General features: G+C 40.6%; 2 protein-coding genes and 1 non-coding gene across 3 annotated transcripts in view; 2 read left to right on the top strand and 1 right to left on the bottom strand.

Annotated features, from left to right (window-relative positions):
- Positions 1–25263: 25263 nt before the first annotated feature.
- TRNAD-GUC (transfer RNA aspartic acid (anticodon GUC)) lies at positions 25264–25335 on the bottom strand. Its single transcript has one exon. It is a non-coding gene; the product is annotated as a tRNA-Asp (tRNA).
- A 538-nt stretch (positions 25336–25873) lies between these two features.
- LTA4H (leukotriene A4 hydrolase) lies at positions 25874–62948 on the top strand. Its single transcript, XM_052001129.1, has 19 exons — positions 25874–26084; positions 34204–34334; positions 37428–37548; positions 38981–39049; positions 40215–40319; positions 44632–44684; positions 46861–46933; positions 47320–47460; positions 48173–48196; positions 48967–49037; positions 49911–50022; positions 51006–51150; positions 52150–52253; positions 53031–53101; positions 54234–54288; positions 57012–57107; positions 59184–59266; positions 60134–60238; positions 62435–62948. The coding sequence occupies exons 1-19, from the start codon at positions 25926–25928 to the stop codon at positions 62550–62552; spliced, it is 1836 nt and encodes a 611-aa protein (XP_051857089.1). The 5' UTR covers positions 25874–25925; the 3' UTR covers positions 62553–62948.
- Positions 62949–66191: 3243 nt separating this feature from the next.
- Positions 66192–71813, top strand: part of HAL (histidine ammonia-lyase) — a 38579-nt gene continuing 32957 nt past the window's right edge. Inside the window, exons 1-5 of the mRNA XM_052001120.1 lie at positions 66192–66485; positions 70152–70212; positions 70300–70327; positions 71568–71642; positions 71737–71809. Coding sequence (XP_051857080.1) covers positions 66239–66485; positions 70152–70212; positions 70300–70327; positions 71568–71642; positions 71737–71809 — 484 coding nt within the window. The 5' untranslated portion in view covers positions 66192–66238. The remainder of the gene's footprint in view (positions 66486–70151; positions 70213–70299; positions 70328–71567; positions 71643–71736; positions 71810–71813) is intronic.

Genomic DNA, 71813 nt, shown 5'->3' with positions numbered 1-71813 from the left:
AGAGATTCAGTCAACAAGTATTTATTAAATACCTACTATGTGCCAAGAATTTGTGTTAATCCCGGAGGATAAAAAGAAAGGCCAAAAAAACCCAAAACAAAACCAATTTCTGCTCTTAAGGAGTTCACCATCTCATGAGGGAGCAATATGTAAAAAAAAAAAAAAATGGACAAATAAGTTATATAGATGATAAATTGGAGATAAACAACAGAGGAGAGACATCAGTATTAAGATGAATCAGGAAAGACTTCTTATAAAAGGTAAGATTCAATCTGGGGCATGAAGGAAAAGAGGAAAGTTTGGAGATAGAGATGAGGGAAGAGAGAATTCCATTTGTTTGTCCATTAGGGACAAACAGTGGAAATGTCCAGTTTACGGAGATGGAATTTAAGGAGGCAAGGTTAGTGTCAATGGATTGCAGAATATACGGTGGGAAGCAAGGAGTAAGAAGACTGGAAAGGTGAAATGGGGCCAAGTTATGAGGAAAGTAAAATAGAGGGTTTTAAATGTGTATCCTAGAGATAAGAGGGAGCCATTGGAGTTTATTGAATTAGGGAGGTATAATATGATCAGATCTGTATTTTAGGAAGATCACTTTAGGTGCTAAGTAAAGAATGGATTGGAGTGGGAAGACACCAAATAAAAGATCACAGCAATTGTCTACTGTCTACATGTGAGGTGATGAGGGCTTGCACTACTTTGGTGGCAGATCCAGAAAAAAGAGGATGTATAGGAAAATTGTCCCAAAGGTAGAACTGGACTTAGCAACAGATTGGATGGGCTAGAGGGTAAGAGTGGAGAAATATGGATGACACCTAGATTGTGAGCTTGGATGACTGGGAGATTAATAGTACCCTCAACAATAACAAGAAAATTATGACAAGAAAGGAGTTGGGGGGGGGGAAATAATGAGTTCAGTTTTGAACCAATTGAATTAAAGATGTTTACAGAACTTCTTGTTCAACATAATCATTTGGAATTGATGATGCAAGACTGGAGATCAGGAGGGAAGGTTATGGTTGGATAAACAGATTTGGAAACAATTAGCAGAGAGATGATAATTGAATCCATGGAAGCTGATGAGATCATCAAAAATGCAAAATGATCTAAGATGAGATCAAATTACCAAGTAAAACTTAGTTCTTCACAAAACAGAACTCACAAAAAATATTCTAACACTTTAATATTTAATTAAGATGACCAATGAATTAAATAAAATTAACCACAACTACTTTTTGATTCAGAAGATTTATTTTAACAGACAATTGAAATCACAAGCTGCTCATTATTCACATAGACTCTGATGGGACTATGAGCCAGTTGTATAGCTGCTGTTCTTACTATGCCATCTTAGTAAATGCTTTTGCTTTGAGCCATTTATGTCTGTTGAGACTCACTATTAAAGGTAAACTTAGTAATATGGGTTCTTGAACCCACAAGGTATCATAGAACCTGAGATATTTGACTTCAGGAACTACAATTTGTGATTTGATTTGGGGGCTAGCTCAGAGAGTAGAACACTGTAGGAAATAAAAGAGAGGGATGGGATATACATCCAATTCAGAATAGTAAGTTTTAAAATGGAAATATCTGAAATAATAATTATTTCCAAAATCCAAGTATTCCCTCCATTGGGAGGCCACTCTTTATGCCTTAATCTTAGGAATCAAGCTTAACAACAACAACAAAGTTGCAAAATGTTTGGCAAAGGAACTTTTCTAAACCTAAGTGGTTCTCAGTTGACAGATAGATAAGCTTTTTGTCCTAGAGCTAGTAGTCAAAGCCTTCCCAGCTTTATAGCACATGTTATACTTGTGTTCTTCCAGCATAATTATAAACAATCTTTTAATTACTAAATCCAGTGGCTTTTTCTCAATCCTATTTCTTCTTGACCCCTCTGAGTCCTCAAACACTGTTGATCACCTCTCCTCCTTATATTCTCTTTCCCCTAAGTTTTAGTGAAACTACTCTCTCTGGAGGTCTCCTCCTGGCTCTCTACCCTCTCCTCAGTCTCCTTTGCTGGATCTTTGTCCAGATCATGTCTGATAACTGGGAGTGACCTCAGATCTCTGCCCTTGGACCCTTTTCTCTTCTCTATACCCTAGCTTCTTAAAACTGTGGTTCACAATCCCACATGGGGTCTTGTAACTGAACATGGTAAGGGTCATGAAATTATGATTTATTATCAGTAAATGTTTGCTATATCTATTTTATATACCTATATACCAGGGGTCATGTAAAAATTTCTTGGGAGAAAAGAGGTCACAAATGGAAAAAGTTTTAAGAAATCCTGATTATACTACCATACCTGGTAGTCTCTTTCAGCTTCCATGGATTCAATTATCATCTTTATGTTGACGAATCTCAAATCTATTATCCAGTCCAACCCTCTCTGTTGACCTCTAATCTTGTATATCTAACTCCCTTTTGGACATTTTGTACTAGATGTACAGTAGACATCTTAAAACTCTTTATCTTTTCCCAAAAACCCTCTCCATTTTCCCTATTGCTTTTTAGGAAACTACCATCCTCTCAGGTACCCAGAATAACATGTAGATGCTATCCTTGACTTTTTACTCTCTATCTTTTTTCACACTCTTCACATTGATTTTCCTCCATAGCTAGACTGTTGCCAAGGCATATTGACAGTAGCTTCGCAACATAGTTCACCACTCTGATAAAGGCTCATTTATCAGGATTGTAGTAGCCTGCTGGTTGGTCTTCCTACCTAAGATCTCTCCCCACTACAGTCAAAGTGATTTTCCTAAAGCACAGATCTGTTCATGTCATCCCACCCCCATTCAAAAATTCCAGGGACACTCTATTCCCTCTAAGATCACACAGAAAATCCCATTTGGCATTCAAAGTCCTTTGTAACCAACCCTCCCCCTACTTTTTCAGTCTTATTCCACTTCTACATGAATTCTGCAATCCAACGACACTGGCCACCTCAAATGAGATACTGGCATATTCACTGACTGGGCTGGATTCCTGTGACCCACATTGGAGTGGCGGCGCCATGTAAAAAGAACTGGCTATAGCACTGCCCAAAGTGGCAGTCACTGTCCTTGGGGCTGAGGTAAAGCCAAGAACTACACACCAGAATCCAAGACTGGCTTCCCTCAAACCGGTTTCAGCAATCCATAAATGTGAGCTGCAGTAAGAAAACAGAGATCTGGGGGGAGAGTGAGAAGATAAATGGACTGGCTGGCAACAATGAACTCTGAGTCTAAGAGGAAGAGACAGATATCAGCAGGAAGCAAATAGAAATTTATCTTCAAAGCTGCCCTTTTAAAAAGTGAACAATAAGCCCTTTTTGTAATAGCAAGGAACTGGAAAATGAGTGAATCCCCGTCAGTTGGAGAATAAGTTATGGTTTAAGAATGTTATGGAATATTATTGTTCTATAAGAAACAGTCAGCAGGATGATTTCAAAGACATCTGGAGAAACTTACATGAACGGATGCTAAGTGAAGTGAGCAGAACCAGATCATTGTACACAGCAACAACAAGACTATAAGATGGTCAATTCTGATGGACGTGGCTCTTTCAACCAATGAGATAATTCAGACCAGTTCCAATGGTCTTGTGATAAAGAGAACCATCTGCACCTAGAGAGAGGATTATATGGATTGAGTGTGGATCACAACATAGTGTTTTCAATTTTTTTTTTGTTGTTTGCTTGAATTTTATTTTCTTTTTCTTTTTTTTTCCTTTTTGAACTGACTTTTTTTGTTCAGGATAATTGTGGAAATATGTATGGAATAATTGCACATGTTTAATATAAATTGGATTACTTGCTATCTAGGTTGGGGAAAGGGAAGGAAAAAATTTAGAACACAAGATTTTACAAGGGTAAATGTTGAAAATTATCTATGCATATGTTTTGAAAATAAAAAAAAAACTTTAAAAGAAAAAGAAAGAAAAGATAGGTTGTAGGAGGCCATAGACAGTGGGGGAACTCTGGGTGAGATATAACACCCTTCAACCCAGAGGGAACCTGCTAACAACATTTGGTTCAGCTCCCCATCTCCCCTAAGGGCTCTTAGCCTTCCTGAGAAGTCAGGGGGCAGTGACAACCTGTGTTGTGATTGAAGTAGAATATGGCAGGTGGAAGAGTGATACCAGGTGGCAAACTACATACAATTGCAAGTTGTTCATGTGGTCCTATGTGTGCAGTATATACTTAGCACATGCCCAGTGTTGTTTTGATTACATAAGGGTATTAGAGTATATAAAGGGGGAAGACCTTAGAATAAATGGACTCCATGTTTCCACCATCCTCAGGAGTCCCATCTCAGCACTTCTCCACTAGGACAGTATATTTTAACCACTCTGGCATGGGGGCTCTAGAAAGCAGGATATAACAATAGGTCACTGAAATAGTATTCCTACTGATAGAAGCAAATGAATAATTTATTTCAATTGTAAAAAAAAAAGTGAGCAATAAAATACAATAAAAAATTGAGGAATAGAAGGTGGAAGGGAATCCCCCGGGGTTCTATACCCCTATTAGGCATGGGTCTCCCTGAGTCAGGTTCCTTTTTCTCTGTCTCTCTCCCTTCCTTCCTTTTCTCTCTTATTTCTCTCTTTTTCTGTTTCTCTGTCTCTATTTGTCTCTCTCTCTCTCTCTGTCTCCCTTCTTCCCTCCCTCTCTTGCTTCTCAGTCTGTTTTACACACACACACACACACACACACACACACACACACACACACACATTTTAAGAGAGAAAGAAAATACCAAGAATATCTCTCAATAAAATATATTCACAGCAGCTATTTTTCATAGAAAAAAACTGGAGATAAAACTTTGCCTCCATCAACTGGGAATAAATAGCTAAAGAAATCATAGTGCATGAAAGTAACAGAATTTTCCTATGCCAGAAAAACTGAGAAATAGAAAGAAGACAAAGAAAATCAGGATAATTTATATGAAATGATGCAAAGGGAAGAAAACAGAAACAACAGAGCAACAAAGCTTTGGCTAAGGTAATATGAAGACAACAATATCAACAGACCTCAGTTAAATTAAGAGAAAAGAAGTTCAAAAGGAGCTACAAAAATCAAATAAGATAATTTAGGGATTATCTTATAAAAGTTATTCTACCATTTGTGTGTATGTGTGTGTGTGTGTGTGTGTGTGTGTTTGCTTTAACCATCCACAAATAACATTTACTACAATATTTAATTTATAAGCATTTGAAATAACCAATTCTAAGAGCAAAGGAATCCCCCCAAAAAAGATTCCAGAATGCTCAGGGAGTAGACAAATGTTGGAAGCCTATGGAAATTCATCTTAAAAGTTGCTCCCTGCAGTTCCAATAGACTTATGATAGAAAGCCATCCACATCCAGAGAGAGAACCATGGAGACTGAATGTGGATCAAAGCATAATATTTTCATCTTTTTTTTTGTTGTTGTTGTTGTTTGGTTGCTTTTATTTTTCTTTCTTGTGTTTTTTCCCTTTTGATCTGATTATTTTTTGCTCAGCATGATAAATATGGAAATATGTTTAGAAGAATTGCTCATTTTTAACCTATATAAGATTGTTTGCTGTCTTGGAGAGAGGGGACAGAGGAGAAGAGGAAGAAAAATTTGGACACAAGATTTTGCAAAAAATGAATGTTGAAAATTATCTTTGCATGTATTATGAAAAATAAAATATTATTAATGTGAAAAAGCTACTCCTTAGAGAAGTAGATAGCTGGAAGACTGGAGAATCCAGAGTAGAGATGGAACAAATAACTTTATCTAAATCATCTGCCCGGGAGGATAACAAAAGAGATTTTTTTTCTCCCTTTCTTAAAAATCAGCTAAGCATTTTTGGCCCAATAATGCTCAGGAGCTTTGGCCAGAAGGTTGAGAGGGTTGGCTCTCAGTAGCTGTTACACAATGGAACAGGGAGGGGGTAGGGGAAAAGCTATAAATGGAATAGATTCAATTTGTGAGGTTCTTTTGCCCCACAGCAGGGATTCTTAACCTTTTTCTGTGACTTGGTTCCCTTGGGCAGTTGACCCCTTCTTGAAATCATGTTTTTTAATGTATAAAATAAAATCCATAGGGTTACAAAGAAAATTGGTTAAATTGAAATACAATCATTAGAATAAGTTCAAGGACTCTTGATTAAAAATTTATATCCTAGAATATGTGTGAACCAGTGCTTGGCACACAGCAAGAGCTTAACAGATGCTTATTAACCGAGTGATTGATAACATCGGTTTGGTAGATGCTCCAGTAGCATGACCCAGAGTTTGAATCCTCTCTCTGCAGTAATTGCTTATAATTCCCTTGAACAAATCAATTCATCATTCTAGATCTCAATTTCCTTCTGTGTAAAATAGATCATAGATTCATATATTAAAGCCATAAAGGACCTCTACCTCTAGTTACTATTCCTTAAATCAATTAAACATACCCCTGCTAATACTATTCCTTTAATAAATCCTTTTCTTCCAACTTCTCTAAGTATAAAATTAGTCCAGCCCATGTTCAAACCAATCACACATTCAATAGGGTCTAAAGTAATGAAATTCTACTATGTAATTTATTTAGGCTTAAAATTATACAATTTCATATATCACCCTATTGACCTATTTAGAAATAAGCTCACATTTGTTTAGGTCAGAATACTCTAAGTTTGGCTAAAAAGTTAATAATAAATTGTAGGTTCAAGTCTCATTCAGGATAACTTCATTTCTTTTCTTCTAAGAAGAAATACATTCTTTAGAAATTTTACTTTCAAATCTGATATGTCCTGAGCAGCCTGTGTTCAGTGACAGATCCTGACACCTTTTATCTTGCAGGATTAACTTCCAGCAAATGAAATAAGAAATTAAATATATAGCAAAAGGAAACAATTGGGGGAAAATCTGAGAAAAGGTTTTGGATTATGGCAAGCCAGAAAGAAAGAAAAGTAGGGACAAGAATGATAGCAAATCTCATTATTTTAAATGAGATTTTCTTTAAAATCTGGAAAAAGAAGAAGTTTTGTCTAAGTTCTAAGATTGTTGCATGAGGGAAATATTTCCAACATCATGCTGATGTCTAAAGAAGCTTAGCAGGAAATTGCAAAACAAGACTTGACCTGAGAAATGTATATTTATACATTTAAGAGGAAAATTACCCAGAAGCCAAGATTGCACATCTCCCAGTAACGTCTTTCCATAAATTGATTCTGGCTCTACTATCACTGGTATGGGTTTGGACTTGTGAGGGTCATGTAAAAATATTCCTTTTTACCTCAATTTTTAAAAACATTTTTATTTAGTTTTGAATTCCAAATTCTTTATCTCCTTCCTTTCCCTCTCTCCTTCCTGAGATGGTTGCAATCAGATAAAGGTTCTACATGTGTAATTACATAAAACATTTCCAAATTATTCATTTTATGCAGGAAGACTAATAAAAGAAGAAAATGAAAGAAAATAAAAAATAGCATGCTTCAGTCTATATTCAATCAACATCACTTCCTTCTCTGAAGACAGATAGTATGTTTCATCATTAGTCTTTTGGGATTGTCTAAGATCATTGGAGTGCAGACAATCACCAAGTCATTCACAGTTCTCCACTGAACAATATTATTGTTATTATGTACAACATTATCCTAACTCTGTTTACTTCACTATACATCAGTTCACATATGTCCTTCCAGATTTTCTCAAGTTATCCTGCTTTTTAATTGTTACGGCACAATAATATTCCATTACAATCATATATCATAGCTTGTCGAATCTTTGATTTCTAATTTTCAGATACCACAAAAAGATCTGATTTAAATATTTTTGTACAAAAGATCCTTTCCCCTTTTTTTGGATGTCTTGGGATATAGACATAGTAGTGTTATTGCTGGATCAAAGATTATGCACAATTTTATAGCCCATTAGGCATTAGCCAGATTACTTTCCACAATGGTTGGATCAGTTCACAACTCCACCAACAACGTTAAGTGTTCCAGTTTTTCTACATTCTCTAAAATATCCAACATTTTCCTTTTATTAATCATATGAGCCACTCTTGATAGATGTGAGATGGTATCTCAGAGATGTTTTAATTTGCATTTCATTGATAAAATAGTGATTTAGAGCAAAAAAGAATATTCCTGAAGCACAGAACTGATCATGTCATTCCCCGGCTCAATAAATCCCAGTGGCTTTCTACTCCCTCTAGGATTAATTAAAACCCCCTTTGTTTGCCATTTAAAGCTTTTTATAACCTGCCTTCTGTTCTGTTAGTCTCCTTCATGTAATTCTCTTTCAGGCCAAACTGGCTGCTTTCGAATTATTCACATAGTACATTCCATCTCCTATCTCCTTGCCTTTGCCCAGCTAAGAATAGAACAAGTTTCCACACCAGGAATTCCCTAAATTGATCTTCATCTTCAGTCCTCAAAATGCATACACTTGTATTTATTGGAAAGAAAGCAATTTCCATTCAAGCTCATTATACTTTTATCCAAACCAGTGTTTAGTTTTCACAGTGTAGTGGTCATCATACATTGTCACATTCCCCTATTTTGGGAAAGGTCCCTGAACTGAAACTAGATGACAACAAGTTTTTAAGAGGCAACATTAAAAAAAGTCAGCATAATGTGAGATAAAGAACAATAATATGGAATTTAGGGTCAAAGACCTGAATTTGAATTCAAACTTTGTTCCTCATTGCCTATGTGACCTAGAGCAAATTATTTAAACTCTGAGGGAGGGGTCAAGTTCCTCATCTACCACATGATGTTCAAAGTTTCTTCCACCACTAGTTCCTGTGATCTTTTCTTTTGTTGAGGGTAACGACCTTTAGAGGGGGGAAAGCATTCTAGAAACTCTGGATCTAAGGTAGTTTGTGAACTCAATATGTTTCTATTAGGCTTATTTGGCTAGAAAAAGAAATATTGACAATGAAGCTTTAGGCAATGAAGAAAATAACAAAAGAAAACCCCTCTTCTCAGCAACTTTATACCTGTATCTTTTAGGACTCACCTAGAGGTATCAGTATCCATCAGTGTCAACTGTGAGCACAAAACCTACCAAAGTGCTCTAGTACCTTCTAGAACTCACTAGTAGCTACTAGTCTGCCCAGTATGTAACCATTGATGTCAACTGACTGACTAATCAATATGGACCATTATCTACCAGTATCTGTTAGTACCCACTATTATCCGTTAGTGTGCACAGTTCTTCAGTCATTTCAGAGGTGTCTGATTCTTTGTGACCCATTTAGGGTTTTGTTGACAAAGATATTGAAGTGGTTTCCCATTTCCTTTTCCACCTCATTTTACAGATGGGGAAACTGAGGTAAACAGGGTGAAGTGACTTGCCCAGGGTCACACAGCTGGTAAGTGCCTGGGGCCAGGGTTGAATTCCATCTTCCTGACTCTAGGTCTGGTGCTCTACCCACTGCACCATCTTGCTGCCCCAATATATAGTACTTATACTAGGAAACATAATGTACAACTGTATACATCAATATGTACTACAGCTCAATAGTGAGCACCAGTATCTACCAATGAGTACCAGTATTCACTTCTCATTACTATACAACAGTATCCACTAGGACCCATCAATATGACCAGGATTCACTGAGAACTATAAGTATCCACCAACAGATGAAGAGCCTGCAGCTTGTGTGATTAGGTAGTAAGAGGTAGTAAATTAATCGAGATCATATAGTTAGTAAGTAGCAGAACTGTGATTCAAACTCAGGTCCTGTGCTCTCTCTATTATAACTCAGCTAGCTAAATAAGAGGGCTATGACCTCTTCTGACTTGATTTGGGCACTTCATGACAGCCATGTAGACAAGTGCTTTAAATGTCAAGAACCCCCTAAGGCATGCAGACCTGGGAACAAAATCCGGACAGATAAAGGGAAGAATTGAAAGTCAAGTTCTAGCCAGGCACGGATCAGGTCAGTGGAGATGGCATAGAGCAAGAGTCAGACGGAGTCAAGATGGACAAGAGCAAGGTTTAAGCCAGACCTTAGGGCACTCACAGACCTAGTAAGTCCACTGAATCTGAGAGGTCCAGGTAAATGCAGGGCAGGACCCTGGATAGCTCCCTAGGCCAAAGGTTGTTCTGGTTTATAAAATCCTTTACCCTCAAAACCCAAACTTGTCTGATTTCCCTTTGGATGAGATAGTTTCTAGGGATCAAGAGATCAGCTTCATCCACCTGAGATCTTTCCGTCTCTATATCAGATAGGAAAGACATTATTTTCTGCCTCCATACAAGACTTCTTGTACATATCTCCAGAGTTCTAAAAGGCTGGTCATAGGGATGCTTAGGGGACCACAGAAGCATCAATTTAGAGCTGGGAAAAAACCTTAGAGAGCCATCTCATCTAGACTCCTCATTTTATAGAAAATGAAACCAAGTTCAGATAGTTCGTGTGCCTTGCATTGGATAATACAGTAAGAGAGAAGGTTGGGGGTGTAGAATGCAGGTCTTTGTATCCAGATCCAGGCCACATTCCAAGTGTAACACACTGCTTCTCCTAAGAGGTAGGAATATAGAAATTTTATCTGTCTTCAGCCAGCAATAGAGAATCAGTTGAATCCAAGTTTATACTTTGTCCTCATTTTCTCTTCCTGTTTATATTATGAGGAAGGGAAGAAAGAGCTCTGAGAAAAAGTAGCTGTAACATAAGGGGACAATTAACAAGCATAATTCCTAATCCCAAAGTCCCAACCATAGGCTACTGAGAAGTAAGTAGTCAACAATGATTTGATCTCATCATTTGAAGGTGGAAAACAAACATTAAGATGTTTCTTTGTCCATAATCAGATATTAAAGTTGAATTGATAAAGAAAATGTTAGAACAGTGAAAGATACCAAAATGCAATGAATCACAGTAATTTATATTTCCTACTTTCTGATGTTATTTTTCTCTATTATATGTAAACAAAAATTTTAATATTATTATTTTTTAATTTTGAGTTCCAAATTCTCTTTCTCCAGATAGAGAGACAGAGACAAGGCCAGAAAAAAATATGATAAATCATTGTTGTTAGTCCTTCCTTTCCAAAAAGACCAATGACATCATGAGTGATGTCTTGGCTTGCATGTGAATGATATTTAAGTGAGGCAGGGTTATCGGTCTCACTCTCTCTTCCAGAATCATCAAAGTCCAGTGGTAAGACAAAAGTCAATATGGCAGTGGCTCAGAATGCAGTGGGTCATCTTGGTATCTTTAATGATAGATAGGAAGTTAGATGCCTCAGTTTCCAAAAAAATGAGGTGGGTGCACTTGATGGCTTTTAAGCTTTCTTCTAACTCAATCTATGATTCTAAGACCTCTGCCTTTGCATTCCTTCATGCCTAGAATGCACTCACTCCCCATTTCCACCACTTAGAATTCCTGATTTCCATGAAAACTCAGCTCATTTTCCATGTGAGGCTCTTCCTAATTTTTTTCTACTTCTTAGTATCACCTTTCCATATCACTTTGTACTTTTTGATTAGATGTGAACTCTGGCCCAGAGGGCTCTTTCACGTAAATGGACTCCAGCTTCAGATTCAAGCCAATGAGGTTCATTCCTGGGAGAGCCTAAAGAGAGAGGAGCAGGCCTTCTCTTATGCTCACTGGCTCATCATTGTCAACAGCTGCTGCTATTGTTGCTGTTCATCATACATTTTCAAAGGGGACCAATGACAACACTTGTGAATTGGATTTAAGTGAGGCAGAGTGCCACAAAGTCATCCTCAATCCAGAGAACCCATGGAAATCTCTTAAACAAAAGTAGGTATGGACTATGTGTAGGGTTCAGGAGTGTAGGAGAATTAAAAGTGCTTTTTCTAGAAAGATATTCACTATATAAAATAGTAGACATCAGATATAAGATAGCAATTTACTTTTTCTACCTCATATTATTCACAATTCTATTGTCCAGATTTCTCTTCTTCATCATCCTTCTTCCTACTCTGGAGAAACTTACGGTTTCTCTCCTAACAGGTGATCACTTTCAGGAGGAGTCCAAGTCATGCTGGCTTGATGTTCCACCTCCTTTCCATCAAAGTATAAGCTTCTTGAGTGAGCATTTAATAAATGTTCTATCTATTTATCTTAGTTTCCAAATGCTTAAAGAACTGCTTAAAACCCAAATGATTCATAAACATGCTTTATCAAAAAATGGGTGAATGATGAGTCAAGATTCCAAAAAGTTTTGCCAGATTAGAACTTGATTTCAAGATTTGATGGTTGGAAGAATGGTCACTTAAAACACTGGGACAGCTGCAGGGCTAGAGACAAAAATACTGTGGGATGTTCACTAGCCTTCAAATCACACCACTGAGACCTTCTGCCTTAGGTGCAGAATCGGCCCTAAAGGACACTGAGGAGGAGGAAGGATGGGGAAAAGAGAAAAATTGGGGAGAGGGTGGAGGAGAAGTAGCAGGAAGAAAGCAAGATGTAAAAGAGAAAAATGCAAAAATGATGGCTTATGAGGAATTCTTAAGAAGTCTAAAAGAGCTATCAAAATGTGTCATTAATATTGACAGGAAGTAATGAAGGTAGGGATTAAAATATGCAGGCAATGAAAAAGTTAAATACAGCGGAAGTTGGAGAGATGTGGTAGGGAAGGACTGGGAAGAAGAAGACTCTAATTATCTCTAATTCTTCAGGGGTTAAGTTCACTAGCTTTGTTGTAGTTCTTCCTTTCACACTGTGGACTTCATGTTTCTATAGTTTCAGTCAGTTAACTAACAGGTATGTTTTTAGTTTCTGAAGCAGCCCCAAAATTCTGCCTCATTTGGCTTTGAAAACTGGCTGCCTAGATATAGGAGTTCTCATCCCTAGGGGGAAAAAGCTTACAGGAGTGAACCATTGGATAGAACCTATCATCTGGGTGGTATGTAATAGGGAATGATTCTTTGAATTGGTGGGAAAGGAAGAGAAAGAATTGAATTGGATTTGGAGAAAAAGAAAGGCAAGGAGAGAATGGAGAGAGAGAAGAAAAAGAAGGGGGGAGAGAGTGAGGGAGAAAGAAAGGGAAGGAAAGAAAGGGAGCGAGAAAGAGGGAGGAAGAGACAGAGAGAAAGAGAAAGAGAAGAAAGACTAGGAAGAGGGGACAGAGGAAAGAAGAACAGAAGAAAGAGAAAAGGAAGGAAGAGAGAAAAGGGAGAAATGAAAGGAAAGAAGAGAAAAATGTACTTTTTCCCTTGGATTTTATGTTGTTCTGTAGTGATTTTCCTACTCCCTATCTAATGGTGCAGCTGGGAGCACTGGGCTTAGAGAATCAGGAAAACTCATATTCCAGAGTTCAAACCTGGCCTCAGACACTTAGTAGGGGTATGACCCTGGGTAAATCACTTAACCTTATCTGCCTCATTTCCTCATCTGTCAAATGAGTGAAGAAAGAAATGGCAAATCATCTAGCATCTTTGCCAAGAAAACTCCAAATAGGATCATGAGGAGTCAGACACAGACTAAACTGCAACAAAAATCCCTACTCTAGAGCCAGAAGTCTGGGGTGTTACTGAGAGTATTTATCTCCACCATACTGCCTGAGGGAGAAAATGGGGGTGTGGAGGGTAGGAGAATGATAAGACATAGATCATTTGCTATTAAAAGGTCACAAACTCCCAGGACCTCAGTTTTTTCCTCTGTAAAATGGAGTAGAAATCCTACTCTGCCATACTCACAGGAAGATTGTGAGGATCAAGTGAAGTGATGCAGACTGTTTTGTTCATCACTATTCTACAGATGTGAAGAGTCATGGCTTTCGATTTCTTTTAACCTTTTTTATATTTTTTTATCATGAATATAACAAATATAAATTAACACAAACAGTTCCATATCCAAAGAGGGGGGGAGGGGGAAGAACTGTATATGAAAGTGGGAATCTCTATTACCCATGGATCATTCATTTTTTAAAAGTGTATGTAAAATTTCCCAGATGCCTCATGGAAACCAAGGAGATCTGGGATCAAATCCTCCTTTTGATACAAATAGCCTATGTGATACTGGGCATATCATTAAATCTTTCACTGCTCTAAGCAATATTCTACTACTCTTAAGTCCGACAAGGAGGTTCAATGGAGGGCCTCTCCTCACCTTAGAATTCCCCGTTCTAATGAAATCACAGGTTCTATCCCAGTCTCTATCACTGGTCCCACTACTCGCTCCATCCCCATCCTGAATTTGCATTTTTTGTATTTTGTAAAAATATTTTGCCTGCCTCCTTCCCCTCCTCCTTTCCCTCAGCTGTCTAGGCCAATTGGAAATCTTATTTCTTTCCCCTAGGAAAACTAGGAAAAACGTTCCCACAGCAGCCATTTGTTTTCTAACACTCCTTGCATGTAAACAATTCCAGCCCTCAGAACTCCACCCATTTCAGAGCTGAAGTTGCCAAGAAAAACAGGGACTGTTTTCCAGAGCTCTGTCTCATATATGCAGCCCTAATTGAATGAAAGCCAAGCCTGAGGGACCTCATGATGCACTGGGGCTGTGGGCATCCCCATAGCATCTGCTTCTTGGCTCCTTCCTCTCCTCAGCACCTAGACTCTTGAGATATTTTAGTTTAGCCTAGATATTAATCTTATCTTTTTTATACATGAACTTGAAGGACAGGGATGTGGGCATACTTAGTCTGTAATTATGCGTATTTAATAAAGATTTTGTATAATGTTGATAATAAGGAGGAGAAAAATTCTTACCTCCATACAATACACTAGGTTCCCTGGCATATATTTTTCCACTCATGAGAACTTGCCAGAGTCTAAGCAATTCCCACAAAGGAAACAGATATCAAATAAAATGCATTTTGAACTTGAACCGGCTCTTAGACACGGAAGATCTTCAAAATAAGAACCATTCAACCAATCTACCCTGTTAGGACTGCCTTATTCAAATAGATAGATAAACAGATGGAGAGAGAGGGAGGAAAGGAGAGGGGGAGAGAAAAATTGATAAATGGATGGCTTGACAGCTAGATGAGTAGATAGTTGGGATTTAGACTATAGATAGTCAATTATATGGATAGATAATTCATAAAAAGTGTGCTATGTGACAGGCACTGTGCTAAGTGCTGGGTATAAAGATAAAGGCAAAGAGAAAAGTACCTACCCTCAAAGAGCTTACATTCTAATCAGGAAAACACTTAAAAGGAAGCTATAAAGTGAGGGGCAGCTAGATGATACAGTAGATATAATGTCCCACTTGGAGTCAAAAAAATCTGAGCTTGAGGAGGATTCTGGGAAGATGGTGGAGTAGGTCAATAAATTTCATGTTCTCCAGATTTCTCTCACAAACAGAACATACTTGCGCCTCAGGTAAACACAGACTGGTGAAAAATCATGAAAACTTGGGGCAAAACAGGGGTCCTTCTGCACATCCCATTAGATCTGAAGAAAAACCTCAGGCTGGGGATTAACCCGTAGGAAGTGCAGATACCTCCGGGCTAGCTCTGCAGAAACACCAAGGGGGACCCCTGGAACCAGCTGGGTGTGGCTGGAGCCTCCGCAGCAACCACAGGAACTTTCATCTCCTGGACTGTTTCTGGAGTCCGGGTCTGAGTCCAGGAAGATAAAGGGAACCTCGGTTGATTGGGAATGCCAGGCCCAGCTGTGCTGCTGAGAAGGTCCTGAGCTAGAAGGAGCCAGCACCTGGGGAATGCAGAAGCAGCCAGGCAGGGACATGCTGGCTATGAGCACTAGCAGGAGGGTGGAGCTCTTAGTTTGGGGTTCCAGGAGAAAGGGGAGAGTGCAAATGAAGCTACAGGCATCATCCCTGTACCCCAGGATTAGAGGAGCTTACATTAATACATTTTATTTAACAAAAATGAGCCATCAAAGAAGAACCTTTCCCACCCCCACCTCACCTCCCAAAACTTAATATGAGTACTATGGGAACAGGGAACACTGAGGTTAGTCTTCAGAGGAGAAAGTAAAGTAAAAAGTAAAAAGTACTGAAGTAAAAAAAGCTTCTACTCCAAAGTAAAATGACACCCTTTCCAAAGAGAATTTATAGAAGAACTCAAAAAAGAATTTAGAAGTCAACAGAGAGAGATTGAGGAAAACTAAAAAACTAAAAATAAAAAATAAAAACCATTCAAGAAAAGCAAGAAGATTATGAACAAAAGTCAAGCAATTAGAAAAGGAGATACAGAGTCTCAAAGACAAAAATAACTCTTTGAAAATTAGAATTGGGCAAGGGGAAGCCAGTGAAGCTAGGAAAGCCAAGAAATAACAAAACAGAATACAAAGAATGAAAAAATAGAACAGAATATGAAACATAAGATAAACAACAGATCTGGAAGCCAGGGTAAGAAGAGAAAATATAAGAATAATTGAACTTCCTGAAAGTTGTGACCAAAAAAAGACCTTGACACAATAATGAAAGAAATAATCCAAGAAAATTGTCATGGAATGATAGAACATGAGGGGAAAGTAGAAATAGAAAAAAAAATCCATTGATCACCTCAATGAGATCCCTTCTGGAAAATACATGGGAACATTACTGCCTACTTTCAAAATCCCCAGATCAAAGAGAAAATTTTGCAAGAAACAAACAAAAAAAAAAACCAATTCAAATATGCTGGACCTATAATTAGAATTGTACTGGATTTATCAGCAGCCACAATAAAAGATCTCAGATCCTGGAATCATATCTACCAACAATCAAAAGAACTAGGCTTACAGCCAAAAATATCATATCCAGCAAAATCATCTATAATACTGAACGACAAAAAATAGACATTCAATGACCTTACAGATTTTCGGGACTTTTTATCAACCTTATCCAAACTTAAGAGAAAATTTAACATGTAAGAACCAATATCAAAGATCAATCTCAAGGAACTCAACATGGACAAATTGTTAATTTTTTTTTCTATGGGAAATGTATAGCATATGTTTAAGACAGACATCAACAATAGGGCAGCTCAAAAGAAAGATTGGAACAGAGTTAAGGTAAAAATAATAATTATGTCATACAAATGAGGTACAGAGGAAGAACAGACACAGAGGCATTGGGGTGGGGGAGAAGAGATTGTGATTCTGAAAACCTAATCACATAGGAAATAGCACCCTTCAAAATCTATAAAGAAATAAGTGGGGGAGGGATGGGCAGACAGGGAAGCAAAGGGTACAGGAAGAAGACAAGGGAGGGATCCATGGGTGAAAGGAAGTTAAGTAACTTTCAAGGTAAGTTAGGAGCAGAATTACAGCAAAGGATCAGCAGGGATAGGAAAGATATGTGTGTGTGTGTGTGTGTGTGTGTGTGTGTACCTATATATCTACATATATCATCTATATCTATCTATAGATATATGTATATATCTATATCTAGATATCTAGATATATATATCTCCTTTCTTAACTATAGCCTACTTGGGGGTGAGGAGGGGGATGAAAGGGGGAAAACTAGTAAATAAGGTGAGCAGCAGAGAACAAAAGAACCATTTACAAGGAAGTAAAGAAAAGATGGACACTCATGAATATAATTCCTTCTACTAATATATATATATACTTTCTTGAACTTTGTTGTTATATATTTTAAATTCTCTCTGATATTCTGCCAGGCACATGACAATGTTTTGTTTTGTTTTATTTCATTTTGTTTGGTATTCCTTTTTGTTTTGTTTTTTCTTATTCTGTTTCTTTAAATAAAATAAATTTGAAAAAAAAAGATCTGAATTCAGATCCATCACAGATGTTTACCACCTCAATATCTCTGCCAAGAAAACCCCAAACAGCGTCACAAAAAGTTGGACATGGCTAAAATGACTCAGCAATAACAAAGTGGGAGGGACTGGTGGTCTGGGAAATATAGTTGAGTTGCCTTTTCAGTTCTGACTTTCTAATCTTTTTTTTTCAAATAGCTAAGGATGGCTATAGTATTTCTCTAAATCTTTCCCAAACTGAATACCCCCATTTCCTTTATCTGATATTGCTATAGTCGTCATCATGGTGCCATTTGCTATCTAGGCAATATACTCAAGCTTATCAGGGTCCTTCCTGAACTAATCTTTCCCCTTCCTCAGCTCTACCTTCCAGCTTCCCCAGCTCCCCTCAGGTCTCAGCCAAAGTCTCATCTTCTGGAAAAAGCCTTTCTCAGTCCTCTTCAATCTTAGTGTCTCCTCAGAGATTATCTTTCATTTATCCCCAGTATACCATGTTTGTACATAGTGGTTTGCATACTGTCTCTCCTTATAGACTATAATTTTCTTGAGGGCAGGGACTATGTTTACCTTTGTTTCTCCACTTCTTAGCACAAGGCCTGGCGCACAATATGATGCTATTTGACTGACTGACTTGATCTGGACACAGAGGATCTAGATGCTACAGAGCTATCATTCAGTGCCTACTGTGCACTAGGGCACTGTCCTAGGTACTGAGTTGCTGTCACTGAGCTGTTTTTACAGCCACATCAGACTTTTTGTGACCCCATTTGGGTTTTTTTTGGCAAAGACTGGAGGTGTTGGCCATTTTTTTTCTCCAACTCATTTTACAGATGAGAAACTGAGGTAAACAGGGTTAAGTGACTTGCCCAGGGTCACACAAGTAGTGTCTGAGACCAAATTTGAACTCAGGAAGATGAGCCCAGAATCAGTGCTCTATCCACTGGGCGACCTAGCTGTTCTAGAAGATGTTCAAAGAAAAGCAAAAGGCAGTCCCTGTTTGTAAAGATCTCATAGTCTAATGGAAAGGTATTAGGAATTGCCACTTTGATAAAACTGATATTATGGAAAGAAAGGTGGACTGGACATCCTAGGTTCAAATCTCACCTTTGTTCTCCAAATACATTACCACAATTGCATCCCTTAGACTCCTTTCAAACTGGGGCTAATAAAAACACTTATCTTATTAAGTGGCTGTGAAGATCAAGTGAGATAATGAACATAAAGCTCTTTGCAAATCTTAAAGTACCATACAAACATGAGAAATTACTATTATAATGAATATAAAGCTCTTTGGAAATCTTAAAGTACCATACAAACATAAGAAATTACTATTATATGTCTCATAATTTGGCAACATAATGACCATATGATCTCTCTTTTCCTGCACTCCTTTAACCTTCACAGTTGGGAGTGCTATCAAACCCTCAGTCTATATGTAAGTTTGCTGTCACTCCAGATTCTAAGATGAATCTTGTCCTTCTGAAAGGGAGCCTTAGACCAATCATTTAGGAGTTCTTCATTGGATTCACTGTGCTGCTGGCTCTTTGCTGAACTTTATCCTCTTATTTTGTAGTACCTGCATCTAGGGTTCTGCTTGGGAGCCCAACAGTTTGCTGTTTAAATGCCTGTTAACTGACTAACTAATTACTTATTCACTGGAAGAATGGGTTGTTGTTGTTTATCCTTCGTTTTCAAAAAAGGATAATGCATCATCAAAATAAGGAAATTCTGTAATATCAAAGCTTAACAGAAACTACTCTGGTCAGGTATGTTACATTTCACCCCATAAAGTATGGTATAGTATGCCTTAGTATAGCATCTAGCACATAGAATTGAAATAAATTGAATGCTAGGGTAGGAGATTATTGTGAACTTTATCCCATTTTTTGGAGTCATCATTTTTATTTCCCTTAATTACTTTTTTTTGTTAAAACACAATTTTATTTAAAAGCAATAAATGTAAACTTTCACATATGTGCCTTAAACATCTGCACCATTTTGCATTTGGCCCTGGCTGACAGAAGCACAGTCTGATATTTACTTAAGTCAATGTGTCAGGGTTCATTTGGGAAAAAAAGTGGAACCTCTTTTTAACTATGAAATCATAAGTTGAGTCTAAAAATAGCAATGGAAGGGACAGCAGCTCTTCCGTGCCACAAACACAAATAAATTTTCTGTCATGTGGAAGACACTGGGGATGCCCATATAAGAAGAAGGGGAACTTGTCCTCGAGATCTTACATTCTATTATAATATAGATGCCCAAATCATAAATATGTAAGACAGGAAATGACCTACTGCTATTGGTAGAGACTTGGGGAGTGTGAAAAGGCAAGATCCAGAGAAAATACTCTCTGAAAATACATGGAGAAAAAGATTGTTTTGGTTGTTGATCCTTTGTTCTTGAAGAGGACAGATGCCGACATTACAAGGGTAATGTCTTGACTTGCAAGTGAATTGGATTCAAGTGAAGAAGAGCTGTGCAAAGTCATCAATCTCACTCTCTACTCCAGTAATCGGAGTACATTGGCAAAACATAGATCAAGACAACTGGTGAGAGCTCCAGGAGGAAAAGAATATTTTAGGTGGAATGCAAGGAAGGCTTCAAGGTGGAGGTGGTACAAGAGCTAAGCATAAAAAAAAACCCAAAAAAACCTATTTCTCAAGAAATCCCATATGGTGAAGATGTCAGTTTCCACCAAGTTTATATTCATTGGAAACATAAAATTCTTTGATCTTTCCTGGTTCTTCTCTTCTTGCTTGATATTATCTTCTCCTACACCTAGGTGAATATAAGTAAGCTCCTGGTAGACAAAGACCATTCATGTTTTACTTATATACCAAGTTCTTAGTATATGCCTGGTACATAACTATATACTTTAACATACTGTCTAGCACGTAGAACTGAATTAAATTGAATGTTGAGGTAGGAGACTTGTGAATTTTACCCCATTTTTTGAGTCATCATTTCTATTTCCCTTAATTACTTATTTTGTAAAATCATAACTTTAGTTAAAAAGCAATAAATGTAAACTCTCACATATGTACCAGGTCTGTGCCTTAAACATCTGTGCCATTTTGTACTTGGCCCCTTGATTGAGAGAAGCAAGTCTGATATTTATTTAAGTTAACAAGTAAGGGTTTGTTAGGGAAAAAAGTGGAACCTTATTCTAACTATGAAATCACAAGGTGGGTCCAAAAATATAAATATATGTAAATGTAAATAAATAAATAAGCACAGTCTATATTTAAATCAACTTGTCAAGGTCCATTTGGAAAAAAGTGGAAAAAAGTTTCAGATGAAATATCCTGCTTGAGATCAAAAATAGCCCTAAAAGGAAGTTGCTGGATGCTTGTCAGGAAGATGTTAATACTTCATCTGCAATTTCCTCCATTTCCAAACCTTAAAGACATTTCCTAACATACCACTGTTACTAAATCCTTAGGAGCCAACTTTGGCCCTTTACTGAGCTATGGGATCACAAATTTAGAACTAGAAGGAATCGAGAAAATCATCCAGTGTTTCCCCATCACTTGACATACAGATGAGGAAACCAAACCCCTGTGAGGTTGAGACTTAGCCAAGATCACACAAGTAGACTGAATCAAGAGGTCACAGGTAACAGGACCTCAAAGCCAGCCCAACCTTCTTCCCACTGCTACCTTCCATCTGATACTACCATTGTTCCTGTTTCCTATATGAACTAGTTAGAAAAACACACAATAATGGGCTTCCTGTTGGTTCAGGCTCTTATTGCTGTTTAGCTAGACTATATTACAATGGCCTCCTAATTGGTTTCCCATCTCAGATCTTTTCCCTCTCCTATCCATTCTTTCACAACTGTCAAAATCATTTTCCTAACTATTTCCTCTAGGATCAAGTACAAACTACTTGGTTTGATGTTTAAAGCACTTTACAACCTGGTTTAAAAATCACCTTTTAATCCTATTTTACATTACTCTCTTTGGCACACTCTATTTTACATCAAACCAGCCTTTTCTCTCCTCATATACAACACTTCTCACTCCATGCTTTGCCATTAAACATCCCTCATGCTTGGAATCCTTCTTCATTCTGCTTCAAAGAATCCCTCACTTCCTTCCTTAAGCACCATCTTCTACATGAAGTCTTCCCTGATTTCCCCCATACTGCTAATATTCTTCCTCCCAGGCTAACTTATAATTAGCTACTTCATTTATTCTATTTATATAATTATACATATAAAATTGTTATTTGGGTGTATATTCACATTTATATACATACATACATACATATATATATATATATATACTTGCTATGCTCCCAATTAAAGTACAAGATTATCTTTTCTTCCTAGAGGGCAGGAATTGTTTGATTTATTTGTACAATGTACTTAGACCAGCACAGTGCCTAGCACACAGTAAATGCTTTTAGATTGAAATATGTTGGAAATACACTTCAAGGACACCAGCAAAGACCTTGTAGAGAAGGTTGGGGTGAAGTCTATCCTCTCTCTCACTGATACAGGGCCAAGAATTATTAACTATTAACTGATAGCATGTTATATTGCCCCTTGCTACCTCCTTTATCTCCATTGCTCAATAATGTTTTTTCTGTTCACACCACACCTTCCTTCCACTCATCTATTAAGTTAATTTTCCTAAAGGGCCAAATTGTCCAGATTACCCTCCTTCTCCTTATTCAGTTAACTCCAATGGCTCCCTATTACATTAAAGATTAAATAAAATCCTCTTTTTGACACTTAAATCCCTTCCTAACTTGTCTCCTTTCTACCTTGCCAGTCTTCTTACACATTTCTTCTTTTCTTGTTTTCTTAATCCCATGATACTAACCTCCTTGTTATTGCTCACACAAAACACTCCATTTCCTAATTTTGCCATTTCATTGGCGGTTCCCCATGCTTGGAATTCCCTCCTTTTTCACTCTCTCCTCCTCCTAGATTCTCTGGCTTCCTTCCAATTCCAACCAAAAGCCTTTCAATACTAGTATCTTCCCTCTGCAATTACCTCCAAATTATCTTTTCTGTATCTTGTTTGTACATAGTTATTTTTGCATGTTGTCTGCCCCATTAGACTAGAGCAAAGGGACTGATGTTGGTTTCTTTGTGTCTTCAAAGTTCAGCACAACTACTAGAACAAAGGAGGCATTTAATAAACGCTTGTCAGCTTAACTTGACACACAATGTGGGCCTGATCCATTCAGAAGTCAGGCTAGATTTTTTTTCCAACGTGTGCAAAAGAGAATGCAATTTTGAGCAGAATATTCGTAGCTTAAAGTCAAAATCCTACAGGAAAAGTCCTTTTTCTGAAGAACTTGAGTGGAATTCCATATGGTTTTCTGATTGTCACAGAGCTGACTTCCTGTCTGTCTCAAAGGATTACATGAAACCAGCAGCAATTAGGAAATAGTCCCAGTAGTGTTCTCAGCCCTGAGACACAAGTAGGAGATCATGGTTAAGAATTTTCACACACCCCAAAGATCCCAAACACTAAATCTCTCCCTTGTATGGCTCATAGTTGACTATGATTGGAGAGGGCAGCCATTTTTTTTTAATAACTTTTGATTGACAGAGGAGAGGGCAGCCTTAAGCCTGCCCAAGGAAGAAGCTACTTGTTGAACTGGTCCGAACTGGAAACTTGGGGGAAAGTATGGGGGTCAGAGAGAGAAGCAAAGTTGCATGTAACCCTAGGCTTTCTCTCCCCGTCTGCTTTCTCTTTTGGCACTCTCATAGCTTCAAATCGTACTGTTTGGGGCAATTGCACCTACCCAAACTGACTACTCAGGAGTCACGCCAAATGATGTACAGAAATAATTTATTGGAATCTCGAGAAGCAGACCGTCCTGGCCTGTGGGCCTGAAAGGATAGCAAAAGTACCCACAGGAGGAGAGTCATTCACTTGAAGATGCTTACGACTTTTATGCATTTCAGACAAAGAACCCCCCAAATCCCATCCTCTATAGGTTGTGTTTGGTTACATAAACCTTTATCTCCCTATTTGGTCAGTGGAATGCAGGGAAAAAGGTGATAGACAGCTTCGGCCACTTAATTCCTTCTTTGGACAATGGAATGCAGGGCAGGGCTCATCTAAAATCACGTGACTGGGGCCTACAGGCCTGATCTACTTTAGTGAACAGTCTCTGATCAATAGGTGCTTCATCTATAAGTTCTTCACCTTTCCACACAGTACCTCTAAGCAATAATTCCTAAATAGATTTATCAAGGTCTAATCTCTCCTGAGCTTCAGAGGTCATCCACAGATACCAGCATGTTCCAAGGACACTTCAAATTTAGCTGATTTAGAGACCTTTTCCTCTATATTTGTTCCTTCCGTCTTCACACCTTTCATTAATAGGACCGCCATTCTATTCAGTGGCCATGTTGGAAAGCTGAATGTTACTTCTTATAGTCAATTGTTTACCAAGTCCTGTGGATTTCACCAATGCGATATTTTCTTTCTCTTTTAAGTTTATTACTATTTTTAACATTCTTTTTTTTTTTAATTTTGAGTACCAAATTCTCTCCCTCTTCCACTCATTGAGAAGCTAAGTAATAAGTCATCAGCAATATTTTTATATCAGGTAAGGCCTACTTATAATAGCCCATTCCCTTCCCTTTCTATTCATCCCTCAGACTGACCCACATGCTAAAAAAATATAGGAACTCACTCTTGGGTTCCTATTGTTTAATGAGTAAAGTTCAGCCTCATTAAACTGCCATGCAACTCTCTTTGTAATTTGACCCTCCTTTGCCCTCCTAGCCTTAGTTTATATGATTTCCCTGGTGCATTCTGTGCCTCACATAAATTGAATGACCCACCAGCCTTACAAATATCTGAGTCTGATTTCTAATTGCCTTTGTTCCAGATACTGCCTATATTGAACGCCCTTCTTCCTTTTCTTGGTCTTTTGAATCCTTTTTTATCCTTTAAAACACAACTGATCCGCAAAGAATCATTTGATATTTCCTCCTAATTAAAACATACAGCAGGCTATATATTTCCTTAATGCACCTGTAACGTATTATTTTATTTTGCCGGTATCTCTTTATGTGCATAGGATTCTTGAAAGGAAGAATGCTGCGGCATTTCCTTTTTTGTCTCTCCCCTCCCTCCCCCCCCCCCTTCCCCCTCAGGGTCTTGCACAGTTCACTGCATACAGTAGGTTCTTCATAAATGTTCATTAAATTGAATTCCTCCAATCAACAGAAATCCATCAAATGCCTAGTGTGGACAAGGAATTTAAATGTACAGAGTCTCTCTGTATCCTTGGAGCCAACTATAAATACTTGATAACTACCAGCTTCTCTAATTTACCTAATCTCACTAATTAGCAGAGAGGTTAATTCTCTTTACCTCATTGGTATTCCAACAAGCCAACAACAGAAAGGACTAGGCTAGAGCTTTACATCCTACTTTCAAATTTTTCTTTTAAATTGGCTGTTAAGTTTCAGTTCAGTTGTTTTGTTAAAAATGTTGTTAAAAATGTCGTTAAAAGGGTAGCTTTATTAATAATTTAATAATAATAATAATAAAATAATTAATCAACATTTTTAAAGGGCAAGATTAAAAAGTTAGTTTTAGTAACTACTAAAAAAAGAAAAGGCAAGATTGAAAAAGTTGTAAATTTAATTTAAAAAAAAGAAAAAAAGTAAGTTGCGTCTCCCCGTCGGGGAATCGAACCCCGGTCTCCCGCGTGACAGGCGGGGATACTCACCACTATACTAACGAGGAGTACATAGAAAGAGTAAGGCAATTGATTTCATAACCTGGCCCTTCTTTCCCCGCCCACGTCGACCAAGGACCAATGAGAGTGAGGGCTCGGTTCCGGCTGCCAATTCAATTCAACAGAGGCCCCGTGTAACACGTGGGAGTAGATAGCGGGGAAGGAGAGCCACAATGAAGATGTCGTTCACTGTTATGCTTTTTGCAGCCTCCATTCTGTGGTCTCATACAGAGGGTCGCCTTCCTCTGCCGGGCTCTCTACCCGCTGCCCTAGGCAGACATCTTTTCTTAAGGCTCCGGCAGCGGCTACCCTAGGCAGACACCTCCACATCTCCTCCCCCTTAAACAGGAAAAGCCCTCCTCACTCCGCCTCCGAGGACTCATGGACCCTCCCAGGCGCAGCGCTCCACGGGATTTGTAGTCTGGCTCCCGCCGACCCGGCCCTCCCGGCAGCCCTCCGGGACTTCCTTTCCCGGCATGCTGCACTCTCCCCCTCGTCACCCCTCCCCCGCTTTTCCCCGCCCTCCCTAGGCGCCGAGAGGACGCGGGCAGGCTGATTGAGTTAGTAAAGCTCCCGGCTTCTCTGGAGTGGACGAGCCATGGCGGAGGCTCCCGACTGGTGCTCCTTGGCCTCGCCGGCTTCCGTCTGCCATATCACGCACCTGCACTTGCGTTGCGCCGTCGACTTCGCCCGGCGGGCTCTGCGGGCTACGGCCCAGCTCACCGTGCGCTCTCAGGAGGACAGCCTGCGCAACCTGGTACGCTGGGGCCCCGGACTCGCGACCCCTGACCCCCGGGCCCACCCCCTCCCTGAGTTGTCCGCCTCCGCGCCCCTCGCGGACAAACGTGCAAGCCCCGTCTCCGGCGCCGGAACCCCGTGACCTTGAGCCGGTCACTGACCCTCCTGGTCCTCAGTTTCCACATCTGTAAAATGGGAGGGGAAGGCCATCTGGTCTCTGCGGTCCCTTCCAGCCCTCGATCTATGAGCTATGACCCCGCCCCCTTTTTTTCATTTATGTCACTTCCCTTAGTTAAATGTTATTTTCTTTCCTTCGGCCTCAGTTTCCCCATCTGGTAAAAACTAGAGGGTAGGACCAGAGAACTTGAGAGGTCCCTTACAGCTCAATGCCATTTCCCCCCTTTATGTGTCATTTCCCCACTTTGGGCCTCAGTTTCCTCATCTGTCAAGTAAAAAGAGCTGGACTGAATGGTCTCAAAAATTCCTTCTCGCCCCAGATCTGGGAGCTCACGACCTCCTTTTACAAGTCACTTTCTTTGCTGGGCCTGTTTCCCTATCTGTAAAGCGAAGGGGCATCCAAGATCCCTTCCAGTCATCCTGTGTCCTCTTAACCAGTCACTGTCGTCCCTGGCCCTCAGTTTCCCTATTTGTAAAGTGAAAAGGGATGGACTAAATGGTCTATTCCTTCCAGCCTTAGTTTTGTGATCTTATGACCTCCTTTATAAGTCACTTTCTCTGCTGGGCCTCAGTTTCCCTATCTGTATAGTGAGGGGGCCTCTTAATCAGTCACTATCCATCCCAGACCCTGGATCTGTAATGGACAGATTTTACCCCATCTGTTTAAAAAAAAAAAAAGTCTCTGAGGATCCCTTCCAGCTGTAGATTCAATTTCTCTAGCCCAGGTCAGCGCCTCCCCTTCCACCTGCAAACTCTGAAACTCCGCAACACCCCCCCCCCCCATCATATCCTCTCCCAACCTCAGCTCTCCTCTCAGCTTTCTCTTTTGGGTCCACCCCAACCCAGCCTCCTCTTTCTGTCCCCAAACCACCCAAAAGCCCCTTGCTCCCAGCCTTTACAGCCTCCAGTTTCCTTCCACCAACCCTTTCTAACTCCTTCCTAACTCCATCTCTATTTCCTGCTCAACCCCCAAATCATGACCCCCCCCCCCCAATCCCTCTCCAGGCTCAGAGCCTCTCCCTGCCTTCCCAGCTTCCATTTCATTTAAATGATTTGAACACTTCTTTAATGTTTTGTTCCCCACCCCTCACCCGTGTTCCTGCTCCATCACTTCACCATTCACGTCCCCTGAGCCTCATGGGAGACACTTCCTCCAGTTCAGAACGCCTCCTCTTTTCCTGGGTGTCTGTAGCATTTTCTGGTCACCCCAACCCCCCTTCACCTGTGTCCACCAGCTTCCTTTCCGTGGTCTTTCTTGACTCGTGGTGCCAGTCCTGGCCAAAGCCACTCTTGTCATCTGGATCTCTAGTTCCTGATCCATTCCCCTTGTTCCCTCTACATGCACACAATACGGGGGCTCTGGGTGGGGAGGGCTTTCTGGGAATTCCAGGATTGTGCTTGCTCAGCCTGACGGCCAGTTTTTGTGCACCACTTTCTAGGGAAGACGAGCAAGACTTTGAATCGGACGCTTGCCAGAAAACATTGCATTTGTTCTGTCATGTCTGACTCTGTGACCCTGTGAGCCGGACTGGCAGTGGGGTTTGCTTAGCAGATTAGAGTGGTTTTTACCATTTCTTTCTCCATTGGATTAAGAGAGGGAAGTGACTTGCCTGACACTACAGGGCTGTTACTGTTTGTCTTTTGTGGCATTCAAGTGAACTGGATTTAAGGGAGGGAGAGCCCTGCCAAGTTACCAGCTCACTTCCTCCTCCTGGGCCACACAGGTAGCAAGGGGCTGAAGCCACATTTAAGTCACCTCTTCCTGGCCCTCAGTTAATCGTCTGGTCCACAACTGCCTATTGCTGAAAAAGTATCAGGTTTTTAACTATTGTCAAGAGTTTCTATTCATGCATAATTAAGAAAGTACCTTTTATTTGAAGATCTGAGAGGAGAATTTTGGAAGTTGAAAGCAGATAAAAGGACCTGCCCCATTTACCACAATTGGCCACAATAGGATTTTTTGGCACATTGTAACCTGAACCCCTAAATAATAGTGATAAGCAGAAGATTCCTATATTCTAGACCCAGGCTTCTCAAACTTTTTCCACTTGTGATTCCTTTTTGCCCAAAAATTTTTTACATGACTGGATATATAGATATATATCATAGGTATACAAATCAAACATTTATTGACAATACATCATAAATTTTCAATTCTCACATTGTTATGACTCACAGTTTAAGAGGCTGGACTATTGATGGGGGCAAGATCAAGATTAAAACAAACTGGACAAAGTAGTCACAACTAAGAACGTTTTGCCCAGTCAGCTTCCTTTTTCATAAGTTTACTGTGGACCAGTTCCTTTTATTAGGGTCATAGGTGTCTACCTAGAAGAATAATGGAGTACAATTTCCTCATTTTAGAGAAGAAGAAATTGAGACTCAGGGAGGATGGAGAAGAAACTGGCCCAAGTTGACCTAGATGGTAAATAGAAGCCAGGTCCTAGAATTCAGGCCACTGAAGAGACCATTCAGGACAGCCTCTGGGCTTCCAGTTCTAGGTCCGTTAACCTAAATGTGCCCCTTTTGTGCAATATTATCGTGAATGAAGCTCTTCAAGCACCAAGATGGGGTACTTCTCCCAAGCACCCCAGCTATCCCGCTTAGGCCTGAGTTCTAGCAAAGTACACTTTGTTCTGAAGGTCAGCTTAAAGTAAGGTTATCATTTGCTAAGATAGCAACGTTGCATGGGTAGGCCTAAAGCAAATTAATTTCAATAATCATTTCACTCATTAAAAAAGGAAACAGTTGCTTGTTTGATTTATAAAGCATTTTAATAGTTTGAATTTGCATACCGAAATTAAGAATAAACAAGTTAACTGTGTATTTTATGACTATCTTTTCTCATTATCTGGTTGTAGAAAACAGTCCACCTATTACTCAATTAAATATGGAAAGTACTCAACCAGAAGGAATGTAGCTAGCAATGCCTGAGATCTAGATGAGTGGAAAATAATGTTTTGTCTGTTTCTAACAGTGGGGGTCTACCATAGCCAGAGCCCGAAGCTTGCATGATGCTTAGCTTCAGATGATCAAGGGTATTGGCAAGAAAGTTAAATCTTTTTTAGGTTTCTTTTTTTTAATTTTTAAGTTTCAATTTTTGTTAATTTCTCTTCCTCAAGAGAAGAGCTCAAGGATTGTTTCTAAAAGTTTAGATCTTTATTTGAGAACATAATGTAAAAAAAAAACTTTATTAATTATAATGTTTAATAATTAATCTTAATTGTCCTATTACCATCTTTCAGGTGAGTTCAAACTTGGTATTCAAGGTTCTCCTCAATCTGGGACTATCCTTCCTCCTCCTTCAGCCTTCTTTATCTCTGTGACCTCTCCATGCAGGCTGGAAGGGTCCGCCACCACTATTCCTCAGCACCTCCCCAACAATCCCTGGGTGTCTTGTATTGTGGTGCCTCCTTACCTTGGGCCCTTTATGCCCAGCATGCCCTCTCTCCCTCTCAAAGCCCTTTGATTATCTTATTTATCCTCAAATTTCAATTAAAACATTATAATTTCTCTTTGAAGCCTTCCCAAACCTGTGGTTTGGGAACTTCTGCAGATTTTTACATTGGGAAGAGGGCCATTCTACAACTTCCTTATGCAAAACTGGGCAATCTATTTCTGCAGATGACCTCTTATATCCTAATTCTATTGTATTAGTATTATCTGGGGGCAGAGAGGATAGCTTACCTAACTGTGAATCCCAGCCCAGCATATGACTGCTTTCTACACATGTCATTTACCAATTCATTGTTCATTCATTCAACAATTGAATGAATGAATGGAGAGAACTGTGGAAGACCCCAGGAAGAAGAATTTAGAATGGCAAAGTTCAAATCTTTATTGTCAAGTAAACACAGTTAAAAAAAAAAAAAAACTTGTAAAATTATCTTGTTTAATAATTCATCTTAATTGGCTCATTCTCAGATAAGTTCATATTTGACCTTCAAGGCTTTCTTCAGGCTGGCACTACCTTCCCTCCTTGTCTAGCCATGTAATTTTTATCTTGGCCCTGAAGAACACTTAATGAAGGCTAACTAGTCCGTTAAATTTCTTAAAAATAATATTTAAAACTTATAAATTTAAGGTCTAGAATCATTGTGTAGATGTTCTAAAGATAACATTTAATCATTTGTTAGGACTTCCCACTTTTTAAGGCCATCTTACAATTTATTGGAAAATATATTTATTAAATACCTCCCCTGTACAGAGAACATTGTGCTAGCTGGACCTTGGGGGAGATAGCTAAGTAGGAGGGATCTGGCTCAGTTTGCCATTTTGTTGGTAGGACGTGGATACCAGTACCCTTTACATTTCATTGGGTGGTCTCATTGCCCCTTGCATCTGTGCTGCTCCTGAGATGCTTTGAACTTGGAGTGGTTCTCTGAATGGGCCATCCAATGCTCCCCAATCCAAGCTTCTGCAGCTTGGTGGGACCTGCCCTCGGCCTTCCCCTGGAGACCTCGGGGTACCTCGTGTGCCCTCTGATTGGAACTATAGGAGAGGAACATACACATGTGCACATGATTAGAAAGTAAAGCAGACAGGGCAGGCCTGCACATCTGGCCTCAGATCCTTCTAGATCCAGCCCAAGTCCCTTCCCCTGTCAGTCTCCTCATCTATAACCTGAGCTGGAGAAGGAAATGGCAAACCTCTCCAGGATCTCTGCCAAGAAAACCCTAGGTGAGCTCATAAAGAGTTGGACTTGACCGAGCAACAAAACAACAGACATGGAAGGTACTCGAGAAGGTCTGAGGAATTTCTCACTTTCTGGGGAACCGACACTTTCCTTGGGGGACATTATGTCATTGCCAGTATCAGTTCTTAAAAGTCAGTTGGTCTGATTCCTGGCACTCAACTCAGTTTTCTAAAAAGTGAGTCTCCTACTCAAAGACTTCTTTAATCCCCAGGTGCCTGGAGGGGTAGGTTTTACATACAGCTTTCTAATCACATCTGTATTCCTTCAATAACTATTTCCTATGTGATCCAAAGGGCTGAGCTAAGTGATAGCAAAAATAGAGGAGGAAAGGACCAGGTAGGTTTCCACCTTTGCAGAATTTATAAGATAATTGGGTAAATGAGAAATAATCTACACAGAGTCAAAGAAGACCAGAATTAGTTGTGGATAAGTACTATTATGGAGAATATTACTTGAATATGTGATCATAGAATCAACCCTGGAGATCTGGAAGTAAACTTAGAGGTTGTATCAAATACAGTCCCCTAATGTTACAGATGGAGAAACTAAGGCTGGGTGGGGGAGATTTGTTTGGTTTTGTTTTTAAACTTGCCCAGGATCATTACTAGGTGTGGGAGACAGGATTTGCACTCAGATCTCTCTCTGTCTTAGAATAGTATAATCTGTGACAAATGGGATTACATTTTTAATTATACGGAACCTATTTATAATCATCAGATTATGTGGTTTGTAGACTGCCTAGACTCCTTTATTTCCCTTTCTTCCAGTTATATTTTTTTGGGCTATGTGCTGCTTACTGTGATGTTAACTGAGCAGTGTGCCAACAACAGTTTATTTGGAAACTTCCTGTCATGTTTGGAGCTGCAAGCTGAGAATTGATTCCAAGAGGCAGTACAGTGTCAGGAAGACCTGCTTTCATATCCTCGAGCTTGTGACAGCCGGCAGGTTACTTAACTTTTTGGGTCCCCGACAACTCCCTAAGACCGCGGATCTCAGAGTGTGGTCTAGGACCCCTCAGGGGCCTGCAACCCCCAAATTATGTTCATAATACTAAGATGGCTTAATTTCTAACACAGTAAATCACTCTTTTGATATGACCTACATAAACAAAAGCTATTTGGGGTATGTGGGGTGGTGGCCCTTAATTTTAAGAGTTTAAAGGGGTCCTGAGACCAGAAAGTTTGAGAGCCACTTCTCTTGCTACAACTTTCTGGAGGCAGATGGAAGGTAAGGGAATTTTCCACAGGGAGGAAAACACTGGCCTAGGAAAAAAGCATTATGGGGATGCCTGACAGAATAAGCTTTTAATAAAAGGTGATAGATTGATAGAACTCAAAAGATGTCAGGACTAAGGAGAGAATATTCGACAACATTCTGTCGAAGTTTTGTAAAGTGCCAACATTTATCATCTCATTTGGTCCTCCCAGGATTCTTTTGTAGTAGGTACTCTTTAGAGGGTGTTATGGGGGGGAGGTGTTATTGGAGGGGAGAGCTGAGAAAAACCTAAGTTCTTGGTCTTCAGGGGCCCTTGTTAGAGGGGGTGAGAAGGAGAAGCAGGATAGTAGTGTCACAGAAGCCAAGGAGAAAAAGGGATTTTAAAAAGAGCATGGTGTCAGATGTTGGGCATTTAGAGGAAGGAGTTAGTGATTATATCAGTGATAGCCTTCCAGGATACCTTTCTGATAGAGAGGATGGGAGGTCAGACGGGAGCCCTGGTCACAAAGAATTAAATAGAGAATAGAGAAGGACTTTGACCCACTACATGTATACAGTCCATTCAAAAAAGTATGACTATGAAAACAGAAATAAAATGGCAACTAAAGAGGGCATCAGCATCAAATGAGACAGATTTTGAAGACAGACAGGGAGGAACCAGTAAAAAGAGAGAAATTGGACTAGTTGACCAATTCAAGATCTGTGATTCTGTGACTTAGCATATATTAAGTGCTAATGTGTGTAATGCCCTATAGATATTTCCTTTCTTCATAGCTATTTTTTAGCACTATCATCTTTCAACATAAAGATATAATGGGGTCAGGAAAGTGGAACCTCTAATATCTGAATACTAGGTTGAATATATCGAAGAACTAGACAGACAAATAACTATACAATTATAGGAGGATTGGGGAAGCCAAGACTTTCCTAAGAGAACATTAAAGGTTAGGAGGGAGGAGCTAAAATTTTTACATACAACATATATGATTTTCAACATTTTCTGTGTGAGCCAACCTCAAAGTTAGGAAAACCTTGCCTCTGAAACATCCTGTTTCCATATCCAGAGAGAGAACTATGGAGACTGAATGTGGATGAAAGCGTAGTATTTTCACCTTTTTTTGGTTGCTTGCGGGTTTTGTTTTTTTTTTCTTTTGAGCTGATTTTTCTTGCACAGGATGACAAATGTGGAAATGTGTTTAGAAGAATTACACATGTTTGCTTGCTGTCTTCGGGGAAGGAAAGGAGGAAAAATTTGTAACACAAGGTTTTGCAAAAGTGAATGTTGGAAACGATTTTATGTGTATTTAGAAAAATTAAAAGTTATTATTTAAGAAAATTAAAATTCCTCCATCATCCAAAATGGTGATTTTCCCAATAAAGTCCTATTTAATCGTGTCAAAAACAAATTTTTATTTTTGTACATTCTGATTGTGTGACCTCAGGCAAGGCAGCTCCCTCAAATTTTAGTGATAGAGAAAGATTAGTAGTGGGTATTTACTCCTGTGAGATTTCCCTATTCCAGTGAGATTATCTGTTCCCTAATCCCAATATTTGCTTAGATAATTCAGAATTGTCCTTGATTGTCCATCTAGGGTGTTCCCCAAACTCAGTGCATTTTTAAAACTTAGCTTCAACAGCTTACAACTATACTAAGCCCCTCCTTTGACACATGCTGGCTGTGTAACAAGTCACTTAACCTCTAATAACTCTGGTTAATTCTCTGAGATCAGCCCCTCGTCTGAATTATTAAAAGGAGTTTCCTACCCTGGGAGTTCTGTATTCTGGTGAAATCAAAGATTAACTCTGTAGCTATGTCTATCTATATCCGAGCTGTAGCCAAACTTTTCCCAGAAATTTACATTTAAATATCTGTTTGAATTTCGAATCATATTTAGAACAAATATGAACTCATTGGCCCCATTCATTTACTCAGCATCTAACTTTATTTCACAATCAATTAGATGTCATTCTCATAGTAAAATCTAATTTTCAGTTATTTGGGTACATGAAATAACATTTGTAATGTTTTAAAATATTGATTTTATTCCAGATTTTGGATACAAAGGATCTTAAAATAGAAAAGGTCGTGATTAATGGGCAAGAAGTTCAATTCACTGTGGGTGAAAAGCAGAGCTTCAGAGGATCCCCACTGGAAATCGTTCTTCCTGTGGCACTGAGCAAGTATGGTCATCACTTTCCCTTTTCATAGAAAACAGGGTCTTAATTTTAGAAGAAAAATTTTTTTAAGTGGGGGGCTTGATTATTTTGTTATTCTAGCCTTTCTCACTTGCTGGTTTCTGGGTCAAATGGAAATTTCAGTTGTAAATGTGGGATTTTATGATAAGCCAAATGAACTTGAATTTAAAGATTTGAGATAGCTAAGTCAACAAATAGCTTAGTAATAGTGGAAAGAAATTTTAAGAACATTTAAACCTATGGTCAAATTTCAAAGTAAAGTCAGAGGGGACTTCATTTAAAATATATGAGCTGGAAGCAATCTCAGAAGTCATTTAGTTCAACCCCCATTTTACAGCTAAGGAAACTGAGAGTTGTACAGCTGGGTGGTAGAGCCAGGATTAGAACCTGGGTCTCTTGATTTCCATCCCAATTAATTGCCATTTTTGGCTGTTGTTGGGGTCATCCTTTCACTGATAAAAGTATTCACGTATGATCAAACTACCAGCTGGTAGTGAGTCAGCTGGATTCACGTCCCTCCTTTCATTGTGAAGATTGAAGCTACCTGAGTTCCCTTTTTCCTCATCCACTCTCTGCTCCTTTCTAGTTACAGAAAAGGTCTTCTCCTCCCTCACATCGTCTGATCTCTCCTCTCTGTGCTCTTAGTCCCATCTCTTCTACCTCTCCTAGGGCCTAGATCTGGCGGCCCTCATTGCCAGAGCAGGGCATGGTGGTACATGCCTGCAGTCTTGGCTCCTGGTGAGGCTGAAGCTGCCAGATCTGTTAAGCTCAGGAATGCTGAGGTGCAGTGGGCCAGGTCAACCAGATGTAGGCACTATGTTTGCTATGAATATGGTGAATTCCAGGGAACAGGTGAACCACGCCAATGAATAGCCCCCATATTTCCAGCCTAGACAAGATGGGAAGAGGAAGCCTGTGAGGAAAATCATCTCCTTACTGTCTATTCATTTTTACAATTTTAATTTTAAAATGAATAAAAATTAACTTTCCCTTCTACTTCCTTTATCCCTTTAAAAAAAAAAAGAAAATCCAACCTTTTAATAAATACACATAGTCAAACAAAACCAGTTCCTATATTGGCTTTGTCCAAAAAATATACATGTAGGGTGTCCCAAAAGTCATGGTGTAGTTTTAAGTTACTAAAACTATTAACAGTTAAAACTTCCTTGTCACTTTTGGGGTACTCTGTATGTCTCAATCTGTACCTGAACAAAAATTAATTTCCTCTCTCTTTTACTTTTTTCATTCCTTAAAAGAAAGACCAAACCCTTATAATAAATATGCACAGTCAAACAAAACCAGTTCCTACATTGACTTTGTCCAAAAAATATATACAGCGGTATCCCAGAAGTGTAGTTTTAAGCTACTAAAACTGTTACACCAAAACTGTATTGTCACTTTTGGGACACTCTACCTCAATCTGTATTTTGAACCCACCACTTTTTTTGTTTGGAGATGGATTGCCTGTTTCATTATGGATTCCCTGGACTTATGAGTTGGCCATTGCCAAGATCGTAGCTCTTAAGCTTTCAAAGTTTTGTGTCCTTATGATGTTATGATGCAGATTTTTTTTCTCCTGATTTTGCTCATCTCCTTCTGCATCAGTTATTCGAGTCCTCCTAGATTCCTCTGAAACCATCTCCTTCATTATTTCTGCCATAGTGGTATTCCATCATATTCATATACCATAATTTGTTTAGTTATTCTCCCATTTATGGGTATTCCTTTAATTTCCTTTGCCACCAAAGTGGGGGGGGGGCGGGAAACAGCTATAATTTTATTTCTCATTTTTATGCCCCTTGAATCTCTTCCCTCCCTGACTTCTTTCTGCCCATAGACATGCTCAGGCTTATCCACTCTCAAGGAAATTCTGCTTTTGGTTCTTCTTTCCTGCTTCCGTACGGGGTTCTGTGTCTTTCACTGTTTGTTTCATTTGTAAACAAAGTAGTTTACTCTCAGCGCCTCGACTTCCTTTACCCCCCTTCTTTTCTCAGCAGCCTGTCTTCTGTTCCCACCACTCGAGTTGAACTTCCCCCTGGAAGTCACCACTAACTTCCTTCTAATGGTCAAGTCCACAAGCCACCCTTCAAGTTCTCACCACCTTGACCTCTCTACAGCCTTTAGTATTGTTGGCCACATCCCCTTAGTGAATCACACCTGCTCCCTTGGCTCCAGAGACACAGACCTTCCTGGGTGGGTCTGATCCCTGAGTGGGCCTGCTCCAGCTGAAGTCACAGTTTCAGTGAGAGGGCTAGGGCTAGAGCTCAATAACGCTTCCCATAATTAGCTAGCAGAGCTTTCTGCGCATTTGTTGGCCTGCACTGAATGCTGCCGGGTGCCCTAAGAATCTGCTTTCTACAGAAGGAATGACCTAAGCATGGTTTCTTCTTTCTTTCACTTTGCACGTAGCATAGAGCCATATGCTGAGGGGACCCCTTCGTGTTTGCTTTGGGCCGTAAGGAATTTTGGTTTTAATTCTTACTGGTGGGTGATAAATCGTGATCAAACATTATTATTCCAACTTAATCTTTTCTCTGTAGCAGGGATTCCTCACTTTTCTTGAGACATGGATCCCTGTGGCCAGCCAGTGAAGCCTGTGAAACCTTTCTCAGCATTATGCTTTTAAGTGTATAAAAAAAAAAGTCTATGGGATAACACAAGACATCAGTATAGTGGAAGACAGTTATCCAGATATCTAAAAATTAGGTTCATGCACCCACCTAGGGCTAAGAATCTCTGCTCTGTGGTTTGGTCATTCTACAATTTTTGCACTTAATAAAAAATGGAACTGAAATTTAAAGAAATTCCTGATGTGAGGCTCTCCCAAAAGAGACACCTCCTGGAAGCCCCTTTTCTGATTTTCCCTGCAAAAGGACTTAAGTGCAGTTTCGAAGGATCCTTTGGGGTTTGCGGTTGGGTTGTTTTTTTTTTTTTTTTTTTTTCCTTTAATGAGTTGGAATGTTTACAAAAGCTATCACATTAGCTCAGTAGTTAGGCTCTCAGTCCCAGAGTTCTTTTCTAGCTGTGGCCACATCCCAGCTATAGGCCATTCATGTGTGTATGTTTTGTTTGCCGCAGAAAGCAAGAAGTGGTTGTAGAGATTTCCTATGAGACGTCCCCCCAGTCTTCAGCTCTGCAGTGGCTCACTCCTGAACAGACGTCTGGAAAGAAACACCCCTATCTTTTCAGCCAGTGCCAGGTAAAGGAATCGCAGGAATAGTTTGTCAGAGTGGCCAGATGTCACTCAGCATTTATGAGGTGCCTGCTGTGTGTCAGGCACTGTGCCGAGCGCCAGAGGTACAGAGAAGGGCTCAGTCCCTGCTCCCCAGGAGCTCGTGGTCCGATGAAGGAGACAGCATGCAAATGGCTGTGACCTAGCCAGCTGGAGGAAGGCCTTCGAATTAAGGCTATGGGGAAAGGGGGGGGGGGGGGTTTGAGCTGGCCCTTGAAGGAAGTCAGGACGCAAGGCCGAGGAGGGAGAGCACTCCAAGCATGGGGTAAGCAAGAGAAAATACCTGGAAAAGGCCACTGTGGCAGAGTTCCAGTGCGCATGAGAGGGGAAAGGGTACAAGATGCATGAAGACGGAAAGGTGAATGGCAGGCTGGGAAGGTTGCTGAACACAGAGTGCTTTATGTTTGGTCTTTGAAATACTAGGGAGCCGCTGAAGTTTGCAAAGGGGAAGGGTGGCAGAGTGAAGTCCATGCTCTAGGAAGGTCCGTGGGCAGTTGAGTGGTGGGTGGATTGGAGTGAGCAGACTTGGGAGGGAGCCTGGAGGGGCTAAAGCAGAGTCTGGTGGAGGGGGATGGCCCTGTGGGGCCCCCTTTTTAAATAGGCAGTTTCTGCTTCATCTCTGAGTTCTCTTCCAGGTCTCAGTAGAGGGGCAGGATGGCATTTGGCTTTCCTGGTGGAACCTGGGACTGTCACTTGGCTGTCCTGAGAGGTGCTGAGAGTCAGAATTCCTCTCCTCCTTTTCCCCCAAAATGGTGATCTACAAACATGACATGGTGGGGCCTAGAAGCGGTTTCCATCAACTTAATATAGGAGGATTGAGTCAAAAGGGCTCTCAAACCTTTAGATCTTAAAGGAAGCACTGGTGTGAGAAGGAAGGGCCCGTTTTTAATAAGATATAATGTGAATGAAGATGTTAGGATTAGGGAAGGTGGGATTCAGGCCCCCTTATGTGCCATCCTAAGGTTGACCCTAAGATGGAAAACAAGCCAGACAGTCACCCAGCCAGCATTTATTAAGCACCTACTGTGTGCCAAGTACTGTGCACTTCAGATACAAAGAAAGGCAAACAGACGGTCCCTTGCTCTTAGGGAGCTCATATCCTGTAAGGGTAGATAACATGTAAACCACTATAAAATATACACAGGGAAAATGGGACCTGATCAATAATAGGGAGGTTGTTGTTGCTTCAGTGGAATTGTGAAAGTTCACCCATGTATGAAAATGGAAAATAAAGGTTCTATTTCCATTTGTGGACAAACCAAATGTTGGCAATTCGTCAAAATCCCAAGTTGCTGTGAAACATGACTTCAGTTTAAACAGGCCAGTTCTGAATTGTCCCCAAGGTCTTCTGGAAAACACTGGCAGCTAAACGTCTCTCCTTTTCCTTCCTGTGCCCCAGGCCATCCACTGCAGAGCGATTCTCCCCTGCCAGGACACTCCCTCTGTGAAGCTGACCTACAGTGCTGAGGTAGGAGAGCGTGCCTTCCAGGGAATGTCAGGAGCTGTCCCTCTGTCCAGGATTCTCATGGAGTCACGTTTTATGGTTGTGATAGATCATTACATGAAGATCTGATAGCTAGAAGAGGACTTGCCATATTAAATCCAGCCCATGGGCCGTGAACAGAGACTTCAGCTTTCATGTGGAGTGAGATCAGTGCCCAGTACTCTAAATATAGAAAGGAAAGGACAGTTCTGAATTAAGAATAAGCAGTGTTTATACCCTGGAGCCTGTTAAAAAATATCCAAGTGGGGAAATGTTTCTAAAATAGCTAAAACTTAGAGCACCTACCTTTTCAACATTACATTTTTTTTGAAGATTCAATTAACACGGATATAGGGGTATAGAGATGTGAGAGAATATATGCAGATGTTTTTAGTGGTAGAAGTTACAGAATTACGTAACATATAAGCATTTCTGACAGGCCACTTCTTCTGGAGCTCTCCCAGAATCAGGAATCAAACCAGCTTAGCCAAATAAATGGGATCTTGTGAGAGTCCTCCTGGATGTCTGATAACTCCAGGATCTTCACACAAGCAATTTATGGAGAATGCATGGCACCGGAGGTCTGGAGACCAGCTTTCCTGGCCCTTTAGGATCTTTCAGTGTTTCATTTAAATAAGAGAACGGGTGTTTTATATAATTGAAGATTGACTCTGGACTATGCTCTCAGTTTTAAACCAAATTATGGCCCATGATCTCCAGACTTATCACTTGGTTGGGCATGGAGTAAACCTTTAAGTAGGAAACTCCAAGAATTATGGTGCTAGAGCCCCTCAGATTTGCCCCTGGAGGAAGCTGCATTCAGAATACGTCTATGACAGCTTGCTGTCTTTTTCGTACGTGGCCAGAGACGATGTCTCAGCTATTTGCAGGCCATTTGGTGCTTCTGATGTCCAGAATTTCAATTTTGGGTTAACAGGGAATGCGGAAGCCTGGCACAGGGACGGTCTGGGGCTTTGTCAGAGCACAGGCTGGGTTTAGAGGGTCGTGTCCACATTGGTACAGATTTCAGATGATGAGTGGCTAAAGAGCAAAGGAAGCGGGGAAAGGGAAACTCTTTAATATATGTATGTTAAATAATCGTGGGTTGAGTTTCGTTGTTAATGGGGAGCTCATATTTCTTTTTGATTAGGTGTCAGTTCCCAATGAACTGGTGGCCCTTATGAGTGCTGTCCGTGATGGAGAAGCCCCTGATCCTGCAGACTCCAGTAGGAAAATCTATAAATTCATACAAAAAGTAAGATCATAGTCCAGACTGTCTATTTGCAAGGACAGAAATGTCCATCCATATTGTAATATAAATAGGAGATCATAAAAGTCTTGGTGCGGTTTTAAGCTTTCCTAATTTCAGACTGCACTAAGGCCTTTGGGACTCTGGGGGGCGGTGTTTGTGCACGCACGCACACATACATATTTTTCTTTCTGTTTTTCTGTCTTACATCATAATTGTTTTTAGTGTAATATTCTAACCTAAAATAAGAATGTTTTCCATTCCCATTTTCTTTTGAAATTTTTTTTTGCTATTTTTAATCTTCAGAAACAAAGGCTTAGGTTACCAAGATAAAGGTGGTGATTGTGGATATCATGTTGCAATTATCTGATAAGTCAGCTCTTCAGTGGTCATTTAGGAAATGAGGAAATGTCGAATCAGTGAAATTAATTCTTCCTCTAAGAGATTTAATCAAAGGCAATAGGGACTTCTTTTGGTCATTTTTACAATAAATGTATTCGAATGTGAATGTGTAGAACACTGTTTATCATAAGGTACACTAATATAAAATGTATTTTACCTTTAGTAGAGTACTTAGATTATGTGCTTCAACAATAGAATCTTTTTTCATATAAAAGAAGAGAAATGTTGGAAAATTCTCATCTGTGATTATGTATTCAAATTAGAGATCTCTTCCTGTTTCCTTCTGCCCATCTGCTCTCTTACTCTTCCCTGCCAACTGTCACTTTGCTAAGCTCAGCTGGCCTGGATTCCAGCCCCAGCTTGTCTGCTAACTTGCTGGGAGAGCTCGGGCAGCTCTGAAGGGATGACTCGAAGACCTCTGCTAATTTTTTTTAGGCCTCTGCTTCCTCATCTCCAAAATGAAGGGACTGAACTAAGTGATCTTGGGCAGTGGTTTGGGAGGAAGTTTCATTGTCAGCTGTGAAATTCTAATTCTAGTATTTAATAGTAGATGAGATGATGAGTGGAATGTGATCTCTGCTTGGAGAGAAAATAGCCATTAAGTGAGAAATTAAAATTGAGGTTCTCTCTATAGAAATATCTGTTCAGGTTGTATTATAGACAGTGTCTTAAAAAGTCTTGATGTGGTTTTAAGGTTTCATAATTTCAAAGTACAACAATGCTTTTGGAACTGTGTGTGTGTGTGTGTGTGTGTGTGTGTGTGTGTGTGTGTGTGTGTGAATTTGTTTTAATAATGCAGACAAATATAAACAGAACTAAAGCAAAGTATATACCCTAATGACCCTAATAACTTCAGTTAAGTAAAATGATACAAAAGAATGAATGAGGATTGATTAAGCACTTACTTCCTATGTTCTTACTCTTGTTAAACTATGAGGATCCAAAACATTTCCTGCTTTTAAAGAGCTTGCATTTTAAAGGGGAAGATGATGAATGAATGAAAAGATATTTATTAAAAATATTGTATACTCTATGCTAACTGGTGGGAATACAGAAAAAAGAAAAAGAAAAAAACAGAAAGACAGTGCCTGCCCTCGAGGCCCTTCTTTTTTTTTTTTTTTTTTAAAGGGGAAGACAATTGCATAGAGTTGGAAAGGCAATGGGGAGCTGGATGGAAAGGAAGCCTAATGGGCAGGTCTATTGTTTGGAAGGGCACAGGAGTGGTCTGGTGACAGAACCATGTTACAGAGAAGGTTCCTCAAAGGCCCAAGGCACATCACAGTCAGCATAAACCTTCCAAAACTTTGGTCTTTTATTCAGAGCTAGTAAGGCTTTGTACCCTCACCTTTCCAAGGTAGCAGCACCAATACTGTCTGACCTATTTGGCTAGAGATTTGTTGCTGTTTTATATTGTCTTGAATTACTTAGAAGCAGTGTGGTATAATGTCTGCTCCAGGGAAACCTGTATTTAAGCTTTGTCACTGATACAGCCTGGCTATGTGACCTTAAGCAGGTCATTTCTCTCGGTGTACCAGATGGCTCTCTCAAACTATCCATTTCAGACACTTAGTAGGATAATTCTTTATCCACATTAACTGGGTAACTAGCTGAATATTATTTGATCAATAAGATTCAGCTAGTTTCCAGTTAATCTGGATAATGAAATCCTTCAAGAGGTCAAATTATTTGAATTCTCACTCCATATTTCCATTAGAAACCAATCACTATATTTTATATAAATATAACTTCACAGAGAAAAAATTAAAAGCCACATACCCACTTTAGTATATTACTTATTTGCACTAATAAAAACTGAATTGTAATCTATATAAAATACTGAAGGCATTATTAGCTTATTTTTTTTTAATTTTAGAGAATTTTAGATGTGCATTGGGAGAAAGAATCTCCTCATCCAGGAGTACCAGTGCAATCCCAGATCTGGCTCTAGTCCCTTTACCTTTGCTTTTCCCATTGTCATTGGTCTGTGTGTTCTTCTCTCAACATCTTACCTCCTTTCTTTGAAGTCTTTGTATTTGTTGTGACTTATAGCCCATTGGATCTGTGATCTCATCAATGAGTGGACTCCCTTCACACATGCAGATTGCAACTCATTCTTTCCTGCTCAGACTGTGAGGCTATTGTTCATCTCATCGTACAGATCAAATGCGGGAGGCCCGCTAGCAGGCTAGAAGCCTTCCAAGACCTTTTGTCATCGAACGGATACCAGTTAATATTCTTATATGGCATTCCATTTATGATATGCCAGGACGAGTCTTGGGAGTGCTGGGAGAGAGAAAAGTATAAGCCCGTTTATGAACATATCAAAGTTAATATTTGTATTTATAATAATCTGTTCTTTTTAACTATGGTTCTGGGGCTATGAATTTTCTTAAATCCTTTCTCCTGCTATTTCTGCTTGGATCAGGAAAGGGCTCCCAGAATCTCAGCTTTGGAAGGTGCCTCGGAAGCCATCCAGCCCAGACCCTCCCTGAAGCATACATCTCTATAGCATATACTTCTGAAAAGAAAACTTCTTAGGGCAGTCAGATAGTACAGTGGCCAGAGATGCTTCCCAGCTATGTGACCCTGGACAAATGTTTCACCCTGTTTGCTTCAGTTTCCTCAATTGTAAAATGAGCTAGAGAAGGACATAGCAGACCACTCCAGGATCTTTGACAAGAAAATCCCAAAAGGGTTCCTGAAGAGTGGGACATGACTGAAAACAACTGAACAGTCACCTCCTCTCACACTTCTAATGATGGCAATTGCTTTACCTTCAGGTTGGTGGGGGGAGAGGGAGATTGTTTTCAGATTGCTCCCATTGTTAGGAGGGTCTTTCTTGTATTGGACCAAAGGAATGGATTGCTGCCATAACCCCAGTGAATCCCTTATCTGATTCAGCTCTGCGTAGAGTGTGTTAGGAAGGACGTTGTCAAACTAGAGAATTTCTGGGGGAAGGAGGATGGCCCTGGAGATGGGAAAAGGATATCTGTCCAGAGGAGGAAAGACTTCAGGGGGCCTGATAGCTGCCATCTTGGAAGAATCGGCCAAATGGGGTGAAAGGCCTAGATCAGTTTTTTAAACAGTAGTTGAAAGCTTCACTTTACAACTGGGTGTAAGGCAGAAAGTTGCTATTCGTGAGAGCTGTCCCAAGTAGAAGGGGCTTCTTCAGGAGTTTGAAGATTCCCTATCCCTCGAGGTCTTCCCATGGAGTCTTGATGGGATCCTCATCCTTCCTTCAGGCTGGGCTTAGCCTCCAGGATCTCACTGGTGTTTGCCAGATATGAAGTTCTATAATTCATGTTGAAGAGCCAAGCATATTTTAAAAAATAATACCAGGAGTCCTGTTTTAGAACTCTTCAAATCAAGAATTGATTATCCATGGGATCAATCCCCCCATCATGCCTCAAGCTAACATAAAAGGAAGTTTTGTAAAACCAGAAGTGCTTTAACAGGAAACGGGTCTATCACTTCAAGAATTCTGGAAATATTTATGTTCCTATGCTAATTAGTAATAAAATAACAAGAGACAAAGGGAAAATAATACTTTTGTAGGTAACATTCTAATAAGACAGAGAGAAAATATATAATAGTCTTTTGTTTTTAAGAGAAGTTTAAAGTATATTGTTACCACTAATGACATGAGTTGCAAAATAATGCCCAGACAAGTCCATGAGGAAAAGCAGAAGCATTCCTGGGAAGGGGAAGGAGAGTCATTTTGAAATGGTTTGCACCCAGAGCTGGAGCAAGTTGGTCCCTCAAAAGGTGAACTACTTCTGACAGACAGATAAAAGACCATGCTATGTATTCCCTTAGGAAGGGGAATTTATTTATTTCATTTTTGGACATCCATTGTCTTGCTCATTGGTAGTTTTTAGACAATAATGTAAGTGTTTGTCTTTTTGCTTCCCTCTAGGTCCCAATACCGTGCTATCTGATTGCTCTTGTTGTTGGGGCCTTAGAAAGCAGGTGAGTATTTTTGTATTTAGCTTGAAGTCAATGGGAAGAGTAGACTTCGAGTAGCAAGATGAATTAGCCCCATGAACTTTTCATGGGTGTTAACAATCAGCAACTGATTCATTTCTTTCTTAAGATATACACTACCCTTTGGGAAGACCTCTTCTTCTACTTAATAGTATTTTGTTGTTTCCGTTTACATGTATAGACAATTTTCAACATTCACTTTTCTGAGATTCTGAGTTCTTTGGGAAAGATCTTAAAAATCATCTTGAATATGAAATATAGATTTGGATGTATCACACATTGCAGTCTATCATCCTACTTCTGGGGCAAAAAATTTGCATGAATAGCTTCTTCACCCCCTACTTCCATAATTTTCCCAGTATCTCATTTTTATAAATTCTTATTTGTATTATTGTTTTCTACATCACCAGGATTTTCCCCAGTATCCTTCTGTCCCACATTTCAGAGAGCCATCTTATATAACAAATATTTTTTAAAGAAATGTAAAGAAAAGAAAAAACAAAACAGATCTGTCCATTTAAAAAGTCTGAGATCCATGACTCTTCTGCCAAAGAGTAAGATAGGGATATCTCCTCTGATCTCTTCTTTAGGATATAGTCTCATTTATAAATCTTTCCAAGCCAATAATGCCAGTAAGAAACCCATCCCTTTGTATTAATATAATAATAATATATTATATTAAGAGGTACTGGAGTAGAGATTGTGAGAGTGTAAAGACTTAATAAAGCCAAAAAAGATTGTTTTGTTCTTACCATGAGTACTCTAATCTATTTTAATAAGGAAGATGCTTCATAATTTATTTACCATTCAAGGAGAGACTCTGCTGTCAATAATCCATGTGTTTGGCCCCATTTGCCCTTTCATGTCTCACTGGGATGGTTTCCTAGAGGTGTGGGAAAGAATTCATTTTCCTGAATCCTATTCCAATATATTAGTTGGCAGAGTCTAGGGAAACATAGGGATGGATTTTTCTGAATTATGTTTTTAAATGCACAAAATAAAATACATAGGATTACAAAAGAAGTCAATTGTAATGAAATATATTGAGGTGGGTTTTTTTTTTTTTAAGTTTACAAACCCCAGGTTAAGAAGTTTGCTTTTAATATTCATAGCAGTTTTCTCCTCATGGCAAAAAAACTCTGGAAATTGAGAGGATGACTATCAATTGGGGAATGACTCAGTAAACCAAGATATGTGATTGTAATGGAATATTATTGTTGTATGGGAAATGATAGACAGGATGCTCTCAGAAAAAAAAAAATAGCCCTGAAAGTCCTTCATGAACTGAAGCAAAGTAAAATGTACTCTATACAAAGTAATAGCAATGTTCTAGAATGACCAGCTATAAATGACTTTGCTATTCTTAGTACAATAATCCACAACTATTCTGGATTTATGATGAAAAATCCTATCCATATTCAGAGAAGAAACTGATTGCATCTGAATACTCATTGAAGCATTCTCCTTCCTCCCCGCCCCCCCCCCCCAACTTAATTTTTCTTAAGGATTTTTATTTTCTCAGTTTGACTTTTATGGTTATGTTTTGCATTACTTCACATGTGGTTTCTTAATTGTGGGTGGGAATAAGGGAGAGAACCTAGAACTCAAAAATATTAAAAATAAATGTAAAAAAATTGTTTTTAATGTAACTGGGGAAAATATTAAATCAATCAATCAAAGAAAAAAAAAAGAAGAAGAAGAAAATTACTTCTAGAGGCAATCAGGTGGTTCAGTGGATAGAACATCTGCCCTGGAGTCAGGAGGACCTGAGTTCAAATCTGGCCTCAGATACTTGTTAGCTCTGTGACTCTGGGCAAATCATTTAACTTATTTCCTCCACATACGAAAAAGAAGCAGCAGCAACTTCCTGTTAGCTAGTTGCATGCCTGGAATGGGAGCATGAAGAGTGTGCCCCAACTGTTCTGAGATCCTTACTCAGCCTACATATTCCCAAGAAGGCATTTGCTGTCTCATCCTTCTTCTGGGCCAGTTTCTGCCCCCTTTAGAACAGTGTACCAGTGGCCGTACATAGGATATCAGCTTTGTGTGGAGAACCCACCTCTTCATTGTTTTCCCAGGCAATCCTACTTCCCAGGGCATTTGATTCAATATCAGAAAATGTGCTTGAATTTTAAAAATGTATTAAAGTATGATTTTACAGGAAGATTGGCCCAAGAACATTGGTGTGGTCTGAGAAAGAACAGGTGGAAAAGTCTGCTCTGGAATTTTCTGAGGTTGGTGATTGAGTTCTTACTTTTAACTGTTGTGATTAATTTTTAGTTATTTTCATGGTTGATGGGAATATGTAAACATATTTTATTTTCTTAAATAAAATTTTATTATCATCTTTTGTTTTTATATCATCGATATTTCCTAATGTATCTCTCCTCCCAGAGACATCTTATAGCAAGGAATAAAAAAGGGAGGCAGGATTCAGCAAAATGAACCAACATGTTGAAAAAAATCTGACATTATATACAGTGTCCCATACGCATAGTCCCTCAGCTCTGTAAAGAAGTTGGGGGAAAGGAATATATTGTCTTATTAAGTAATATATAGCTGTTAAGTATAATATTAAACAAGAGCCTTTTCAGAAAGCAATCTGAATTATTTTCTCCAGACTGAACGGATGTTGAAAATTGCTGAAGATCTGGGAGGACCTTATGTTTGGGGACAATATGACTTGCTGGTCTTACCACCTTCCTTTCCTTATGGTGGCATGGAGAATCCTTGCCTTACTTTTGTGACTCCCACTCTCTTGGTAAGTACTAATACTGTGCAATTTGAAGCTATTAAGTCGTTCTCGAAAATGTGCCAAAATGGGAAGAACCTTGGAGTCAGAAACAAATATTTTAACTTATTTATCTAATTTTTGTTAACATACTCAATATGGATTATCACATCTATTTATTACTGTTGTATTTTTTAAAATTTAAACCCTCTATATTTAGAAGAGGAAATATTCAAAAGATTTTGGATTTTGCTGGAAGAGTTAAGTTTGCAATAATATTCATCTCCCTTGTTTGGGTATCTTCCAGACAGTGGAACCACACTGATCATATGTGTCTGGTGGTCATGCTAATAATGTGTCAGCTATACACAGTAGAACCAGGATTAGACCTTTACCTGGCTTTGTTAAACAAGTGCATTTGTTTATTTTCACTACTACTTATTGAAGAGGAGAGAAAGAAGAGAGGGAAAATAACCAATACAAGAAAAGCCCCGAAAGAAGTGGCTTTATACCAATGTTAGAGCCCACCCGTAATGAGGAATATGGGGTCCAGAGCTCAGTGCTCTGCTTTACATCCCCTTTTTTCTTTCTTCAGGTAACTCCTTTATCACATGAAGGTCCCAGTCACAGAATTTCCATGGTTCTTAATTCCCCAACATGAGATAGAAATACAACTTATCTTTAGATCCCTTTAGAGATTTAATTTTTAGCCTGAAGGTAACTTTCTCTTTTTTTGTTTCAGGCAGGTGACAAGTCACTCTCGAATGTAAGTCAAGGTTTCTTTTACCGTGTTCTCAGTATAAAAAACTGTTAAGCGGCCAAACTGTGCTTCTTCATCAGGTTATAATAGTAGAGTAACATTAAAAAAGATGATTAGCTGTCTGTAGTTCAGAATACAATTGACTCTCTGCTTTAGTTTTTCTTACCTCTGATTTATGAGTTGAATTTACTAGTCAGAAAATCGGGTCAGAGTGTTTCAGAGCAGAGAGCATTGAATGGAGAAAGGTCCCCCTGATGTAGGTCCCATTTTGGGCAAATCACTTGGCATGTCTGGGCCTTCTGGGGTTGAATTAGGTGGTCTCCCGGGTCCCATTCATTTCTAAAATTCCATTTTCTTGCAGTCAAAATGAAAGGAGGAAAGAATGGAATTTTCTTAAGGTCTAATGAGGCTGTAGTCTGAACCCCAGGGCTAGAATTGGACAGAATCACAACAGAATCAAGCGACATATTTGTGGAATCTGCCTCTCCCCTCAACTCTCTACTCTAAGTAGATTTTAACTAAGAGAGAGCATCACTAAAATTTTTTAAAAAATAATTCCTTCCTCCTCTGAATGTCTTTGATTGTTTTTATATGTTTAAACTGTTCTCTTTCTACTACTTTTTGGTCAAATAATATTCTGGGTTTTTAAAATTGACTTAATATATTGAATGAGGCTTTGAATATATTAGCTAGAGGCTGAGCTTCAGAAAATTAAGGAGGAGGAAGAGAAGAGGTCTTTCCTTTCCAAGGTCTGACAGCTTCTCCCCTTCCCTCAGGTGATTGCCCACGAGATCTCTCACAGCTGGACAGGAAACCTGGTGACGAACAAAACTTGGGATCACTTTTGGTAGGATTTCCTTACCGGCCCTTATCTCCCTTGGTTTGTACATTTGTTGTGGACGTCTCGTATTCCCCATTAGATCACGAGTTCTCTGTTGGATGTGATGCTGGGCCCAGAGAAGGTGCCTGACTAGTCATGGGTTCGTTCCCAGCCTGTCTTGGGTGTGGGCTGAGGCGGGGTCCAGGTGGTAGCTGGGGTCAAGTGGGACCAGTGCTCTCAGACGGATCTGGCCGGGGGCTGGGCTGGGGGCTGGGCCATCTGGCCCGCTGCCTGAAGCAGAGTCGCTTTCACCAGAGGCCCTCTCCTGTCCCAGGCCGGCCTCCACTTGACTGCAGAGCAATCTTCCTGGAGCACAGGCCAGACCATCTCCTCTGCTCATTAAACCTCAGGGGCCCTTGTTCCCACCAGGATCAAATAGAAAATGCTGCTGGGCTCCTACCCTCCATCGCCGGGCTCCTACCCTCCATCGCCGGGCCCCTTCCTGGCTGTCCAGTCTCCTTAGTCCAGCAGCCCCGGCTCCCAGACCCTCCCTCAGGACCCCCTCTCCAGAGGCCGGGCATCTGCACTGCTGGCGGGCACTCCTCCTCCTCCCCAGCCCCTGGCTTTCATGGCTTCCTCCAAGAAGCCTTTTCCAGTCCTCCTGAACTGCAGCATCTGCCTTCTAAACTACTGCAGTTTGTCCACTCTGTATCTTGTGTCTATCTGTGTGTGCACGTCCTATTAGAGTAAGCTCTGTGCATCTGTCTTTGCAGAGTGCCTGGCACACAGGAGACACTTAATAAATGCTTGTTGACTTTGAATCAAAAAATATAAAGAAATTTATTTCAATGGAATGTTTTCTTACCTCTGCTGTTGAAAATTGATCTTTTTCTTTTCTAGGTTAAATGAAGGCCATACCGTGTACCTGGAGCGCCACATTTGTGGTCGGTTATTTGGTGAAAAGTTCAGGCATTTCCACGCTTTGGGAGGATGGGGAGAATTAAAGAACTCGGTAAGATGATTGTCCTTCTGAGCTCTTCTTCAAAGATCTGAGCACACTTTGGCGAGACCAGGCAGCTAATTCTAACCTTTGTGTAGAACTGGAAGGTCAGTGCTGTGAGAGAGAGACAAGTGATGTCCACTGGGTTTAGATCAGTGTCACTCGGTGCACAAGACAGAGTGACAGTGTGAGGTGATGCCTTATGGGCCCAGCTGGGAGGAGCAGTCAGCCGGCGGGAGCACTGACCCCCGGGGCTCAGCTCCTGCTGAGTTGGGTCTTCCCACCACATCACTTCACCCTTCTCTGTCTCAGTTTCCTCATCTGTAAAATAGGCTAATCACAACACCTTCACAGAGTGGAGGTGAGGATCAGTTGAGATAACATCTGTTTAAAGGTCCACTTTTGGTACCCTATTTAATTATCCTGCAAAACAAATGAATTTGGATGCTCACTTAACCTCTGCCCTCCAAAAATAAAAAAATGTGACTCATTCATAAACGCAATAAAAGTAAACTTCCCCACCTTTGAGGAAGTATGTTGGTTCCCTCAGCACTCACTCACGTAGAGTACAGTGGGTGTAATAGCAGCCAGCATTTACGCTGGTCCTTCAGGTGGGCAAAGGCCTCTACAAATACCATCTCACTTTCTTCTCACAACATAACCCTGGGAGGGAGATGCTGCTTTCATCCCTATTTACAGAGAATAATGGTGGTGGCAGCTAACATTTATAAGTGCTTACTCTGTCAGGAACCGTGCCAGGCGCGTTACAGTGTCTCATATGATCCTCACAGTGACCCTGAGAGGTAGGTGTTATTTGTTCCCATTTTATGATTGTGGAAACTGAGGCAGACAGAGGCCTACACAGCTTGTAAGAGTCCAAGGCAGGATTTGAACTCAGGACTTACTCCAAGCCTAATGTGCTGTTACCCTGCCCTCACCCTTCCGTCCCCTGGCTGTCTTGTTGAATCATGTTTCCTGGATTTTGTTTCTTGTAGATCAAGACTTTTGGAGACACCCATGCCTTCACCAAGCTGGTGGTGAGCCTGAAGGATGTGGATCCTGACGAGGTGTATTCCTCCGTCCCCTACGAGAAGGGCTTTGCTCTGCTCTTTTATCTCGAACAGCTTCTGGGAGGACCAGGTAACGCTGGACATTGTCTTCACTTTTCTCCTGAAGCATTTCTCTGAGAGCAGCTCTGCCCCGTCCATCGTTTTCACAATTGCACGGTGGCTCTAAGACTAACCTGTTCTCTTGGAACAGCATGGCCCTTGGACGTTTACAAAGCAGAATGTAACGTCTCCTATTATTATATCTCTTTTCTTCATATGGAAGTTTATTGTTACATATTTTGGACCCTCCCTGACATTCTGCTGGCTACATGCCAATGGTTTTTGTTTATTTTTCCTTTTTTCTTTCTTTTTTCAATTTTTTTTCTTGTTTTGTATTTCAGTTTTAAATAAATATTTAAAAAAAGGTTTTTTTAAGTATTTACAAAGCAGTCAGGCACATTTTCTATAGCGCAGCCATAGTTACCTGGGCCACTGAGAGGGTTAGTGATTTGTCTGGATTCCCGCCAGCTACTCTGTCAAACAGGACTTGAATCTTCTGTCTCAAAAGCTAGTTCACTGTGTTCTGCTGCTTCTGTTACTGCCCCATTTTGCAGATGGGGAAATTGAGTTTCAGAGAGGTTAAGTGCTTTTTCCAAAGTCACACCATTAGTAAGTACCAGCGGTGGCATTGAATGCAGAGATGGCTCCTGACTCCATGGCCTGTACTGCCCCACTCTCCCGGGGTGCTGTGAGAATTCAGTGAGTCTCCCAAGTCTTTGGGGCTGATTCATCCTTCTATTCAAATTCATCTCCCACTGTTCCTGTATGGGCCCTTTCCTGCAGGCGGGCCTCCATGCCCATGCCCGCTCACAGCCTTTGCCTCTGTCTCCACTCCCCCCTCTCTCTCCTGCATGGCCACACCCTGCCCCCCTCCCTCCCGCCCAGGGCCAGGTTCCCAGGTGTAAGTTTGGGTTTCACAAGTAGAGTGCAAGCCCCTTGAGGACAGGGAGCCAGTCAGACCTGGCTTCTGACCTCTCCGTGGTGCTGGCCTGGCCGTTCAGTCAGAGCCCCTTTTGTCTTTGTCTCCTAGAGGTTTTCCTGGCCTTCTTAAAAGCGTATATTAAGGAATTTTCCTACAAGAGCATAACCACCGATGACTGGAAAGCCTTCCTCTATGCCCACTTCAAAGACAAGGTGAGGGGGAGACGGCGTGCTCTTGTTCCCGCCGCACATTCTGTGGAGGCTCGTTTGAGTCACTTTGCACCTGGGGGTGTGGGCTAGAATCGTTTCAAGGATGAACTCACTAAATGTCCTCCTTATTTTTGGATTTTTCAAGTACATGATCAGAACAATGTCAATAATTTTATAGAATTTTCCTCTGAGACTCAATTTGATGTTTTCCTTTTAAGAACATCTCTGTGTCCTAGGCCTGCTTATCATTCAGCCGGGCACTGTACAATCCATAAGCTCCCCTGGGTTTGTTGGAGCTACCTGGAGAGGAGCTCGCCACAAGACGCAGTATTATAATTATACATTATATTCTGTGCAGTGTGAGCCTCCACCTCCCAGGGTTGTTGTGAGAATCAAATGAGGGGATGTTTGCCACAAGCTTCACAAACTTTAGACCACTGTAAATGCTCTTACTTATACCTTATAATACACATGAAGGACCCGCTCAGGGTGGGCAGCTCCCTGTGTCAGAATTCCCTTCCCCAGGGCAGATAGCAACCCACAGATGTCTTAGTAAACAAATCCACGAGGCCTGTCCAGGATCACCCACCAGGAAAGGGTCAGGATCTGAACCTTCCTCTGAATCTCGCCCACTTCATGTGCTGTCCCACAGTGTCTCTTAATACAGTGGTGATGTGCTCATGACCTCACACTTGAAGACATGGCTCTCGTGTGGGGCCTGTTTTTGGCAGAGAAAGGTTGTCATGTGGCAGACTGAAGAATTTTCCCAATTGCTTGCAGACTGATGTTCTTAACCAAGTTGACTGGAATGCCTGGTTCTTCTCTCCTGGCCTGCCACCTGTAAAGCCAAAGTAAGTGTTTCCTTCAGAAGCCAAGGGGCCTCTCCCCAAAGTCGCTTGGGGGGGGGGAAGGGGCTGCAGAAGGGAAGCTCGGGGAGCTCACCCTCATGCGCTCTGTCCCCTGGAAAGCATTGGAGCGCGCTGTGCCTGGTGCTCTGGGGCTTCCGTCAGCACTTCCAGAAAGCCCCGGCTCGTTTCACCCGCCCGTGGATCTCGAGATCTTCCCACACCTTCATGAGGCTTGATGAGCTTCGAGGCTCCCCCTGCTAATACCCAAAACAAGGCCACGGAACGGTCAGGCTCCCGATGTCAGGATGTCCTTGTCAGGACCCGTGAGCACTCGCTCTCTCCCAGCATCACCAGGACAGGCCATCCCGTGCCCCGGCGAGGCCTGAGAGCAGACCACGAGCGATTCACTGAGAACTACATCACCTTTGGCTTCTGGGAAGCGACTGATTCTTAAAGAAATGCTAGCGGGGCAGCTGGGTGGCGCAGCAGAGTTCAGATCTGGCCTCAGACTCTTAGTGCTAGCTGTGTGAGCCTGGGCAAGCGTCAGCGTCCCCGATCGGGCAGGGACGGCCGAGGCTGCACAAGCTGCAGTCCCCTCTGTGGCAAATCAGCCAAACGCCACCCCCCTCGCTGCCCTCCCAGCCCCTTCTGGGGCCCCAGTAAAGGCCCGGGCAGAACGGACTGCCTTCCCCGGCCGCCTCCAACTTCCCTCGAATGATTTGGAGTGCCCAAGTGAGCTCTGAAGCCGCCCCGTGTGCTCTACACCCAGGGACATATCCTGGGAGAGCCCAGGACCTAATGTGGGTCCCAGGGCACAGACGGAGGGAAGCCTGGGAGTCCAAGCTTCCCTCCATGGCATGGAGCCTCCTCTCATGTTATGGGGGCTCACAGAGCCTCCAACTATTTTTACTTTTGACTCCCATAGTAACACTAGGTAAAATGGACGTGATGGTTCATTCAAAAGGATTTGTCAGTTTGGGGACTGTCAGAATTCCCTTGTGATTCTTCAGGTAGAAGAGTCCATATTTCCAATGCTTTCTAGCTCTTCCCCTGGGTTTGAACTCAGGGCTATTTTGATGAGGAAAAAAGATAGATATTCATGTCTTCATAAACTCTTGTTTTTCCTTCTTTTCAGGTATGATATGACTCTAACAGAGGCTTGTATTAACTTGAGCCAACGGTGGATCAAAGTGAGTAATCCTGAGGGATTATGGGCCCTTTTTCTAATTGAGACATTTAAGAAAAAGATATACTTAAGTGCACTTCTAGCCAAAAGGCAAGGCTTTATGGGTAAATCACTGTTCTCTTCGATTAAAAAAAGTATTCATTAAGCACTTGCTGTGTGCAAGCAACTGTTGTTTTTATCATTGTAGAACAAAAAGAATTTAATACCCCTTCTAGTTAGTGAGAGACATCCCAGGGAAAGGCGTGCAAGAACTGGCCTTGGCTCCAGGGAGGCCTGGACACCTCTGACACATATTGTCTGTGTGACCCCGCACAAGTCTCTTAAGGTCTTAGTAACTACAGACGAGTCTCTAAGACTGAAAGTGGTAGAGAAGCTGCCAGCCTGCATTGGCAGAGAGCCCTTCTTGCCTAGAACTTTCTGCTGGGAAGTGCCAGTGAAATCAAGGTGTGGTCTGTGTCCCTCTACATGCTAGCTAGTTTATTCATTGGATATTTCCTTACTTCTCTTCCATAAATTAAATATTTAAATGGTTATTCATGTAGCAACCATAGGTATTGCCATAGAAAATATGCTAGTGCTCATAATAATAAGCTTACATTTTGGCATCTTTTTCTGGCTTTCAAAGTGATTATTACTGCATAGTAGCCTAGAGAAGAAGGGGAAGCATTTAAGTATCAACCCATTTTACAGGTGCTGCTTAACTCATTTAAGTAGTGACTTGGTTTTCGATGTGTAATTTAACATGTAATTCAAACATACTTTTGAAATCTAAGTAGTTTTTTTTTTTCTTTTGGTCTGTGTACAAAACTTTAATTAAGTTGCTATCATTACATTGCTGAGAATGTTAAAAAGATAATTAAAGATTTTGCCTATTGTTTCTGCCCTAAAGCAAGTAGCATAAATTTATCTGACCCTATAGAATGATCATAATAAATTCTTGTTAATTGTTTGAATTAAGTTACTACTGCTGCTACTACCACCACCATCACCACCACTACTACTACTATTAGAGGATTTTTACTTAGTGCTTTTGGAAGTTTCAGGAGCACTTTACACATTTTAGATCATTTGAATTTCCCAGTAATCACGGGAAGATAGGCGCCATTGTATTCCTCCTTTTACAGTTAAGGAAACCGAGGTCAACGGCAAATAAGACTAGGTCTGTGACGTCACCTAGCTGCCTTCTCTGGGAAGATTGCTGCTGTAACTTTGGATCTCCCTGCCCTGGAGGGAAGCAGATCTGTCAGGGGGCCCTGAGCCTCCATCACTGCCTCAATGGGGGTGCCAGGGCACATTTGTAGGGTGGCATCTTGCCACAGCCGTGACTTCAGTGACCAGAGGTTTGGACTTGGTCCTCAGCTTGGCTAAAAAATAAAATCCACCACGTGCTCTGACGCATTTAGTGCGAGAGTGTCAGCCAACAGGAATCAACAAGGTGTCGTGGACTCTAATGGTCAAATCCTGCCATAGACACTGCCTCACTGAGTGATCCTGGACAAGTCACTGAATCAGTCTCAGTCTCAGTTTCCTCTTCTGAAAAATGGGATTAATAATAATAGCACTTTCCTCCCAGGTTTGTTGTGAGAATCAAATGAGATAACATGTAAAGTGCCTTGCGTATTTTAAATTGCTATGTAAATGTAAGTTGTTACTATAGACATAACTTTCCAGTTTATAAAGTGGATCTGTATGTGCACTTTATTGCTGAAGCTTTAGAAACCTTTGGATGCTTCAAACTCCTGTTCCTCACATGCTCCTCAGTTGTCCTTAATGATAGGAGGAGGTCACAATTTTTTTTTTTTTCTTTTCCAAAAGCATCAAAAGAAAACGAGCTGTCTGGTTAACAAATCCACACACACTTATTAAACATTAGTGTCCCAAGCACTGTGCTAAGCCGGAGAAGAGAATTATAATAGCTGTATGTTTTCTCCTATTTTTCTTGTGCTGAATAGCTAATCAGCAGAAAGAAGGAAGAGAAAACAGAACCCAGGGGCAGATGGAGGAGATTGCCACAGTTACCAGTCCTCCTTCCTGTCCTCCTGAATTAAAATGATATATTAAAAATGATGTTTTTGCAATTTTTGGTAAATTATGTTTAATAGCTATTAATCTTACAAATTTCTAGAAAAGTATTTTCCTAAGAAATTCAAATAAAAGCAATAATTTCATGATAATTAGAATGAAATAGGTTATCCTGGGGTAGAGGGAAACACTGGGTTGTATATAACCTTTAACCAGTAGGGGATTTAGAAAAATATACAGTTTGGTTCTTGTTCCACATGTAAATTACCTTGAATACTTTTAATATACCTTATTTAAAAAAAAAATACTACTAGTGACATAAAGGAAGAGAATGATTTATTTTACTGGTTCTTGGGGCACTATAATTTCTTGTGAATTCTAGGAGCCAAACAATAATTTTACCCCAATTCTTTCATTTTCTGTTTGTTTTAACCTTAATTTTCATAGTTTCTCCCCAAGAGACTGTGGATGCTGCTGATATATCTCTTTGAGGCAATAGAGGAAACAATCCATTCAAAATTCTATTCCCTCTTAAAGATAATGTGGTAATAACTTCTTGGTTCTTTGAGAAGTTCTAAAAATTAAAGTTGTATTTATACAGGAAGTTGGATTTTGGATTTTGCTCAGATTCTTAATATATGTGATTACATATTACTTTTAAACTTGAATAATAAATGAGCCTTTTGGATTTTTTTTTTTTTTTAGGCCAAAGAAGATGATTTGAGCACATTTTCTTCAGCAGACTTAAAGGATATGTCTTCTCATCAGTTGATTGAGTTTCTAGCATTGATGCTAGTGGCAGTAAGTGCTCTATGTCAAAGTATTGAAAATAAAAATGGAGGGGGGGGGGGGAGCCAAGAGCTTATCACAGGTAGGGGAACAAAAAAATTGGGGAAGAAATTATCTATAAAAGTAATTTATTCCAAAAGCATTTGAACATGGGATGTATAAGTCCTGTTGATCTCTTTTCCTTGAAGTGTGAGCTTTCCAGGTGGAAGCTGGATGACCATTTGCCTGAAATGCTACAGAAGAGGGCTTTTGAATCTCTCTTGTGTCCTGGACCCCTCTAGCATTAATTAGTTACACCCCTGTTCAGAATGATATTTTTAAATGCATAAATGAAACGCAAGGGGTTATAGAGAGGAAACCAGTTATATTGAAATGGGCTCGTGTCTTTTTTCTTTTTTTAATCCATGTGTCAGTGGCAGGTCCCTGACTTCGGGAAAATGTCCTTCCCAATGTGCCCTAGTACTGGAAGCCACGTTGTCTTCTAATGTAGTTAGAGGCTGAATCCTGGCTTATTTCATTCTTAAAGTATTCGCCTTGTAAAGGTAGCACAGATTCTCTGCCAAACACAAGGATGAGAGGCGGAAAGAAGCTCAAGAGCATTGGTCAACAGGATGTCGTAGCTTATGGATCACAAGAGAGAGCAGGGAGAGGTGAGGGGGAAATACAGAGGAACTCCAGGCCCAGGCCAAATGGTGGCATGGGCAAAAACTACAACAAGGTGATGGATAATTTCAGCAGAATTCCCAGGAAAAGGCTGGAGGTTTTCGAGGGAAGCCAGACACTCTTCTTGGCCTTGGGGACCCTCTGACACCAAGTCAGTCAGTTGGCCAAGAAACACCATGTGGACCCCAGTCACAGGAGACGGATCTCTGTATGTAGCTATAGGGAAGTCTTTTGGTGCTCGGTAGAATAGGAATAAGCTTCAGTCTTAAAAACCCAGTTGGTACATCAAGAAGAAGCAAAAGTGATCTTATAACAAACAGTAATTTGGAAAATAATTTGTAATCTTTCCCTTGGGGCAGCTCAGTTGTGCTTCCAGTTTTGTACTCTGCTTTTTAAGAGAAGTATGGAAGACTTTGAGTCATTTCCCCCTCCCCCAAAAAAGAAAAACAAACCAAAAAAACTATATAGATGCTTTGCTTCAAATTGATTTGAAAAGCATTTATGCAGTGCTTAAGCCGGCACAATAACCCCTATCCTCAAGGAGCTTACATTCCAGCAAGAGAAGGCAGAGTTGGAAACAGGGAAAGGAGGGACATGATTTAGAAATGGCTTGACCTGCTGGCCCGGTACCAGGATGATCCCAGCGTCCCGGGGGGTGGGGAGAGAGAAGGTCCCTGAGGAAAGATTTCAACGTTCATAATCACTTACAAAAGAAAAGTGAGCTTCAGCTGCACGGCCGGAGTGTTAGCTATTATCAGTAAAGCTTTAGAGGGCATGCTGCCGGTCGTCTGTTTGAAGCGCTTCAGAACCAGTGGAACCCTCACTCTGTGGGTTATCTCAAACATGCCAGTATATAGCGTATCCCGTCTCTTACGGTCCATTTGAAGTCTCTGATTCTGCCATCTATATTTTTGGCTTTGAACTGCAAGACAATGTTAAAATTACTCTTCCCAAAATTATTTTGTGCCCTAACTTTGAGAGCAGTAATGGACCTTTTTCTCCCCTAATTTACTTGTCCTCAGACTCTCAAGTGAAGAATTTTCTTTTGACTGGACCTATAATTTCATTCATGCGGGGAAGTTACAGTGAGGAAAGCCCCTCTAGCAATAAGATTGGCACCTGTCCTGCTGAGAGATGCCCAGGGCCCTGAGAAGCGGCGCACATATCCAGGCCGTGCAGAGGCAGGCCCTGACCTGCGTTCCATGGCTTCACAGCCAGCTCCCTGCTGGGCTGCAGAATTCTGTCAATGAGAAACTCATACAGAGCTTACTCTGTCCTGAATACATTGTGTCATTTGGTCATATCCAGCATAATTCTTTTGGTTTGCAAAATTCTTGGTATTTCAATTGAAGTCATGCTTCTCTCCAACTTTTTTCTTCCAAAAAACAGCTGAAGTGGCCCGTGACACTTTGTCTTTTCTTTTAGGCACCAATTCCAGTGTCCCACGTACAGCGAATGCAGGAGGTGTACAACTTCAATGCTGTTAAAAACTCCGAGATTCGCTTCAGGTATGTGAACATGTATCTCGAAGGAAGGGGCGTCCCACAGAGATGTTGAGAAAGGGGAGGCAGAGAAACTGGCCGTCAGGCTCCTCTCACCTCTCTCAGGAGCAACCTTGGGCGGGGGGGGGGAGGAGGGGGTCACGCTCCTCCTATTGGTGGTACACATATGCGTTCCCTTGCTGTGACATAGGGAGAGAAGAGATCCTGTGGCAAAAAGGCTTTCTTCCAAAACTTATGGGATCCATCTTTTCTGTTACATGACATCCATTCCTAATTAAAATTCATACTGGTACTATTAGATCCCAGTGACTTCAGAAAGCGAATTTCATATTTCCTTAGCACCTGCACTGTGCCTCCTTTTGGGAGCCTGAGGAATCTTCAAGGGAGAAAAAGGAGTTGGGTGGAGTACTAAGGTTTTTTTTTTTTTTTTTTTTTAACACATTTGGAAATTGTTTTCTGTCTGTTTTATTGCTATAAATAAGTCCATTCTGAGAATGAGCTTTTAGTACTTGACAGTGATTTTGCATAAGAGAATTAGGGGGATAAAGTTAGGTACACTGAGGTTTGAGCCTTGTTCTGAGATCCATCAGAGTTTTCTAAAGTGGTCTTGTTCCAGGACTTAACTTTTTGGTACGTTGGTTTCTCGTTGTGTCGGGTCCTTGGAAAATATCGGTAGAATAGTAGATCCTTACTGTCACTGTAGTTCTAGTAGATCCTTACTGTCACTGAAAGTCACTGGGGACAATGGGCAAGTTACTTCATTCCCCAGGATTCAGTTTCCTCCTGTATAAAAAAAGGATTGGATTCAGGGCCCGGCAAAGGCCCTTTCCAGTTCTCTACCCCTGACCCCTTGTCTGCCGCTTCTCTCATCAGGTGGCTGCGCCTTTGCATCCAGTCCAAGTGGGAGGATGCCGTGCCCCTGGCTCTAGAAATGGCCACAGGACAAGGAAGACTGAAGTTTACCCGGCCCCTGTTCAAGTAAGACCCCTCGATGTCCAGAATGTCTTCTGAGCACTAATACAGCACAATGGCGGGAAGGGCCGATTGCTTCGATTCTCTCCCCACATTTAGTATATATTTAGTTGGCCAGCACACACTGCTTCCTCTGTGCAAGCTTCTAAGGGGACAAAGACGGGTCAGGGAGCGCCTGTTCTATGGGGGGCTCACAAGCTGAAGGGAGGCCTCAGGGGAGGGAGGCAAGGCAGCCACGTGGGGATGGGGATATAAGTTTGTTGTAGCTCAGGGGTTATGGCTTCTAGTTCTGTTTTGAGGAAAGTCTATCCATAATGCTTTTTTAAAAGATCAGGTTTTCCCAGTGCTGTCATCAGGGGGAATTCCTGGCAATCCCCAAAAGGTTATTTAGAAAGCTTGAAGAAAATCCAGTCTGCTCTGTAGGTTCGATGCTCCTCTCCAACAGGCGCCCAAACATCACCAAGACGTTGTAGTTTCCATCTCAGACACTGATGAGAACAAGGCTAGAGATGGGTGCCGGAGCTCTGGTTTCCCTGATCTGGCCACTCTCAGTCACCCGCAGTCTAGAGCCTGGCCTGGAGCCTTCCCCGTGGGGGGAAGTGACTCTGTGGGAGTTGTGTGGTCTGCCCATGTCAGGGGTGGAACTGGAACTTGGAGCTTCCTGACACCAAGCCAGCTCTCCATCCATCAAGCTTATTTCTCTTTATGGAGAAGACAGGCTTTTATTTGGAGATCCAAGATAACAGATATGATCAACCCTGTTATTCTCCTCAGAGTTTGTAAGGATGCCAGAACATTTAAATGAAGAGGGTTAGCCAGGTTCCCCGGGAGATTTGGAGGGAGTGAGGAAGAGAAGTCTAGAATTATTTGCCAGGGTTGGGGGGAAGCCAGTCACATTTTAGAAATCTGACTATTCCCAAAGGGTTGAGGAGTACAGTTCTGAGCACTGCCTCTGCTGCTCATGGGTACGACGCTTCACTCTCAGGGCCTCCAGGAAGGACTTGATCAATGCTTAATAGACTAATTAGGAGCTGTAGAAAGGAAAAGCAGTCATTAGCAGGAAGCCGGAAAAGAAACTGTTGCGGACGTTTTCTGTGACACCCCTCACTCCAAACATTGTATTTTTCACAAGGACAGTCAAACCAGATGGTCATGGCTAATTTGTTGGGTGACTTAATTCCCTGCTGACTTTATTCAATTTAGTAAATGAAAACAACTCATTCAGTTTATGGTTTGGTAAATTAGTTAAGCCAAATTTGATTTATATAGTCAGTTTTTCTAGAACATTGGGAAATTAATAACAGCATAAGTCTTGCTTTTAAATTCTACCCCCATGTCTCTTCATTCAATGGGCCATGACTCTGAGAAGCTTTGGCCAATTGTACGCTGAGCTGAGGAGGCGTTAGGGATGGACCTGGTTATGGCAGAAGATCAGGCCAGTTATATCTACGTAGATTCCTTGCCAACTTGACAAGCAAGTGGGTGATGGCAACACCCTGAGATCATCTGAGAAGTCATGGGAGGGTTGCATTTCTCTGTTAGGAATAGTGGACCCAAGCCAGCTCTGTCACAAGTACTCTGAAATACTGGTATTTCAGAGAAGCCATTCTTTGGAAATGGAAGCCTTCTGTAACCCAGACCTACTTCCCCTTCTGGAAGGGTAAGGAAGGAATATGCAAAAGGTTACAGAAAACCGCAGAAATGTATTTTTCGTAGGGAAAAAATGATGCTTCCATAACTTTTCTATTTTGTGATTTAAATTCATTTGACTCCAGTTTGACACAGAATATTAAAGACTGTATTTTATTCACCTTTAGGAATTATACAAGCTTACAAATAAGCAGTGGTTAGTCATGTCCTTGTTTAAGGGTTTCCATTTGTCTTCAGCATTTAAGCTGTTGTGATTTCTTCTTTTTTTTTTTTAACTTTAATTTACTTAAGTTTTTTTAATGAATTGTTTTTCACATTAAATGAAGCATTTATTAAATACCAGCTGTGTGCTGGACACTGGAGATACAAAGAAATAGAGCCTAACCTGCCTTCCTGGAATTTATAGTCTGCTTTTATTTTGAAAAGCAGTTGAGAATTTCATAGAGAAGACTGTTTTTTAAAAGTTGACACAGGCAGGTACACATTACTATTTAGCCTTATGTTAAGTTCTATAAAATGTGTTGTATAAAATTATGTAAAAATCTTTTGCAGGGATCTCGCTGCCTTTGATAAGTCCCGGGATCTGGCTCTCAGTGCCTATCAGCAACACAAAGCTAGTATGCATCCCGTGACTGCCATGCTGGTGGGGAAGGATCTGAAAGTGGACTGAGGACCTCACCTGCCCGCCGTTCAGTTTCCTAGTGAATGACTGAAATACGTTCTGTGAATTGCTATTGTAATCACACATTCCCATTTACTCAGATTTGTATTCTATTATATCAGTGATTTTTGCCAAAATAAATCAAGCTGAGATTTTTAAAGCTACCTCTCATTTGTCAAAAAGAATTTCTGCAGCATTGGGAAACTTGCCACAATTAGTGGTTTTTAAGATGTCAGACCCATGAAAGGAAGAAAGCCATTCAGGCCCGTCCCATTGTCCTTAAAAATGCTCCTGTATTATTATGATTAATACATGACTTGGGTTATGTTGTTGGAAGCTGCTGCCGTCCAGAACGTCAGCACAATCTACTGTCTAGTTTTTTTAATAAACTTGAAAGCATGGGCATCTTTTGCTCTTGGTCTGTTATCACCTTACTTAATAGTAAACTAATACTGTAACAAAATTAATTAGCAATCTCCTGTAAACCAAAAAACAGGATGATTTGCCTTTAGGGTTGGGAATCTTCCTGAATAGAACTCTTTATTTTGTCTAAGACTGGCACTGATCAGCCTTTGATGTGTTCTTCCCATCTGTCTCTTTATCTGACAAAATCCTGACCACCTTCGGCTCCTCTAGTAATTTTGGTGGTTGTTTCCAAAGCCAATAGATTTTGGAGGGGGCAGTTTATTATTATTTATACTTAAAGAACACTTGCCCTTGGTTTTCTCTCCCACTTGGGGCTCCTCAGTAAGAGTATTTTGATGAAGCTTTACAAAGATTGGGAGAGAAGTCCCAAAGGGAATTCAGATCCAAAACATTGGAACAGAAATTTTATATTTAGGAGATCTGATTTCCGTTATTTAGTTCACCAGTTACACGCTTTCTTCAAAAATAATTCATTTTTCATACACTAACCCCTTCTAAGAGGAGAATGAATGCCCTGTCCCTTTTTCTTTTTTAATGCCTGCTGTGATTTTTATTTAAGGAAAAGTAATTGTTTGGCCATATGTGTGTGAGGCACCCCCTGTAATCTCCACTAAAGTCAGTTGGGGGCTTCTGAAGTAAGTCCACTATCATTGAGAGAAATGGGGAGGGATATAGGCTACCTAAAGAGGGATAAGCAGTTCATTATGAAAGTGAGGCAAGTCAAAGGGAAGGAAGGAGGAGGGAAGCAAGAAGGAAGGGAAGGAGGAAAAGGAGAAAAACTGAGGGAGAAAAAGAAAGGTAGAAGAGAAGAGGGGAGGAAAGCAAAAAGAAAAAAGGATGAAAGTAAAGGAAGGAGAATGGGAAGAAATAAAAGGGAAGGAAAGAAAATTAGAAAAGTATTAGTTGTATTAATATTATATATTAGTATATGTAATTTAGGCTGTCCATGGGACAGGCTAGGTGGAGCTGCAGTGGATAGAATACTAGTCTGAGTTAGGAAAACATCTTCCTGAGTTCAAATCTGACCTCAGAGGTCAGTGACCCTGGCCAAGTCCCTTCATCCTGTTTGCCTCAGTTTCCTCATCTGACAAAAGAGCTGGAGAAGGAAATGGCAAACTATTCCAGCCTCTTTGTCAAGTAAACCCTAAATGGGGCTATGGAGAGTCAGACACATTTGAAACAACTGAATAACAAAATGCTATGTGCTAGTCAGTATACTCAATAATACAGGGAACATGACTTCTCTCCTCTAGGAGCTTAATTGAATTAGGGATAACTCACCAGATCAGATGACATTTATAAAGGGTTATTATTATTGTTGTTTCTCTTGCTGTGGTTGTTGGGTTTTTTGGTTGTTTTTTGAGGGGAGGGGAGATTTAATTAAAATAGGGAATTCCTAATGAGAAATCTCCGTCTACCAATGCTACAAGTAGAGAAACTGCCTCAAAGTCTAGTCTTACCTCTAATGTGATTGCTGTGTGATTCTGGGCTAATCATTTAATCATTCAGTACTACCGAGTGACTCTCTAAGGACTATAAATCACAGCGTATGTGCTGATCTATGCTGGCAAACTCATGCATGGTCAGTCAAAATAAAATTAATTAAAACTTAATCAATTAAAATATTTTCCCCATTAATCAAAAAAAAAATTTTTTTTTTCTGTTTCCCTGCTCCTTCCTTCACATCTAACAAATATTCCCAGGCAAATTCCCAAACTTTCTATAAAAAATTCAGGGCATCCCAAAAGTCTTAGTGAAACGTTAATAGCTTAAAGATTTTTGGAACACGCTGTATAGTCTCATTCTGTGCCAAGAGTCCCTCCTGTCACAGTAGGTAGGTAATGTGTAAAGTCATCAGTGCTCTGAAATCCTGATTGGCCAATAGCTTGGACAAACTTATTAATTATTTCAAAATTGTCTTATGCGCAGACAGTGCCTATGGAGATACATATTTTGGGGACTTATGTAAAACTCTGCCCTAATTTCAGGATAGATATAATCAGAAGTTTCAGCCTGGAGGTGGATAGAGCTCTCTCCAAACAGTGGCCTAATCAACCTGAACAAGCAAGAGGAAAACAGTCTCTCTGATTGGCTTCCCTCCTACTTTCTGAGAAACAGAAAGAAACAGAGAAAGAAAGAAAGAAAGAAAAAGAGAGAGTGAGAAGGAGGAGGAGGAGGAAAGAGAAAGAAAGAAAGAGAGAGGGAGGGAAGGAGGGAGGGAGGGAGGGAGGAAGGAAGAAAGGAAGGAAGGAAGGAAGGAAGGAAGGAAGGAAGGAAGGAAGGAAGGAAGGAAGGAAGGAAGGAAGGAAGGGAGAAAAAATAGCCTACTTTAGTCTATATTCAGTTCTCTGGAAGCAAATTATTTTTTTCATCATGATTCCTTTGGGATTGTCTTAGATCATTATATTGCTGAAAAAGAAAGAAAGGAAAGAAAAAGAGAAAGGAAGAGAGAGGGAGGGAGGAAAGAAGGAAGGAGAGGAAGAAAGAAGAAGAAAAGCAAAGGAAAGAAATAAAGAAAGGAAAAGAGAAAGCATGCTTCTGTTCTTTGCTCAGTTTTTTCCCTCTAGAGGTGGATCACATTTTTCATCATGAGACGTTTGGAATTGTCTCGATCATTGTATTGCTGAGAATACTTAGGCCATTCACGGTTCTCCATCGTTGCTTTTACCATGTACAATGTTACCCTGGTTCTTCTCCCTTCACCCTGTATCAGTTGACATAAAAGACTTTCCGGGTTTTTCTGATTCGACCTGCTCCTCATTTCTCATTGCACAATACTATAATATAAAATATTCTTTTTTAAAACCCCAAATACTCTTATTTCTTTCCGGTGGTAGCTCATTCACTGAATCACCTCGGAAGCCTGGGGTCCCCTCTCTTGCTTAGATCAGGCAGGCTTTGATTGCACGGTATAGAGCAAAGGGCAGAGTGAGAGAGGGCTTCTTTTTTTAAAAAAATCAATTCCTTCCCTTCAAATATTACCCAGCCCCCTCATTTGGTCCGTCCTGGGTTAAAACATTTCTAGAGGGAGATAACACCTCAGCCTCTAGTTCTTTCGCCTCCAGCCTAGATAAGGAGGTGTGTCTCCTGACCCAATTGGGGAGTGGATGGAGCGCTGGTGGCCTAATCAACCTGAAAGGCAAGAGAACGGTCTCTCTGATTGGCCCCCGCCTCTCCAGGGCTGACTGGCAGGTCATAGCCTTCGCAGAGGCACATAATCCCTGTCTCGGTCCTCCTGGGCAGAGGTGACGGCCTCCGGGAGAGAGAAGATGCCCAGATACACGGTCCACGTCCGGGGGGAGTGGCTGGCCGTGCCCTGCCAGGGCGAAGGCCTCACGGTGCTGTGGCTGGGCCGGGAAGCCCTGAGGAGGTACGTGAAGAACAAGCCCGATAACGGAGGCTTTGCCTCGGTGGATGGCGTGAAGTTCTACATGCGGAGATGTAAGGGGCTGGGCCTGCTGGACCACGACGACCTGCTCGAAGTCGCCTTGGAGGACAACGAGTTTGTGGAAGTCGGTAAGTGGGGCCTGAGCAGGGAGAGACCGCCCGTGGAGAGAGGGGGGAGCGGCTACCAGCACATCCTTCAGAGTCTGGGAGATAACAGGATCATTGGCCCAGGGTGGAAGGGACCCGATGGGTCACCCAGCCCAGCCTCATCCTTTAACAGATGAGGACGCTGACTTAGAGGCTGGCTATCTTCCAGCCTCCTAACTTTATAAAGAAGCTGGGTCTCAGAGACAATGCGAGACCATTAAGAATTGTCGGGCCCAATTCCCTTATTTTGCAGATTTCTTTAGAGTAGAGGCTTCTGAAGGTCAGATGTTATTGCTTAATTGATGGTTCTTGGGAAAAGAGCTGGCCAAAGGGAAGAAATCTATTTTATTTTTTATTTAAAGAAGTATTTTAAGTCTCATCCACTATGCCTTAACACTTTTTGCCTTTTACTTTCTCTTTCTTTTTAAAAATGTATTATTGATGTCTTTTGTGTGTAGTTCATGGTCATTTCTGGGTATAGTCCCCTTGCCCATGGCTCCTCAGATTCAACTTTCCTTTAGAGTAAAAAAAAATGCCCAGAGTCCCCTTGTCCTGCCCTCCTTAGATTCAACTTTCCTTTATAGTAAAGAAAAATGCCCAGAGTCCCCTTGTCCTGCCCCCTTCAGATTCAACTTTCCTTTATAGTAAAGAAAAATGCCCAGAGTCCCCTTGTCCTGCCCTCCTCAGATTCAACTGTCCTTTATAGTAAAGAAAAATGCCCATAGTTCCCTTGCCCTGCCCCCTTCAGATTCAACTTTCCTTTATAGTAAAGAAAAATGCCCATAGTTCCCTTACCCTGCCCCCTTCAGATTCAACTGTCCTTTAGAGTAAAGAAAAATGCCCAGAGTCCCTTTATCCTGCCCTCCTCAAATTCGACTGTCCTTTATAGTAAAGAAAAAATGCCCAGAGTCCCCTTGTCCTGCCCTCCTCAGATTCAACTTTCCTTTATAGTAAAGAAAAATGCCCATAGTTCCCTTGCCCTGCCCCCTTCAGATTCAACTGTCCTTTAGAGTAAAGAAAAATGCCCAGAGTCCCTTTATCCTACCCTCCTCAAATTCGACTGTCCTTTATAGTAAAGAAAAATGCCCAGAGTCCCCTTGTCCTGCCCCCTTCAGATTCAGTTGTCCTTTAGAATAAAGAAAAATGCCCTTAATAATGTGTATAATCAATAAACAGTTACTAAACACCTATTTATGTACCAAGCACAGTGTTAAATACATATTGAGTAATTTGTGTTTAACACCATGCTGGCACACAACAGGAGCTTAATAAAAGTTTACTGATGGTTTAATTATATTTTACAGATATAATATATAATACATATACATAAACATATACAATACACATATAATTACTTGTATAGCATATAATACCTATACATAATATACCTATACTTAACATGTAAATATATATAATTACATATTACATATATATATATATAATGATACCTTTTCAATACACACACATCTCTTTCTGTCCTTTTAACTACTCACATCTCTGCAATAGGGATCATAGATTTTAGAAGCCATCTAGTACAACTTCCTCATTTTAAGCAATAAAAATTGAGGCCTAAAGAAATGGAGACAGACTTTCCCACAAAGGTAGTGACTGGCAGAGCTGGGGGCTGAGTCGACTATTCACCGAGAAGCATCCTAGTATGGCAGAAAGAATGCTGGCACTGAGATCAAGGGACCTGGATTCAAATCCTGCCTCAAATATTATCTTGATGACTTTGATCAATTACTTGACCTATCTTTTTCTCATCTTTAGAATAGGGGAGTTGGACAAGGTGATCTCTAAATTCCCTTTTAACTTTGCAATCCTCTGATAATTTGTCCCCCAATACTGTTATTGATTTTTGTCATTCGTGGACCTGCCTTCCATTTGTATAAACATTTTGGCTATTAATTAGAATCTGTGCTTTTGCAAAAAATGCATCTGAGCCTAAAGAGGGTCCTAGGAGTTGAGAATTGAGCTGCAGTCTGTCGATAAATATTTGTGAAGTGCCTACTATGTGCCAGGCACATTACTAAGCCCTGAGTATGCAAAAAGAGACCAAGGCAGTCTCTGCTTTTAGGGAACATACAGCCTAATGATAGGCAATGTACATACTAGATAGATTAGAGAGACAGAGACAGAGAGAGAAAGAGATAGAGAAAGAGAGAGAGAGAGAGAGAGACAGACAGACAGACACAGAGACAGAGAGAGACAGAGACAGAGACAGAGACAGAGAGAGAGAGAGAGAGAGAGAGACAGAGACAGAGACAGAGAGAGAGAGACAGAGAGACAGAGAGAGAGAGACAGAGACAGAGAGAGAGAGAGAGAGAGAGAGAGAGACAAAGACAGAGACAGAGAGAGAGAGAGAGGACACAGACAGACAAATAGATAGATATAGATAGATGAGACCAGACAGACAGATAGATCAAACAAACAGACAGACAGATAGATAGACACACACAGAGATAGATGATAGGAAGATAGACATAGATAAATATAAAGACAGACAGATAGACACATAGGTGATAGACACACAGACAGAATCAGACAAATAGAGATGGTACATAGAGAGATAGACAAATAGATAAATAGAAAGACTGACAGATAGGTGGACCCATAGATAGATAGATGATAGACACACAGATAGAGATTCAGACAAATAGACAGACACAAAGATAAGACACATAAATAGATAGATAGATAGAGATAAAACAAGACATAGATAAAGAAAGACAGATAAATAGAAAGATGGATAGATAGATAAATAGATGGATGGATGGAGATAGATGTATACAGAGATAAAGACAAAGGGAGAAAGAGAAAAAGTCACAAAAAAGACAGAGAAAGAAACATAGAGATACTGAGAGAGGAGAGAAATGTTTAATAGAATGAAGGGGGCTATCAAGAAAGACTTTCTGAAGGTGGGATTTAGCTGGGACTTGAAGGAAGTCAGGGAAGCTGGGAAGCAGAGACAAGGAGGGGGAACATTTCCGGCCTGGGAGAGAGACAGGAAACATGCTCATAATCATGAGCTGGGAGTATCTTGTGGGAGAGACAGCAAGAAGACTGAGGTCAGACTGGACCAAAAGGACATGGGGTATAAGGTGTAAACAGACTGAAAAGTTGGGGAGGAGGCAGGGAGAGGAGCCGTACCTGTGATGCAAGCTAAGCAACCTGGGCCACCTGGGCTCAAGGGGAACAACATAAAGACGCCATGTGAAGAGAAAATAATAATAACAAAAACAACAACAGCAACAACTATCATTTACATCCTGTTTTAAAGTTTGCAAAAATGCTGTTTTTCAAGTGGCACATTATACTATTTGATTAGACATTGGGCCCTGCAGCCTGGAAATGTGAAGTGTTATGGCCATCTGTGTTCAATAAACATGTTCCTTTCTATTAGTCTTCCCACTGTTACCGGGCCTTTTTTGTGGGAGAGTGAACCCCCAGTAGGGAGTTTGTTAAGGTTCACACTCTATTATTTCAGCAAACACCTTTGTTTTAGGGGAAAACAAAGTGCAGTCACAGTTTCTATTATATTGATTCAGTTGAGAAATGTACTGTATCACGGCCTTGCCTTATTTTAACGGTAAGATTGGAGGGGTTTTTGACTTTACTCTTTAAGACTCATGAGAATTCTCATTTCAGTGATAGAAGGTGACGTGATGTCTCCAGACTTCATTCCATCTCAGCCCGAAGGATTTTATCTGTATCCTTTTCCAAGCATCGTCTTATCTTTCTGCAAAAACATCATTGCTCTATATCCTTCGTGTTTCCTTTAACAAGCTTTTTCCAGATACAGCAAATACCGGGAACCCGACAAGGTAGGATTTAAGCAACATCTTTCTGGTAGGAGGGGTCCACTAGGCACTGGGCCTGGAATCAAGAAGATTCATACTCCTGAGTTCAAATCCAGCCTTAAACGCTTCTAGCTGTGTGACCCTGGACAAGTCACTTTACCCTGTCTGTCTCAGTACCCTCCTCTGTAAAATAAACTCTAGCATCTTTGCCAAGAAAACCAAATAGCAGAATTTTAGCTCTGGAAGGGACCTCAGTGGCCATAGAGTAAAACCCATATTAGGAACCCTAACATATCTATTAAGTTGTTTTTCAGTCTTTATTTGCAGAATTTCAGTGAGAAGGAAACCATTCCACCTATACATGATTTTCATTGCAGAAGAGGTTTTTACACCTGAATTGACCTATTGGCCAGTATCTACCTACAGCTCCTAATTCTGTCCCTTGAGGTCAAATGGAACAAATCTAATCCCTCTTCCCATGTGATGACCCTTGGAACACTTGAAAACAGTTTTCATGTCCTTCCCTTCCTTCTTCTTCAAGCTAAATAGCCTTGATTCCACAACACTTAAATGCAGGGGTGTGCTGGTAAATATTTAACTACCACCTCTCTGAAAACAAAATGTATGTAAAGTAAACTGAAATTTTGATTGCGTTAGCAACATTTTCTCCATCACTTTAGTCTAGATAATCAACAAGATAAGAAATCAAGTTTCAATTCATAATTTGCTGATTTCCAAGATATAAATGCTCACAATGAAATTTCTCTCTTTATTTCTTCATTATTTTTGGTCTTTATTTCCTTTTTCTTTCCCCCTAGTTACATAGACCATTTTAAACATTCATTTTTTTTTTTCATTTTAAGTTCCAAATTGTTTTTTCTCTCTCTCCCTCTCCTTCCACTCCCTGAAACAAATAGCAACTTGATATGGGTTATATATATTCAATCATGCAAAATATATTACTGTATTAGTCATCATAATGAAATTTAACTTATTCCAATGCCCTATGCTTATATGGGAAAGGTCTTTCTTCATTTCATTTGCTCTTCTCTATATACTGTCCAACTTTCATCAATGTTCACCTTAAGGTCCTATAATCCTATAATCCTCTACGTGTGATCATCTCCTTATTCCAGAAATTATTGCCTCCTAAAAAGCCCAAGATTGTATTGACTTTGGGGGGGAAGCACTACCACCTCAACTTGCTTACTTGTAATATACCCATTGAGTTCTTCCCTTACTAAAATCTGCTTCTTTTGACCAGTATATCGCCTTAGATGGAGACAGTCTGACAACTGAGGATTTGGTCAATTTAGGAAAAGGGCTCTACAAAATCAAGGTAAATATATTGGGTAGTGGAAGACACTCTGAGATCACCATTACCTTGCCTTGGGAAAATATCCCAATCCAGCTCTTTAACTACTGTTTCCTAGCTTACTCCAGAGGCTGAGAAGCGAGTGCAAGACTCCAGAGAGGTTATCGAAAGTATCGTGAGAGAGAAAACTGGTAG

Source organism: Antechinus flavipes, chromosome 5 (genome assembly GCF_016432865.1).
Source record: "Antechinus flavipes isolate AdamAnt ecotype Samford, QLD, Australia chromosome 5, AdamAnt_v2, whole genome shotgun sequence".
Lineage (NCBI taxonomy): Eukaryota > Metazoa > Chordata > Mammalia > Dasyuromorphia > Dasyuridae > Antechinus > Antechinus flavipes.
Note: the sequence above shows the minus strand (reverse complement) of the source record. Positions and strands in the feature narration are given on the sequence as shown.

Bases quoted from the DNA above. Each gene is read 5' to 3' on its own strand.
- LTA4H (XM_052001129.1), top strand. From the start codon at position 25,926: ATGGCGGAGGCTCCCGACTGGTGCTCCTTGGCCTCGCCGGCTTCCGTC. The intron at 47,461-48,172 runs GTAAGTACTAAT...TTTTTGTTTCAG, and splicing joins TTGTGACTCCCACTCTCTTG to GCAGGTGACAAGTCACTCTC. The intron at 54,289-57,011 runs GTGAGTAATCCT...TTTTTTTTTTAG, and splicing joins TGAGCCAACGGTGGATCAAA to GCCAAAGAAGATGATTTGAG.